Genomic DNA, 72,089 nt, shown 5'->3' on the forward strand with positions numbered 1-72,089 from the left:
AATTTAGCACTTCTGTTGCTCTTTTCCCTTATGCAGCAAAAGAGGCATGTTCATGCATTGGTAGACTGGGTGGTGATTCCCACTCTGTCTGTTTTGAGATATCTAGCCCAATAGCATTTCGCATGACAAATTACAAAAAGCAGATTCTAGACGTCCTTGTCATCATCAGAGATATAAGGAACATTAAGTATGAACCTAACCTCGCCAGACATGGCCACTAGCCACTGATAGTACTGACAAAGAGGAAGAGGCCTATACTAGCGGGTTGGTTTTGCAATCACTGGCTGCACTTTAGTTGCTTTATAGCAAGACATGGGCCTGGCATGGGCCTATGTCTTTTTGAGGTAAGAGACCAGCGTTGCAAATGAATCAGGTACCAGTATTGATGCAGGCACAGAAGGAACTAGCGTGGACCCTGGGGCCAGAGTGGAAATCTGGGTCAGCTTTGGGAACAGGAGCCGAGACCACAGTCAATGTTGGAGGAGGGCCCCCAGAATAAGTCCACCTCAAGGCTGATGTCTCCATGGGGCCTGAAGGCATGCCTAAAGGAGTCAGTAGCACCTGAAAATTTGCAGTAGGGCCTCCACAAAGGCCACTTTTTGTTGAGGGGTTGATAATGAAGTGAGAAATGCGGGCGTGCTGGGACCGAATGCAGGACTGGGAGAACCAGAAGACACCTGATCAGTTAAGTCTTGCAACTTCTCACCAGGTTTGGTTGGTGGGATTGGAGGGGGTAGAATCAAGCTTGGCTTTCTTGCACTTATGCAAAAACAACAAGGTGATGGACGGAATGCTGGAATTAATCTCCGCCACAAAATTGCATATGCTGTTATACAGAAATTGTGCTTTGGTCAGGTCCCCTTTTTGTTTTTCTCACAGGTTTAAAGAAAGCAAATTATTTTATATGTTTAGATTGATTCACTTGGTTCTGGTAGGAAGTAAAAAAATTCAAGGATCACTCTTTGATTCAAGACCAGGTTGCAGTCTTTTCCAGGTCAAAGTGGTCTGAAGAGCAATATCTTAATCTAGATTAATCATGCTAATGTATGCAATAGCATGTGTTTTTTTATGCCTCCGTCCATGGCAGAGGCACTTCTTACCTGTGGGAAGGAATTTCAATATTCACTCATGGAGCTCCAAACCAAGACACTTGCTGCTTCATGTTTTGGCATTTTGAGATTGCTAAGAAAGGTTCTAAATCTTTTTCCCTTTTTAGCCAGGAGACTAATTGTTCAGGCCCTTCTCATCTCTCACCTCGATTATAGTAACACCCTGTATCTTGGCTCACCTTGGTACGTAATTAACAGGGTGCAGGTCACACAAAATGCAACTGCAAGGGTTCTTATGAATCTTCCTAGACATAAATCTGCAAAAAAGCCTTTGCAAGACCTCCAATAGCTCCCACTGGATTCAATTCAAGGCCCTATGTATTTGCATAGACCTCTCCAGAATAGAGACCCCTGCCTTGTTGAGGTTGCTTGCCAACCCTTATGTCCTTAGTAGGTGCCTCGGATCTTCGTCAGCTCACCTATTGAAGGTCCCTAAGATTCGCAAATTGCGCTTGGGTGCCTGCTCTTTTTCATAGCAGGCATCCAAACTTTGGAACACCCTCCCTATGGAGATACGCCAGTTGCAGAACGAGCTTGCGTTTCGCAAAGCCTTAATAACCTGGCTTTACAGTAATAAATCTTCTGCTTAAGTGGATGACTATGATGACCGTTTCGGCACTGGGAGGCCCAAAGGTAGCCACGCGCTTCATAAGATACATAGAATAGAATTATGGCCTTGCTAAAGACCTGTTTCTTTGAGCTCATGACATTTTGACCATGACACTCCGAGCAAGTCAGAAATTATTTCCAGGCCTGCTTTGAAACTCTTGATTTGGCAGAGAATATTCTTTGCACACTAACAAGCCACTTTTTCCCACTGCTAAGTATCCTTCGCCAGTTTATCAGACAGTTTTGTGGTCTGTTTCAAGGAAGAGTTTTTCTAATTTCTGGCTAGGGATGGCAACTGTCTCACCTCTATCTTCATGACTCTCCTGTCAATAGTCACCAACTAAGAGATGTTGTTGGCTTTGACAGCTGTGGGCTCAAGCTCACTGTCCCCTACCTCTGTCACCTACCTATATGATCAGTATTGTCATTTGCACTTAGAGCAGTTGTTTAGTGACTGACAAACTACACATGTCCAAAATATTTATTTCATGCCACCAGGTTGTTGATATTCAATTACGTTCCAAACATGGCACAGAGGAAGTGGTTTTGGTCCTTACGAGTTATCATACTCTCTCATTGAGAGTCAACTGCAGTTATTAGGGAGGTTATCACAAAGTACAGCACCTCATGAGAACTTAATGAGGGCCCAGATCTGGCATCCACTTTTAGATGGGATCACTCATCTTGAATATTTGGAGACAGAAGAGATCATGTTGTAGGAGACATGTCCGCAAATACTTCTTTGAGGTCCCCTACTTTGATGGAGGGAGACCCCTTACTTTAATGGATGGTTCAAGTATGTGGAATTAAGAGCATAATATCGAAACCTACCTATCCATACTTTTCTTGACTATTTCAGTTGTGAATATTCTGGTTACAATATACTTGTACCAAAATATAAAAACTCTGGTCTTACACCCTATCCAAAGCTATAATCTAGCCTGATTTTCAAGACATGTATGCATGAAATCCATGCACACCACAACCCGGGAAGAAATGGCATCATATGTGTTAGACCTGACAGCCCTAACTTTTTGCCTGCCTCCCTCCACTTTTTGGACACTGTTTTTGCTGGCTTTTAGACTCTGCGCACTTTATCACTGCTAACCAGTGCTAAAGTGCATATGCTCTCTCCCTTTAAACATGGTAACCTTGGATCATACCTGATTGGACTATTTAATTTACTTATAAGTCCCTAGTAATGTGCACTATATGTGCCTAGGGCCTGTAGATTAAATGCTACTACTGGGCCTGCAGGACTGGTTGTGCCACCCACGCAAGTAGCCCCTTTACCTTGTCTCAGGCCTGCCATTGCAAGGCCTGTGTGTGCAGTTTCACTGTCACCTCGACTTGGCATTTAAAAGTACTTGCCAAGCCTAAACCTCCCCTTTCTCCACATATAAGTCACCTCTAATGTATGCCCTAGGTAACCCCTAGAGCAGGGTGCTGTGTGGGTGAAAGGCAGGACATGTACCTGTGTAGTTTACATGTCCTGGTAGTGTAAGATCCTAAATTCGTTTTGCACTACTGTGAGGCCTGCTCCCTTCATAGGCTAACATTGGGCTGCCCTCATACACTATTGAAGTGGTAGCTGCTGATCTGAAAGGAGTAGGAAGGTCATATTCAGTATGGCCAGAATGGTAATACCAAATCCCGTTGACTGGTGAAGTTGGATTTAATATTACTATTCTAGAAATGCCACTTTTAGAAAGTGAGCATTTCTTTGCACTTAAATCTTTCTGTGCCTTACAATCCACCTCTGGCTGGGCTTAGTTGACAGCTCCTTGTGCATTCACTCAGACACACCCCAAACACAGAGTACTCAGCCTCACTTGCATACATCTGCATTTTGAATGGGTCTTCCTGGGCTGGGAGGGTGGAGGGCCTGCTCTCACACAAAGGACTGCCACACCCCCTACTGGGACCCTGGCAGACAGGATTGAACTGAAAGGGGACCTGGTGCACTTCTTAGCCACTCTTTGAAGTCTCCCCCACTTCAAAGGGACATTTGGGTATAAAACAGGGCCTCTGCCCTACCTCATCAGACACTTGCTGGAGAATAAACCTGAACCAGAACCTGCATCCTGCCAAGAAGAACTGCCTGGCTGCCTAAAGGACTCACCTGACTGCTTTCTACAAAGCCCTGCTGCCTTGCTGAACTCTTGTCTGGCTGTAAAAGTGCTCTCCAAGGGCTTGGATAGAGCTTGCCTCCTGTTCCCTGAAGTCTCAGGTCCAAAAAGACTTCTCTTTTTGATTTGGACTCTTCATGCGCCGAAGATTTCGATGCACAGCTTGCTCTGTGGCGAGAACGCTGATCGACGCGATGCCTTCGGGGCAACCGGAACTTCGACGCACGGCCTCACAAGGACAACGCCGCCCGACTTCCAGAGGGGAAATTGACGCACCGCCTGCCGTGGGAGCGAAACTTCGACGCACAGCCCAGCGGAACGGCGCGTAGCCGGAAAACAAGCAGGAGAATCCACGCACAGACCCCGGGACATCTGGTAATCCCGCGACCCACAGAGTGTGACTTACCCTGACTAGAGTGAGGGTTCTTGCTTGGACAGAGGGTAACCTGACTGCCAACCAAAAACCCCATTTCTAACAATATGTATCTCCCTTTCCAACTAAACCTATGTACCCATGAAATATGGACTCTGAACCAGGAGAGTCATTTATCTGTGCATGTGGGACTGTAGTCAAATAAGTGAGATGCAGACTTTCCTGGTTGTAAAAGCATTTTAAAAAACTACAGAAGGTCAGGAGATATCTGATAGCAAACTACTGTTTATGGGGCTACACATGAAAACATGGGTAGCTTGGAATGGATACATGGTGTTAAGTCACATGCTGCAGAAAGCAGAGCATCTATTGAATCACAGGTACCAATCTCAACAGAATGACCAAGACGTTACAAATTTAGAAAATTCAAATATATTATACAATGTTATGTTATCACTCCATTACAGAGTTCAACCTTTGTATCACACAAACAACAGGTATTGCAACATCTCCAAAGCATAGAGTTGCCAATCTAAAACACGAGTGGTCTTGTGGAGGTTGGCAACACACCATTATTTTTTAAACTGCAAAGCCTCTGTAAAATCGACTACTGTTAGGCATGTTATGTGAAAGCTGCTTCAGTAATACATTAAAATCCAAGTTTAAACATACATTTTTAGAATTCAAACTTCATGAAATCATGTTTTAAGATGTTAGACATATCAAAATAGCAACAAAAACAAAAGGTCTCACACTTTCATCACCTTAATTTAATAATCCAGTAAAGTATAAAAAAGACAAACAACGCAAACAGCATCATGTAGCAGAACAGCTTTGATTGGCTTCCTCTGGATAGTATTTTGAGCCTCCCCATTGTTGCACCCAGCAAGCCACCTGTAGTGTCAAAGTCCGAATCCTATTAAAAAGGATGTAAATAAACAAGCATTAGATGAGGATTAGACAAGGAATAAGGACAGTCTAATTTATTTAAAGACTATTAAACAGTAGGATTATTTTTGCTCAAACGCGGTCTTATTTAACCACATCAGAACAAACTGAATTAAAACAAAAAAAAACTGTAGATGCAACTTATAAAGTTTCCTTTTGGTAAAGGAGTTTTACTTAAAGGATAGATTTAAAGCAATATCTGCAGTTTGTCCTAAAAGATACGTTTTGTTTTAGATTTGGAGTTATGACATCCAGTCAATGCTGAGGATCAAGTGAAATGCCCAAAGTAAATAGGATATGGAGAGTATGGTAACAAGGCAAGTAGCACAATAATATACAACTATCATATTGTTTTTACTAATCACTGAATGAAGCAAAAATGAGATGGGTGCAATGCTTGAATTAATTTCAACCCCTGGAAACAACCATGGGGTGCAGACAAACCCAAAGTGTTTTTCTTATTGTGCCATTCCAAACAGACAGCAATCATGTCCAGGCAGACCACATCCTATTTGAACAGGAACACTAGCAATGCCTACATCAGTTTCAGCCATGCTGTGCCTCAGATCAGGTGAAGCTTGAGTCCTTGGGGAACCATGCAGTGAAGGATTGTAAAAGTAAGTGGAAAGGCATTATGAAGAGCTGAGAACCAAGTGCAGCCTTCCCAACCTGTGAAATACAGCACAGCGTTTTTCAGCAAAAGTAGTGAGCACTCACGTTTTCATGGAGATGGCTGGAGCTAGGAGGGAGATTATCGTGGATGAAAGAGTTGTGGGCCCCTAAAAGGTGACTTTGTCCTGGTGGACTGTAGTGGGGCAGAGGAGAAAAGTAACCAGAGTGCCGGGACTGCTGAGGCGAGGTGGCACGAGAGAAGGAGCCAGTAAGGCAACAAGATGTGGGATGATCAGCTGGCCCCTAGCCTCCCACCCCAGCTGCTTCCATGAAATGTTGAGGAGCGGGGGAAAACATGGATATCTAATGCCAGGTAGAACCTTGAAAGTGGAGGTCGGTGAGGAAAAGCAGTGCTGCAAGGCCTGCAGTGATCACTATTGGCAATAAAAATGCTTATTGTGCCAGACGTCAGAAGACTCAGTACTGGGAGAAAGGAAACAAAGCCACAGGGGCTGGTTGGAATTAGAAAAGGAGCCTGTTTCAGTTCCTTCACTGACTAAGGAAGAGGAGCAATAAGTCCTTCCCCAATCCCTGTAAACCAAGATGACCCACTGAAGAAGAAAGAGGGCATTTAAGCCTAAACCTGAACTTAGATGGAGATGCCTCAGCCCCTGAGCCCCATATAAAGATTGTAACCAGAAGGAGGCCATGTCCTACCTCACAACATAATGAGGAAGATTATAAACATGCATCAAGTAGAGCCTGGAACAGGACTAAACATAGGCCCTAAATAAGGAATATCAATTCCAAAAACAGACATGACAAAAGAAGAGGGGGAAAAAGAAAACAAAAAAACACAAAAAAACACAAGGATGGGGATGGGTCCACGCTAAGCTAATGGTAAAATGGATAAACACAAAAAAAGCGAACGTCCAAACTACAAACAGTAACTTGGCGAAAAGTTAACCAACGAGAGATGCAGAATCAAGAGCGGGGGAGAACATACCTTCTTAAAAAAAAGAGGCGATATTGCAGCCAATCCAAGAAAACAACAAGCATTTGCGTTTGCTCGAGGTAAAGCCCACGCCACCACAAGCGCAAAGCACACAAAAGGAAACAGAACTCTGCTTGCAGTAAAATGTATGGGCCAAAAAGTGCAATTATCCATGTAACAGGGTCAATGCCATGCAAAGCGCTCGACTTCTGCCCAGAGAGATCGCACTGCCTGTGAAATAAAGAGAAATAGTGCAGAAACTATACGGAAAACATGGAGCCTCATATGTTTTCAATAGTTGGGCAGTGCGCTCGAGGCGGGCTAAACACCGTAAAAGGCATGACGTGTGCATGCCTTCCACTAATTAAAACATGCTGATTTTAAAAGGCAAGCCTATGAAACAACCAAATGGATGGGCTTGACATTGGCGTGGTTAAAAGTCCACCGAAATTACACAAGGGACGGAGTGTGTTGAGCTCGACCCTAAAAAGGAAGAAGTAGGCATTGAGGTGCGCCTAGTCTGCAAGATCTGCGAAATGTCGTGCAAAGGGTCACAGCAGCAGAAGAAAGTGTATCAGACATAGGAGATACAGCAGGATAATTGAAAAGTAAAGTGGCACAGCTGATAGTGGCCGTCAGGATACTTGAAGAAAGACAAATTATCACAATGCTTCATAATACAGCAAGCCCACAGAGTCCTACCCTGCACCCAACACAGGAGGGGGCCTCTATAGCCAGTATCTCCAAGATGCTCAACAATAGAGTATGTGCCATAGGCCTAAAAGTGGCCAGGAAGAAAACTAAAGTAAATTATGAATTGGCCTAACTTAACATTCTTTTCTGACTCAATTCAATGCTCAAGATACTACTTTTTTATTTTTTAGATATCAAAAGAAACAAGGGAATGGGCAACAGAGAAGATAACCGAACAGAAAGACAAGAATGATAGGAAACACCCAGAAAGCAGAGAGGAATACAAAATGGACATAGTGGAAACAAAAAACAGATGATTATACCACAGGGTGGGGGACCAGTAAAGGGAGCAGAAACTAACTCAGGCCGACCTAAAACCATATTAAGTAGAAATTGCTCTGAATATAATGTAATCAAAGCAGAAGATAGGGTAGTCATGATGAAGCACTGCAACTAACGAATATAGTTTTGTTTAAATGGATGAAGACACTCAAGTCAGGATCCACCAATCAGTAGGGTGGGAGAATCCAATTAGGACAGACGCCCAAAGAGACCACAACAGGATCAAAGGGTCAACCACATAGTAAGTTAGTCCTGAATGATACAAATGAAAGGAACAGGTTAAGGTAGATGGTGCACAAGAGGGAAACATGCAGCACAATGATATGAAATATAAATGGGCTAGGAGACGGAATGAAACATGAGGTAGTGTGGAAATATGTGGGAAGGGACCAACCAGATGCATTGCTATGACAAGAGGCACATATAAGGATAGGCATTGGGTGTAGATTACCAGATAAGGGAAGTTACAAACTCCTTGCGGGAGCGGGGTTTTCAAGGGGATCGGAAGACGTAAATCTAGTTTAAAAAAAAAAAAAAAAGAGCTCCCTTTCACATCTATTAAGGCATGGGAATAAATGCTTTATGGGAGCGATGCACAGACCGAGGAGACAAACACACATACTTTGGTTAGTGTATACGTCATTGGCCGCCTTGATCTGCTTTCTATTTTAGCATTACATTTGTTGAGTTCTTATTTAGTTCTATTAGGTCATGTTAATATTCAAAGAGTTAACTCTATCTCTGCCAATTCTAAAAGCCTTTTTGATTTATGTAGCTCAAAGGATCTTGAACAACAAATTTACCATACTTACCGTCCACATCATACTGGTCAGCATGCTTTTTACTTTATTTAATCTTAATGAGTAAGCTTCGTGTCTGACTATTGGATGGTTCAATCTGTCTGTAATTGCAGTTTCTACTGATAATACTCTTCTCAAAACACATTTATCAATTAAAGCAAAGCCAGTTGAAATGAAAAAAACTCCCAAATTAATTTCAGCAATTTCGATCTAATCTTAGCAATATTGAATTAATAATTGATCAAGAAAGTGATTCATATGCTGCACAATTCAATTGCTGTGTATGTCATGCATTCAATAAATGATGCCTCTTAAAATACTATCCCACACCACGCTAGATCATATGCCTGTAGTACAAGAACCACCTCACAGTTTCTAAAGACACTGTAAATTTCAAATTATAGTTGGAACAATAAAAACATTCTATTTCTGTAGGACACTGTCAAAGATAGAACTCTGTGAATCATTAGCTATATTTGTTAATTTCTAAAATTCAACTCTAACAAGCATCATGAACTTGTTATGTACTGAAATCGCTAGCATTCCTGATCCTGGCATCCCATTATTATCTGCATTTAATGCTCGACCTACAGCCAAAAACCAAATAAGCATTTCTCAAAAATAAATCTGGCACCCCTTTGTACCAACAATCTCCTCATACACTACGTCTTGCAGCAGATGTCCTTGAACCTTTTATGTCTAACTTTAGGACTGTTATCTCGGTTGCCTGGAACTCTGGTGATTTCATTGGCTTAAGAGGCCTTTGGTGGACCTCACACTTCCTAGTAATTACCACCTTGCCTTGCTGTTGCCTTTTTTGTATGAATTAACAAAAAATGAAGTTAATCAACAACTTACTAACTTTATGAATAATACCTTATAACCTCTAAAATGGATTTCATGTAAATCACAGCGGCTGCTTGTGTCTGTGAGTAATCAGCTTAATTTATCTTGGCACTACTAGGGTGGGTGGAATTTCTAATGTTGATCCTGCTGGATTTATCAGCCACTTTTGATACAGAGGGATATACAGTCCTTATTTGGAGGCAGTGTATGCCGGTATCTAGAATAAGGGTCTACAGTGCCTTTTTAGAGGGTAGTTCACAAAGTTTTCTTCAGACCCTTCCTCCCCACCCCTCGTTTCAATCTCCTTTTAGAGCTTTAACATGTGGATTACCTAAGGGCATCACCTTTAATTTCTATGTTGTTCAACCACTATGTCACATCTTTAGCTAAGCTAGTCAGACAATACACAAATAATCCTCAGAATGGATGAGCACCCTCATAAAACGCAAACCAGTTTTTGCAGCTTCCTGGCAACAGTGGCCAAATGGGGGACAGTTGTACATGTGTTTACGTTTAAACCATTAACAGAGATCTTGATTATCAAGTTTCTCCTCAAATTTGAAACTCCAGTTGGTCGCCATTTAATCCTGGTCCTTGGTTTCAGGCCACTGGAAATTTGAATATTCAAGCAGTTATTATTTCAGGGCATACACGTTTTTCTAAAGCACAGGAATCCCCTACAGGATAACTGTGCACCCTCTAATAGTGAAATAACACTTTTATTTATAACCAGAAGAAAGACCAAATTTGGAGTCTGTTTTGACCAAGCCCCTTTATTTTCCGTAATTTTGATTGCGAAATGGCAGTTTCAGTTAAGCGGCTATGGAGTACATAAATATTTCACTGGAGAGAGCTTTTTCATCTCTTAGTAACCACTAGGCTGAATAAATTGCTAAGATGAAAAGTGGAAAAGCAGGAGTTAAGGGCCTAGAAACCTCAGTTAAAAAAAGATACATCTGTGACATGGACTATGGTGAAGTTTGTGCCATAAACTACTAGAAAAGCAAGACCATCGGCACAAAGGTAGCTCGACCCCAGTCGTCCGCCAAAAGGGAAGGAATGCATTCTAAAGAGTCAATAGCACTCTTCAAAAGCACTAGGAGATTTACCTGAATCAGCAGATGATTTAATCATCACTTTGATTAAAATTTTAATGAGTGTGGCGATGTCCCATGAAAAAAGTCCTGGTGCCTATCATGACCTTCAAAGACAGTTAATGAATCAATCTGTGAACTCATGCTCAGAGCATAGAACAAAACAGAGCAGTGGCCTTTACTGGTGATATGGCAGTTTATCAATACAATGGAATATTTCAGAGCCACAGTTATACTCTAGCTCTCTATTACCACTCACACATCAATAAATATGGATGTTATTTTTCCCAACCTTAGCCAATTTCACTTTGCGCTCTTCAGAATATCTGTAATGATCTGGGAGTTAACAGATTATAAAGAATGGTTAGCTTGCTAAAAGAGTTCACAAATCAATCATTTTGGGCTCTTCTGCCCCTAACATAGTTTTGGGGGCTCAGAGACCATTACGTAGGAAGTGACCATGCAATTTATTTTAGAACAAAATAAGCTTCAGCAATGTAGCGAATACCAACTCTACTTAGAGCTACCAAAATATCAACAGAATCATGCACAGACAATACTAAATAAGGATCCTCACAAACAGGAAATACATCTCGAACTGATCAAGTGACGCAATACCACTGATTGTATACAAAGGCAAAAGGCTGTGGCTGTGTACATGGCAGGTATGATGGTCTGATTCACAAATAGGAAAATAATTGCTTAAGTATTAACCTATAGAATTGCTGAAAATAGGCACCAAAATATGATTAAATGCATTACGGATAGCAAAGCGAATAGGTACTGCGAGCCACAAGTCACGCTTGATCAATTTGTGGATTTCTTTTGAGAACTATTTAACAGAGCTTAGCCATTGGTGCTGAATGAAATAGATAGGTACCCACAAATTCACAAATATTTCACACCTGAAGCAGCTGTTGTAGAAAGCACTTGAGGATGGCATCACTTTCTCAGGCTTATAGGCAGCTTTAAAATCCCTGACCTCATGAGAGTCACCTGGGGAGGCCAAACCCTTAGAGTTTAAGAAGATATTTATAGCTGTATTAGCGCAGGTATTTATTCTGGTCATCACTAAAACTGATCAAGATGGCAACATTTCAGATTCATGGCATAATACTAGTATCATAGTCCTGTATGAAGAGCAAGCCAGCTGAAGAAAGGTGGTCATACTGACCTATCTCCCTAATCAATTCTGATGCTAAAATATCTGCCAAAATACAGGACCCTTACTTGCCATACTCATTAAAGTTATGATGTGTTTACAATAAGATGGTGTCACTAATTAATGTAGCAAATACCCTTCAGAGACATGCCAGTACGAGTCTGCTAGACGCCAAAAAGCCATTTGATAAGGTTTCATGGGCATATCTGTGGTCAACCATGCACGCTATGGGGTTTGGCAATAAATATATGAAACGGGTTAAGAGTCTATCAGACCCCAATGGCTAGGCTGGTCTTTGAACACAGGGCTACCTCATTTAGGGGCACCTCGAAGAAGTGTCCATTATCTCCATTGTTTGCTCTGCACCTAGAGCCTTATCTGCGGCACTTAATTAAAAACACAGGGATAGTGCTGGCTACATTAAACAGGGCAGAAACTAAAATCGGTGCTTACGCTGGTGATGTTGCAATATATTCACCTTATCCTCTTCAAGCCATCACACAATTGCAGTGGAGGCAGAGACATTCAGGACTACTTCTGTATATCGACTAACAAAAAATACAGACAAATCTGATGTGTACAACTATTAAAAAAGAAGCATGCATTGTTGCAGTACCCACCTATCTTGGGAATTATTGTAAAGAGCTCCATTAATCATATAACTGGGCCTCAAGAAATCTACTCATTCACATGCTATAGCAAGTCGGAGCTTATCAAAAGCAACCTATTTTTAGGGCATACTGGCCCGATTTGGCATGAGAGCTCCACTTGGCAAAGAACAGATATTCTGTCCATTCAGAAACTGAATAAGGAGTAAAGATGCGTTTAAATCTTGTTTTTATATTCTCACGTTTGCTGTTTTCAAAGACAAGGTCAAATGTCAGTTTATGTCTTCTTTTGTTGCGTAGGCTCTCATTATTCTAATGAGACTACTGGATTTGAGCAGCAGAATCGCCTGCGGTGTGGGGGACTGAGTCTAACCCCCTACATCCCACCAGGGGCCTTCTAGGCAGATTGTTAAGTGCTCTCTGGACTCCATACAGGGGGTTAAGCCAACTACGACCCGTACCTAAGACTCTGGCTGTTAAGGACTCCTTTAAATCAGTTTTGTCACTCCAAGACACAATTTCCCTCAGGATGAAATGGAGACGAGTAATGGAGTTGGACCCCTAATGCCCTTGAGGCAAAAGAAGGGCCCTGGTCCTAGTGGAAAGCCGCAACCGCATATGTACCGATAAAGACTCGCAAATCTTTAATAACAGTCTGAGTGTCTGCTGAGTGTTGTGGCCACACCCATAGAAATCTGGAGCAAGAGTCCACAGTGACTAAAACGTATTTGTATGCACTATCACAGTCGTCCAAGTACACACATTGTAATGGTTTGTTGGATATTAGGAGGGGTGTCTGCGGTGGGCGTTTGACGGTGGAATCCTTAATTTGTTGGCAAATGTCACAACAAAGGACATACTGTTTGGCCTGTTTGTACAGACCTTGCCACCAATAATGTGCTTGCAACAATGATATCGTAGCCGCAACACCAGCATGAGTAGATGCTACCCCCTCATGAGCTGCTTTAATCAACTCTGATCTTAAGTCTATGTTAGGAATTACTTGAACCCCTACATCTGGTATTATTACCTCGGTGTCTAGAAAGCCTCCCATTCAGTAGGAATATTTAGCAGGAAATGCTTTTGGATAAGGTATGCCTTCAGCCATAGCTTTCACAGCAGCCAATATGTCATAGTCCGATTTTGCTCCCGAGCGGGTAACTGCAGCAACAGTAGCTACAGCTCATTTCGCGGCTTCATCAGCCAATGTATTTCCAGAAACGTGTATTCCAACACGCTGGTGTCCAAGTGTATGTACAACATGAACATTTGATAGCGTTTCCTACAGATCTGCTACTTTCCCCCCACAGAAGTCTGTGTTTGATGGTGTTGCCTTTAGAATCTCTGAACCAATTTTGGTGCCAGTAATGCAGGTATTAATTAAAGGACTGCACACAGTAATATTAATCACAGACAATCAGTGTTGGCTGTGCCGGATTCTTATGTTCTAGTGCCATCACCAGAGCCTTTAGCTCTGCTAGTTGTGTTGTGCAATCCCCTAGGGTTTGTGTGAACGTATGCTGGGGACAAAATGTATTATCCTCCATATAGCCGCTTACGACTGCGCAAGCAGTGGAGTATTGATGCTTTGTGACAATTGCAGGTTGTGCTCAGCCAACGGTGTACATGTCTCTTTGATATTGATTAACAGACAATGTATTTGCTGGAACTGGGTATTCTAGTTCATATTGCAAAAATTATAGAGTTTGTAATTTTGGGTCAAAAATGTAGTCTACATCAGTGGATGTCAAAGACTTTGCCCATTGAATTCAACGTGGATGTAATGCTTTCATGTTTGGAACGCTGGCTTTGGTAACTGCCTCAAGGGCTGGGATTGGAGGGATGACAATAATGCGTTTGCCTTGGGCTAGAGGTCTTTCTTTAATAACGGCCATCTGAACAGCAGTGAGAATTTTTTCAGTTGGAGCAAAGCGTTGTTCTGCTCCTGAATACAAATGTGTTTTGTATGCAATCGAGACTGTCTCACCCTCATTGAAAGTTACATAGGTGAAACCAATGGCACCAGCAATTACTTTGATGACCAAATGTGTTTTTTGTCCCTTGTGTGTAAATGTTGTGCTGCAAGTATGTCTGTTTGCAAAGCTCGGAGTATGCGTGTGTGTTCGTCTGTCCAAAATTTACTTGAAAAGTCAGGACATATTAAGTCGTATAACAGCTTTACACATGTTGCATAATCAGGAATATAGGTTCTGCCAAAATTTAGGGAACCCAATTGGGATTGGAGTTTTTTATATTGTATTTGGAGGTTGTAACTGTGCGCATTTTTCCAAGAATTGTGGCGTTAGGCTCTTTCCTTCACTTGATAGCTCATATCCCAGACTCGGGACACTAAGGAAAAGCTATTTTTTTTTATTTTTTTTATTGAATTTGTAGCCGAACTTAGCAAATCCTACAACAATGCGGGCTACCTGTCTTAAATGTTGCAGCAATTCATGATCTGTTAGATAGATATCATCTACATAGGACAATGCTTCAGGGTCAATGTCCTGCAATACTGAAGTCACGCGAGCTGCGAACAGTCCTGGACTGTTCTTGTACCCCTGGGGGTAAACAACTTAATTTTTTCTGGGAGCCTAGTGCGCTGAAACTGGTTAAGTCTCTACTCTCAGGCGCTATATTTTGGCAGAAGAAACCACTGGAAATGTCCAGTGTTGCTTTGTATTTTTTGCGCACTATGTTGTTCATAAGTGCTGTGCTAATGTGAGTTTTGTATTGCATATGTGCGTGTATGACTGTTTAAATGTCTGAAGTCTAAGATTATTCTGTACGAATGGTCCGGTTTAGCTACTGGGAATAAGGGATTATTCATTTGTGAGACACAGGGATCGATTACACCCTGGTACTCCAGTTGTGTGAGTATTTCCCTCACGGGTGCTTTAGTATCATGTTTTATTGGATATTGGGGTTGAGGTTGGGGTTGATTTTTAATAGGGATTACATGGTAGGGGGAATCTTTATCCCATTGTACGTGGTTGGGATATAACACAGGTGCCTGCGCCAATGCCCCATTGATGGCGTAGGATTCAGCAAACTCCTCTGGAACAAGGGGCGAGAAAGAAGGTTTAATAACATCTTCCCCGTATGGGCAGGTATGGACAAATTCAGGCGGCCAATCCTGTTCGTCCAACAAAATATGATATATGTTTACGACGCGATCCCAAAAGATTGCGTCTATTGTGCGCTCAATGTCTCCTAACTGTAACATTACTTTGTACATCATATCAGGCGTGGAAACACGCATGTCCGCGGTTTCTACTTGTAAGAAATCATCAGTTGCTTTCACCTCCTGATGCTCTAGACGATTCTGGAAAGCTATTGTGACCTCTGCCACGCTGTCTAATAGCACTAGTGCCCACTTCTTCTTCTTCTTCAGAGCACTCTTCTTGAGTGGAATGTCGAACAGGCAACTCCTGCCACCTTTTTCTTTTTGAATTGTGTTTTTTGTTGGGGAAGCTTCTCTTCTTTTTAAACAGAAACTTCTGTTGAGCGTTGTCATTCCTGTACTGTTCTTCGCTCTCACCGCACACCTCTCTCACTGCGTTTTTCCGATGAGTCCTGAAAGGAACGAGATTGGCGTGTATAGGAATATTGATCTGTCAGATGCTTTTATATTATCTCTATTTCTGAGATTATATCTATTCTGAGGGGTCTCAGTATGCAAAGATTCTCCCCTTTCTTTTTTAGGTGTTTGTTATTTTTTATCCCAGCATTTCTTAGTACCCTCAGGAGCTTGCTTGGTAGACCATTTATTAGATTTACCTTGAAATTGTGGTTTTGCTGGTCTGCCCCCAGACTATCTCGACTAATACTAGAGTAGGTCTCCGCGATAATCTTTGGCAGCTCGCTTTCCTGAACCTGTGGAGGAACCTCCCCGAGCTGCATGCACACTGCGAGTGCGATCACTTCCCCTTTAATGTTACTTAATATAATTATACTTAATAAAATTGCCCATTAGTTGCATCCCCAAGTCCAGGGCCGGGGCAGCCTTATATTCATCTTGAATTTGTTTCAACACTTCCAGTAAATTGGCAAGTGTCGGTTTACTGTGTGCAGTAGTATAGAGCGTTGCAAATACCGTGCCCAATGTATTACAATTATCTACTGTGGGAACCATCCCAAATGGCAAGCATATTGTCAATATTCTGTGTTTACCCTGAGGTCCTGTATGGGGAAATACTGCTTCCAGCGCGTTTATTTTTTGAGCTAACCAAAACAGAATTTCTTCTCGTTTGGTGGGTACTTTACCCATGATCGAATGTACAGTTGCAGGGTTAATGCCTGGCGTTACTGTGTGTGGTTGCGCCAGAGCAGCACGTGCTGGGTTTGTGTTTAATGTTTTCATTACAAACTGTACTAATCGTCTATATATTTCTGTCAACTAAGCGTATAAGCGGCGGACCTCAGCTAACGTTAGACTCGCTGCAGCAGGGTGAGGTGTATTAGTGGCCAATAAAGGCCAGGTAGGACCATCATTACTTAGGGGACCTTACCGAACGTGTAAAATTGTGTGGGGTAGGGTGCACATCAAGCCAATTATAATGTTCTTGAGAAGATAGAGGTATTTCTAAATATGCATATGCTCTGTATTGTGCAGTTATATTTGCAGATGTAAAGTTATGAAATGTATTTGTATTCCCATCAACTGCTGGAAATGTGACCCAAGAATAAAAAGAAAAAATCTATTCTATAGGCTGGATGAGCCTCAACAACATGTGACTGGAACCTCCTGGGCCGTTAGGCCATGTGCCAATAAATGGGCAGTAAGAGGTGGTCGTATATTGACTGCTATTGCTACCTGTTCTGGATTAACCACAATGAATGGTAATTTTTGTTCAGAGATTAGCACAACAAATGGGGATTATCCTTTTAGAGTTCAAGCTTGAACAACCTTCAGCGTTAGTTCAGTACTCCTTACCAAGCTGAGGAGGAAATTCCTCAATACCACAGACGTCTCCGTATATAGTACTGAAGTGTTTTAGTATATAGTGAGACAGAGATACTCAGGCGGACCCGAAAATTAGAGCCTGACCAAACGTTGGCGCGCCATGTCACGTAGGCTCTCATTATTCTAATGAAACTACTGGATTTGAGCGGCAGAATCACCTGCGGTGTGGGGGACTGAGTCTAACCTACTACAGGTGGCACCTGTCAGCCTAATCCGGTTTTTGCTCCGGCTAACTAGCAGTGCCTCATATCTCCCAAGAGCAGGGGTGATTGGGCAGCCGAGCGTATGACACAATTGACTCCTCTGGGAAATTGTGGTCACTCAGATCTCATCCGTTACTCTCAGTTACATTAGTCTCACATACACAAGGACAAGCAGAGGCAGTATATGTTTCAATGAGGTTTTAATGAAGCAACTGCATCTTAGACAATAAAGCATGTACTGCAATAACCAGGATGATAAAGCTTGACAGGATTAAAATTGTGACAAGGAGAGTGAATCATAGAAATAACACTAGCATATTGTCACTAAAGTCAATACACTGATTTCTACCTAGGCTATGTTAGAGCACAGCATGTTAAGTTATAGCTCTGCCCTTCAGGTTCCCCTGGGATGACATCATTCCCCATACCTGAGAAAATGCCTGAAGTCTGCATAAGCAGCTGTAGCGAAGCGTTCAGCATACAGTTGTGCTTATCTGGCTGTAATCTCCCCATAACGTGTATGTGACAGGGAAGTGTTTTTATAATAAAACAACTGATGTTCAGAGAAATTGTGCCTACATAAGGATGTGTATGTTTCTATGAATACCACAGACAAAGCGTTACCATGTTTTACCAGCAACCTATCTCACTGCAGCCTTAAGAGAAGCACAGAGTGCTTGTGTAAGAACGCAGTGCTGGCCTAAGCAAAGAACTGCTAGATAGACCGCAAATGTGGCTATTGTTAAGATAATAATAAACAAAGCTGGATAAAATAAAATATATCTAGGTTAAAGTGCACAGCAGCAGGCCTAGTGAGCTAAAATAATGTGCCTGGAGCTATAACTAAAATGGCTATAAAACACTTTCAAATTGCTACATATTTTATCCTGGAGACTTGTGTTCACTTTTCTTGACTGTAAAGTTACAGGATTTTGCAAAGTGTACTGTCTGACAATCGTGCAGGGCGACAGCAGATTAAATAGCATGTAAACGAACAGTACAAATATTTAAAAATATATTTCAGTAGTTACAAACGCATTTTTTTGGAATTCTGAAGTGACAAAAGAACAAAGATTTTAATGGGATGAAAACAAATCAGAATTCTTTACTTAGTGATGTACAAATGAAATATTTACTGAAACGCAATTTTCATGCAGTATCATTTGTAGGTTATGTAGTTTTATCATCAAAAACTGCGTATCAGTGGGAATGTTCGTGGCCATTTCAATGGAAAATGTCAGACTGTAAATGACTGTGTAGCATCACATCATACTTTAGTAATATATTTATTAATAGTGAGAGTTTTTAAATATGAACTGAAAAAGGGTCATATCCCAGCACTGATAACAATGCTAAGAGGCAAGTCATGGGGTCATGTGTACTCAAACGTGGGTTAGATTTGAATGACACATGGAGCAAACGTTTAGTCTATTAAATCAAACAGAATAGTTTTTTGTACAGCAGACATGCTTGAAGGTGCTTGTGTATGTAATAATAAAGAAAAAGGCAAATCGGTGAATATTTGTCTAGGATCACCCAATTTGAGATGAGTCAATTGCATTACAGCTAGGTCGAGTAGATTATTCAAGTCACGAGACCTACAGGTCTAATATTTTTCTGATTCTGAGAGACCTGAATATAATACAACTTAACTATGAGCAGTGACTCAGGCAGTGTATAACTAAGATGCAGGTGTGAAACTGACTTTTAACTAGCATCACTGGACAGTGTAATATAGTAAAGATAAATATCTTGCCTAACTTTGTCCATTTATCCCATGCTATCCCACTAAGCGTACCTAACTCTTCCTTTCAGCAGCAGGAATGGGCAATCATTAGTCGTTTAAGGGGATATATGTGAGTTGGCCGAGCTATCCGGCTCATTAGGATACCTCTTCACAGAGCGTGGGGGGGGGGGGGGGGAGGGGGGGTAATGGTCACTTAGAGAAGTGAAACTTTACTTCTGGGTGGCTTTGGATCTCTAATTAGGTGCCTTCACCCAATCTGTAACTCTGATCGCAGTACACTGGTGTACCAAATAGTTGTGGGGCCGATTGGAAATTTTTGCTATGTGGCAACTCCGACCACAAGTACGTTAAGGGGTTACGCTTCATGATTATTACAAATATCCTCAAAATTTGGGGAGATATTTCCTCAGCATATCTGATTCCTCTTATCCATTTTGATACAATGCTCTAGGGTAATCCATCTTTAGCGTCTATTTTTCATGATACAATTGCTATGTGATGGTATCGTTCAAGCATCAAAGCAATAGGGCAAGTAAATAACCACCAAGGATTCTGTACCTTTGCTGCACTACAATCAGCGTGCAGTCTTCTGCAAACACCTTTTTCAAGAATCCATAAATTTCGAACTATTTGCTTCATAAAACCATTTTTAATATCCTGTTAGACGACTTAGATTGTGGCATGTGCTTACTTTGTTGGGGGTAAACTGTGTATTAGAGAACTCTACTCATTATAGAAAGGATGGTTTAATTAATCTCACACACACACACATATATGATAGTCGTCTCCAAATGCTTTTGAAATAATCACTCTTCGATTTTCCCAGTTAGCACGAAGCTACTGCAATGTAAAGCCCTATGTGCTATACATTAGAGAGAATACTCATGTGGGTCAATAACAAAAAGTTGGAACTTTTTTTAATCAAATAGAAACAGAGGCCACCATTCTTCTGTTTATAGGTAATAAACAGGCAAAGCATTTATTTTACATCAGGCAGCAGTTGTTCAACATGAGACGTAGAAACTGTTTTTTCTGTCTACATAAGTATAATGTTATACCTAATGCTCAGCTGTAGCTGCATTTATTGTTTTGATTGTATGCTATGATTCTATGTATTAAATATCTGTGACACACTCAAATAAAAATACGTCATTCAACTGTAATAGCGCTGTAGCATTTTTATTCCTTTGGTCAATATTTAAAATATATACAATTAATTTACAGTAATGTTCAACATTAAAATATTCTCACTAACCATTTTACTTTCCCGACGCTTTATCATACGGAGATCACCACACCATCTGTGGAGTCTCCCTGTAGCAAAAATGCCAGTCTACTGCAATATTATTAAGCAGTACATTGTATTGAAGAGAAAGGCCTCTGCTGCCATCTTAAGAGAGCTCTGATATTGGGTAGAGGCTTAAGAGGTGGGCAGAGAATGATTATATAGGGAGAAGCTGTTTTACTGATCAATGAACTGCCGGATCTAAAATAAATGTTGTTCTACAAGTTCAGCTTACCAACCTATGTCTGCTCTATTGTGTAGCCTCACACTCAAACAGCCTGCATAACAGCAGATATAAGCTTTGGGTATAATGTAAGCATCACTTACATATGCTCTTAAAACTAACTTATGTGTTTTATTAGAGACCATTAGAACTCAGTCTAAGGTCTCCTGTCTTCAAATCCCAACTACGTTCACTAATACAGACTCCTTTGGTGGAGAGGGAGGAGCAAACGCAAGCCCTTCAGCAGGATAGCAGCCTCTCCACAATGCTATGAGTTATATTTGCATTGCCATACAGAGCAGGTCTTTTCAGTTTAAATTTTATTGTTTATAGCTAAATGATTTGAAATACTATTCATTCTCAGTTTACCCACTCTCACGTTATTTAAATGTTCTATACAGCATAGTTTGCCATCCTAGATTAAGAAGTCAGACTTTTGGGCAGCAAAAGCTAAAACAATATTGACTATGATTTTCATGTGTACACTGCATCACAGTGATACTGTTCCAAAATATTTTGGAAAATTATTATGATGGATAGGAACAGAGATTCACAAGCATTAAGTATTGTCGTTTAGTTGGGGTCAATCGTATGACTGCTGATTTGCAATGGAAATGCTAAAAACAAACCTCCATTTGTAAAAACCCTTCCAAATAAAAGCCCTTGCTGATGGTCTGAGCCTTAGCAACAGAAGTGAAACATATTCTCTTGTATATCCAGGGCGGAACACAAAGAGTGGGTAGTCTGTGTTTGCGATGTGTGCAAAGCTAACAGAAGGGAACCCCTGCATATTGTATCATTCTGCTGAAAAGTTAACAAAATAAAGAGTCATGAATATTTTGATTGTGCTTTATTCACTATTTGGAAGTAAATAACCAAGGAACAACAAAAGTTCCCAACTACAGTGGATTTGTATAATCTTTCTTGATTTGCTGCCTTGATCTACAGGAGTGATGTCTGTGAATGCATTATCTGTGTTGTTGATTTTGGGTACAAGGTGGGGATAGGCTGTGTGACAGCAAACGTAGGTGAGGAAGGGTGAAAGTCATTCATCTTCCATTTTTCATTCTCAACCAGCTCAAGACATTTCCATAGAGCCAATTGAGACGCACAGAAAGAAAACCAGGTCAGATAGGAATCCTTCATTATAGTGCCTTTTTGTCTATATGATGTAGAAACATAAGCAAAAGTAGAATGAAGTCAGACAAACTAAACATCACAATGCCTGGAAAGTCTTATTGCAACAGCAACAAGGCGATGGATAGAATGTTTGAATTAATCTTAGCCAGTGATGATCACTTGGGCCGCATTCCAGTTTACTGTTATTTACCCACCATGCTACTCTAGAGTGAGTTCCACCGTACACAAATCAATACTGACCCTGCTCCTCATTGGGCAGCCCCTCTAGTAGGTATGGCCCTCCCCAGAAGGGTCTAAGCTGGTTTCAGTCTATTTGGGCTTTGTCAGTAAGGTGCAGCTAAGGTCCTATGGCACAGTGAGTGTGGGACCCATGTCTGGGCATACCTGTCACAGTTTCAGGTTCAAAGGGGACCTAGCTTTTTAATTGAGGGTAGACTGTTCATACTGGAGCAGCAACAAACCTGACATGCATATTGATAGCTACCTGGTTGCCCAAAAAAAAAAAAAAAAAACGGACTGCGATATGACCAGTGGCTAAAATTAATTCAAACATTACACCAATCATGTTTTTGTATTCCTCAGTCAGAGAGGTATGCTCAGGAATGGGTTTCGTGCTCACTGCCAAATTGGCCTAAACCAGTCTGAGTTTGCTGGTGGTATGGTTCAGACGCCGCCTCCTACCCTAAAAGTTCAGAATGAACCGCTTCTACTGGACAGGACCAGGGCTGATTTGCATATCGCTTGTTCCTGCCTGAGTTTGCATGGTGGGCAGAACAATGATGAACTGGGATATGGATCCTAGTAATTACCAGGGAGTGATATTATTTCAAGCACTTAACCCATAACATTTTTGTATTTCTCAAAATCTTATTATTCATATTAATACAAAAGGGACAGCATAAATATATAAACAACCTTCTGTAAGTAAATAAGAATGTTAGTGTACCTATTTAGGTCTTACCAAGAATTTTTTTTAAAATGCAAGTATGTGCCATAACTGTACAAAATAAATATGTACAAGGTTGTATATTTTATTTACTTAATTCCACATCATATTCAGAAAATAAAATAACCAACTACTGTAACATGACATAATATGTATTAGGGCTACTGACATTGACCATGTGATGCAAGTGGGTAAATATTTTTTTCAAGATTGTTAGTGTTCACGAAATAGCCCATAACCCATAAAGAAAACAATGCAGCTCATGCACTGCAATATAAACACTACCTTGGTAGTCGAATAATACACTCAACATGTAGTAAGAGATGCATGCCTCTAAACTGATCCAGGGTATGTTTGACTAAGTCTCAAAGCAGTGGCTGAAAGGGGTTGACCCAAAGCCCAAACTTGGTCTAATGGAAACAATAGGTCAGCAAATGGATAGCACTGACAAACTAGACCTAAAACTAGGTTCGACTACACAGGGGTCTCAGAGAGGCAGGATGATCCAAAAAGGGTTACAGGGTACAGCCCAGCTTGTAACAAAACCAAAAGTGTTCTGTTCTCTGTGAACTAATATTTGCCCCATCAGTGAACCTTTCAACCCTAGACTGTGGCTCCTATAAGTCCCCATGCATCAAAATCAAATTATTGGGTCATCAGATATATACCAATATTTCACAGTCTGCCCAGTTATCTCAATATTTCATTTTTAAAATGACCAACAACATGCCCCTTATTAGGTTCAAATGAGCAGCACGCCTTACCAAACAAAAGAACAATGTTTTTCTACTTAGACCCAAGAGAAAATGCCAGTCATGTTCACATCACATATGACACAATTGGCTAGTTAAGACACTACCCTGAATGTAGTCATCAGTAGCGATTGTAGTGGAAAGTTTAACAAGTTTCTAAATTAGTTTCTCATCATCGTTCAAACTATAATCTGATCTGGATAACCAGCCTTTGAAAATATTTAAGTTACAAGCAAATACTTGGATACACTCCGGTACCTAAAATGTTGGAGTTGGTTGTGCCAAGTCTCTATATTCAATATAGTTCTGTATTTGGTGGAGTGTGTGCATACTTCTTTAGAACACTGCATTGAAAATGAGTGCCTTACCATTTCTGACAACATTTTATTTTGATATTTAACTTCTGTTCCCATGTCAATAGAAATCTGTGGACAAGAGATATCACAATGTTAGTTTCATGCTACTTCAGGACTGCTATCATACAAAGTAAAGGATAACAATTTTGTAAAGAGGGCAGTTTAGTAAATAAAACATCAAGAAGATTTTGAAGCACATCTTGCTAAGGAGTATAGTTCTCTGCTGTGGGGAGTCAACTTAAAACCCAAATTATAGCTCCTAATCCAAGGTAAGGGCATATGTTGAACAAGATGGTTGATTACCAACACATGTGAAATCTGGAATTTAACACCTACTCCCCCCCTCTCCCGGATGTACAACCAGTGGCCCAATCTGCTTTGTATTTTTGCACCAAAATAACACTCTGCTCATGAAGTCTTGGGTCAACAGTAAGTAACGTCCACATTGTTAGCATTGGGATTAGCTAAATTAATTTTGCACTCCACGAAATACTAGATTACACTGATCAAATCAAAAAGCTATATGGGTTAAGATCTACTGTGAACTATGGAACACTATGGGGAACCAATCACAGTGATTTCAGATGAGACAACAGCATTAACTAAAATTATGGTAGCTCTAAAATGGCAACAATTTACAGCTGCTGGCAAAATTACTAATAGTAGTGACTTTCAGGAAAGGAATCAACACGTTCTCAGTGAAACCACCAACTGTAGGCCTTTCCCAGACTTCACATGCTTGTAAATCTAAAGCAGTAGCATGGCTTGGATGATTCCCTCCAAGATGAAATTGTACCACAAATAGTATTGGATGCACAGTGGCAGATTAGACGTATGGAAAATTTAAAGTGGGGAGCATTTCAACCTATGAAAAGTGCCAACATGCAAGGACTGAGGTTTATTTCAGGACGGAGGGAGAGATGACGTTGAAAAAGAGGAATGTCTATCTTGAATTACTTGCTTCATGACGGTGGTAAGGTGTAAACTTATGCTACAGTGATCCCTTGCTACTAGGTGTGCAGTGGCAAGTCAAAGATAAGCTCGGGAACAAACTTCACAAATGTCAATGTAACAACAGCACCTGGGAGTCTTGCCAGCTAATTGCAAATCAGTATATTATCAAAGTGATCATCAACAAGCGCAAAATGCAGATTGGCTTCTGGTGATAAATTAACTTGCCGATAAATTTACCCAAGTAGCACATTATCAAAGGTGGTAGTGGAATTTGCACATACAGCATTACATATGATACTGAAATGGCAAAACCACCTGTTGTTCAGGCACCTAACGCTTACAACCTCTCATAATTAATGATGTCTGGATGAGTATTAGCAGGAACTAACACCCATCCATTTTAGCAAGTTTGGAGTATCAAACTTGCAATAGTGGTTCAAACGTCCTTACTTTTTCATGTTTATTAATATTTTATGGCATCAGATAGTTACACAATAGGCTACAAATATCCTGAGGTCCAGCAGTAGTACGTTTCAACAATGTATCTATTTTGGACCCCTCATGCAATAAACCATATCCTGTAGCTAGCCTACTTTATTTGGAAGAGGGCCATGCATTCAAGCCAAAGATGTTCTCCTTTTAGTGCCTATCAAAACCTTCACTAAGACCTATATAGAAGCTCTACAGACACTCAAAGTCTTAACTACTGAAGAGTATCTGCAGTTTCTCTTTATCATGCTGCCCATAGCATAGATTATGAGAACCAACTTACCAAACAAACCACACCACAAAACAGAAAACATTTTGTTTTAAGGGAACAGTTTAGGTGGCATTGCTGGAGGCATCCAATAGGCTTTCGGTGATGTTGAAAATGTAACAGGGGACCTCTTTACATGAAACAATATGAGGTGTTTTCAAGAAACACAAGGAAACAAACTAATATGAAACAACTGAAACAAATCGCAAATGGAACTCACCCTTGTTCTTAGGTGCCTCAACTAATGTTAGCAATCCTCTTTTCTTGCTGCTTTCAGCCAGTTAAGTACCAGTGACAGTTTTTTTTTCATATTTGAAGAATTATGTTATTCAATGACCAGTTATGTTCATTATAGTACAATTTTTATTTCTGTGATATTGTCTTTATGAGCTGAAACATTCCTATATGTTACCGCCTTACTTTCTTCTCTTTTGCATCTCTCATTTTTTAAGCAATCTGGCCGATCTGGTAGCAGTGTCTGTGAAGTAGCTCCTTTACGCCTACTCATGGGTAGATTTGCATGCACAGTTCTCCCTCTGGCTTGCGCTTCTTCTCCTTTCTGCTGCCAGGTGGGTCTCTACTTTAGTGTCATAGGGTCAGAGATGCCATTTCACAACCGGCCTCTTAAGTTATTTCTAACACATTGATTGCATGATGATTACTTCGGACCCATCCTCTCCAATTTTCCTACACAAAAAAAGTTCAATAACTTTATCAGCACAGATTAAAATTAACAATCTAACATTCTGACGCAACTGTGTTCTAACCACCTGCTAGCACCCATATCTTACATGATGCACTGAACGAGGACAGCTTCCTTGGTGCAGAAAGCAGTGTTATACCACAAGAAATACGGCTATACAAACACAGGAACTCTGACAAATTCAGTGCAACAGACAATTCACCCACTCCGATTTCTTTAACCTGTAATGGGCGTTGCATTACTGCAATATGAGGGTAGTTGTTTGAATCAAACCAACCCTTTAACACTTGTTAGATAGATAATATCTCTTGCTAATGGGGCTACTGGTACAGACAAATATTCTTATGCTGCAATAAAGACTCCTACTAATCTCTCAGATTCAAGGGACGAAACAGGCCTTCATTGTTTCAGCTCCCAAGTGAAAAATATTAGCTACTAGGTTTGCCACAGAAAATTTCATAATGGAGCAGAAATCGTAGACTTCGCTGGAAACCACTGTTTTACCTCCACTTGTTTAACATTCACACTCTAGAGAATGAGTCCCTATGGAACATGGTTCTGCTTACGTGAGGAAGACACATATGGTCCCCTATAGATAAACAGATAAGAAATACATTAAAGGCACTGTATCCTCACCTGTCAGTCCTAGATATAAAACTACCACACTAGCTATTAATCTAATGTTATGTTTTGCTAAATTTGGCAAGAACCTAAAAGAAGTGACAGCTAAGACAGTACTAATCAAGGTCATTGGTCCCCTTAGTAAGATATTTAATCTGGTTGAAGAGGAGAAGGTTACTCAATTGCCTAACACAGCACACTACTTGTTTCCTGGAAAATGCCATTCCCACTATTTCACAAAACTAAGAATACACTTCAGCCCAAAGTCTGCTACTAAGAGCACACTTAACAATAGAAGAGCTTTGGTTTTAAAATATTTATCTTAGCCGACAGAAATAGGGGACACACTACTTTCCAAATTGTCTTCTGGCAGGGAAGTGAGACAGACTATGTGGGAGTTTCCAAACAAAAAGACCTAGGTTCATGATTTCTCTCAAATACAGATCTTTCAGATACTAGTATAACAGAGGACAAGACTTAGATACCCCCAACAGTGAGTGTTTGAATTTGCATTCATGAGACAGCCAACACTTCTTCCAGAAAATTAGAAAAATGTTTCAGCAGATGGCTGGATCCTTCGAAATGGTGGAAGACTTTACAGAGTTTTATCAAACACCAATGCAAACTCCTTAACATTACTACACGTCAGAGGTTTCCTGAGCAATATCTAGAACTGTTTCATTAAGTTTTTAAAAAAAAGAATAATATACACTAGTCTTATAACAAAATGTGGATTTTCATAGGTGCCAATAAAGAAAGTCATCTAGTTACTACAAACAAATTGCCAAATATTACTCCAGCAATTTTTTGTTGTTGTTGTAATTCTGCTTGTGAAAAAATGCCTTTATCTCCCCAGTACAATAATGATAAAGAGCTCTGCCTCACTCTAAGTTACAATGTCAACTCCTTGAACAATTTGACAACAGAGTGTATTATGAACCTGTAGTTTTACAGCTCGGAAAAACATTACTGATGGTTGTATATCCTTTCTTACATAATGACTTCTAAACAGCTCGTGTTGAGAAAAGAGGACCCTATGTTCCAGTCAAGACACTTAAGGACAAGGTAAACTCCATATTTGAGGACTTTTTACACTTATTTTGAGGGTAGTTTCCCCCCCCCCCCCCCAGAGATGCTATGAAAGTTCTATGTCCTTCTGTTTTGTGTAAACCCAGCTACGTTTAAACATTCAGCGGGATTAGAAGCACAACACTCACCATTTTAATCAAATGTAGCCTCTTTCATCACTAGCAAGGGAAATCTGCATTATGTTAAAAAAGTGTGATTTAGGTGGCTGCAAAGGAGTGTTTTGAGAATTGAGAAATACATCTAGGTTAGAAGTTATGGAGTTGTTGCAACAAGTCCCTTAAGTCCAGAGCAAGAAACCTGCAAAATATGTTAAAGTGGAGGGTGGTGGTTAAATTACACAACAAAAAGTTGTGTGTGTTCATATTTCAGGTGGATCCCTCCCCCGGCCACAGAAATGCATGTGTTTTGTGAATCTATGTAACCATTTGATAAGTAAAATTCTATCTATGTTCTACAAAAGGCGCATAAGCATTTGTACTTCTAAAATACTGCACCACACATATTAGCTTATCCATACCGAACTGGAATAAAACTATAACAACTCATACCTCTGGTTCAGTCTTAATGACACTCAGTGGTGCGTAGCACAGTCCTGAGTTAAGTCATGCACCAAGTACAAATGAAAGAAAACTGCCCACAAGCCTATGCAGACACCTAAAGGATGCAAACTAGAGAACACAGTGGTGGCGCTCAAATTCTTGCATTATTCTGTGTGGTCAGGATTTTAGCTCTTTTTTTGACCAATTAGTCCCACTAATTGGTAAAATTGGCTCTTTACTAAGAGCAGGACCCTATTTGACGCAAATGAACAGTTTGGATGACCAGGCAGAATTCTTTTAAAACTCCTCAAAAGCAGTGTGGCCAACTAAGCACTGCAGGATTCTACGGTCAAATTGAACAGGCGCACAAGGTTCTGGGTGAGTGAAATCTGTCTCAATATCTCTCTCTCTCTCGTGCACTATTTCAAGTTAAGATATAGTTGTACTACCAGTGATGCCATAACATCATACATTAGTTACCAGAGATTATCCAGGACAGAAGGTTTAGCTTATGCTGTGGGGAAATTCAAATGGGGTGAACTGTGATGAGACCACAGTTGTTATGAACAGATAGTTAACTTAGTGTTTTGTTTTTAGCAATTGTAGCAAACCAGAAAGATGCCAGAGGTGAGACTTTGTCTAGCGGGATGTAGCTGTAACTAATGGGTTTTCCGATTGGACATGAAATGGTCAAAGAATAGTTCCTTATTTCAGGAAGTATACCAAGACACCCTTGTTTGCCAATCAACGGAAGGGTGGTGAAAAATTGGTATATTTTCCCAGAATACGCATGGGGGTCAACAAGGGTGAAACTCTCTACGTAGTGAATAAGGCTAACACTTAGGCTTGTGCCAATACACTAAAGATCACAATACTGGCTCTATGAAGTGGGGGTCAGCGAGCAGTCTTTTTGTTGCATTTAGGAAATAATTAATGTATTTTATTCAAAGTGTGACACACTAAGTAAATCTTCCATGAAGTTGTTTTTCACGGAAGTATGCAGTGAAAATGGTTTAAAAAGTTTAACATGTTGTTGGATACAATTGGAAGTTCTGCTTCATATCTATTTTACATTATACCTAAATAATAAGTAAATTCCTAAAATATTGACAACAGCGTGAAACCTGCACCAATCATTTTCAAGGAAGATTAGGACTCAAGATAAACTTGCACTAACCTTTCTGCCTTAATGGTTTATAGTCCACTAAGTGTGACTAATCATTTAGTATGCAATGTATGAGAACAAGAATCAAACAGAACACTGATCAACCACCCAGATCTTCATATGGTCATCAATGATGGACTTTTTGGTATCCTCCTATAGTATATTCTCCTGTTCATAGCACTTTAATATGTTTCCTAAACAAAACATACCCAACCCTCCTTGGTTTCTTAAAACGAACCAGCAAGTTTTCTTTTGCCCTAGTCACTAAGAAATGCTTTGCTTTCTTTTGCTTCATGGTATTCTCCTTTAAAACTATTCCTACACAGCACTAGACACACAGAGAGGGTCAGTGAGGGTAGTTTGTGTGAAAACGCAAAGTCAGAAAAAAGTTAGAAATAATGTTTCAGTGACCTAATGCTACAAGTGAGATTTCAGTTCTCTTACGAACATCATACAGCTCAGTTTAAGGAGGTCGGTGGCAGGATTGGAAGAGTGTTGTAGAGCACTGAAAATACACAAAACACTACCTATACCATTTGTATTTCCGGTGGCAAGCCACTTTTGGGATGCCCATGGAATCCGGTCTGCTGATAACAGAGGCTTAAACGACCGAACAAAACTGTTATCCCATCAGAAAGAAACAAGTTGAAAAGTAAACTTCTTTCACTGCGTGTAGGAAAGTGCCACTGTTGGCATGGTTGCCCCCCACTTTTTGCCTACTGTTTATGCCAACTCTGACTGAACGTGTGCTGGGATCCTGCTAACCAGGCCCCAGCATCAGTGTTCTTTCCTAAAATCTGTACCTTTGTTTCACAATTGGCACACCGATGGCACACAGTTAAGTCCCCTGTAAAAGTTACCCATGGTACCAAGAGCCCTGTGGCCAGGGAAGGACCCCTCACCAAGCACATGTACACTGCCTATGCAGCTTGTGTGTGCTGGTGGAGAGAAAAAGGCAAAGTCAACATGGCACCCACCAACCACTACCTGTGGCATAGGTAAGTCACCCCTTTAGGAGACCTTACAGCCCTAAGGCACGGTGAACTATACCACAGGTAAAGGCATAGCTGCATGAGCAATATGCCCCTACAGTGTCGAAGTCAATTCTTAGACATTGTAAGTGCAGTGTAGCCATACTGAGTTTATGATTTAGGAGTTTGCCATTACAAACTCCACAGCTCCATCATGGTTTCACTGAATACCGGGAAGTTGTGGCGAGAGCCTTTGTGCTCTTGGTGGCCAGAAACAAAGCCTTTCGTGGGTGGAGGTGCTGCACACCTCCCCCCTACAAGAATTGGCGATGAGCATCGAAGGCTCAAGCCTCGGATTACAGTGCCCTCCATCTAATGGAGTTGCCCACCCCCTGGACAAAGACCCAATTTTGGCAAGTCCGGCGGGAAAAAGTGGGAAAACAGAGGGGAATGACCACCCCAGCTAGGACCCCCCCTAAGGGATCCAGATGGAGGTGACCCCCCTCCCTGCAGAATCCTCCATCTTGGTTTGGAAGACAGGGACCAATAGCGTTAAGTGTGTGCCCCCCCCTCCACAAAGGGAGTGGGCACAGGAAGGGTGTAGCCACCCTCAGGGAAAGTAGCCATATGCTACTACCCTTTGACCCCTGTAGTACCCCTAAATCCACGATTTAAGGGCTCCCTGAACCCAAATTGTCAGATTCCTGGCGACCTGACAAGAGGAACAAGCATTTACAATGCAACGGGTCTCGCGTTTGCTCATGTTAGAGCTGATCGCGTTGTAAACTCCTGACCAGACTTTTCACCTATCGGGCAAAAGTGCATTTATGTACCTAACCCGAAAAGTGAAATTAACTATGTAAAGCGCTCGACTTCTGCCAAGCGAGATCGCGCTTGTAAATTACAGAAAAAGAAGTCCACGAGCCCGATGGAAAACAGCGAGCCTCGCATGTTTTCTGTACTTGGTCGCTGCGCTCGAGGAGGGCTAGCCACCGGAAAAGGCATGACGTATGCGTGCCTTCGACTAATGAAAGCAAGCAGATTTTATTAGGCAAGCCCACCAACCAATAAAAAACAATGACGTGAAGTTGACAGGGCTCCGAGCCCTTTTCTAAATACAAAAGCGTCTCACTGCGATATGCATGCGCGAGCGCATGCAACGCAGGCTCGACCCTAAAAAGGACTGCTTAGCTGAAGCCCCCAGGAGAGAAAAAGGAAGACGACAAATGATTTGGCCCCAGCCCTACCAGCCTGTCTTCTGCTTCAAAGAACCTGCAAAAGGACAGCAACGCATCCAGCGGGACCACAGACCTCTGCCAAGCTCCAGAGGACTGCGCTACACTTAAAAAGGACCAAGAACTCCAGTGGACAGCGGCCCTGTCCAAGAAGAAAACTACAACGAAGGACTCCAACCTCCAACATGCGTGAATCCTGACCACTCTGCACCTGACACCCATGGCCCATGTCCAGGTGCCCCAACTAGCTAGAGAGGATCTCCAGGCGATTCTGAGCAAGTGCCAACTGTGGGTCGACATCTCCATCCCTCCACTACGACGCCTGCAGAGGGAATCCCGATGACCCCCTGACCACGAAGCTCCGGACGAAGATATCAGATGCCTAAAGGCACACTGCACCCGCAGCCCACAAGCCTTGGAGAACCAGACCTCCAGTGCAACAACGTTCAGCAGGCAGCCCTCCTTCCTGTCCATCCTATGGTCTGCCCGAGACAACCCCCTGGACCTCACCTGCAGCCTCTGAGTGACCCCTAGGGTCCCCTCATTGAGAATCATTGGAGACCCGACATTGTTTGCACCCTGCACCCGGCTGCTTGAGTGCCTCTGAGGGTTTATGTTTGGTATCTACTTGTGACATTGCCTCCCCCCCTCAACCCCCCCCCCCCCCCCAGTGCTCCTCTAAAACCCCCCCCCCAGGTCTGCTCTCCGAAGTCACTGGTACTTACTTGCTGCAGATCTGAAACAGAGTGCCCCCAGTCTCCATAGGAGCCAATGTTAATTTTGCCTATGCTTTGACCTCTGCACCTGGCCGCCCCCGTGTTGCTGGTGAAATTCCCGAAAAGCTTAAAAAAAATAGGCAAAACAAAAAACAAAACACATTATATATATATAAAAAAAAAATATGTGCACATGCACGGTGACGCATGCGTGTGAATGTGTTACCACTCAAATAATGAACTTCTAGGGTGGAGGGGAATGAAATACAAATAAATCTGGGAGGGTAAAGCAGCACTTAACGGAGACACAACACAAAGGCAGGAAAAGCACATGAGCGAGAGTAGAACGCAGCGCCAAGGGGAGGCGCACACGAGGGAGAGAACAAAATGAAAAAGGGGTAGCAAGACACAAGGGAGAGCTGCAAAAACACATGCCTTACCATGGAATGTGTAACCAAAAAAAAACGCAACTCCCAAAAGTGAGCAGTGAAAGGATACATGTTAGCTAATCAAGACGACGGTACAGAGGCTACGCTCAGGGGAAGGACAAACACATGAGAAAGGCAAGACAAGGTAAGCCAACAAATAATAAGCAACCTAATAGGAGTGGCAATAAAGCCAATGAATGGGCCGATTGTAAGTGCACTGTAAAAATCTTGATAGGTCCACAATAGGTTTTTTGCAACTAGGCAGCTTTGCTGGCTGGAAGTTGAGACCCACAAATGGCTAAGAGTGTGCCTCAGCTGAGACTAACTATATAATTGTTCACATTAGTGGCCACCCCTCGTGACACCAGGATTTTGAGAACAACAAAAAACTGAGTATATCACAGTCATTGTGACATGACTAACTTTAATCATGGCTTAAGTTGTGCTACGATTCTGTTTATGCCAGGGAGCTGGACTTGAGCATACAAATGGCCATGTGGGTATCACATCAAACACACAAAAAGGTGATGGGTTTGAATGCTACTCCGAGTGATGGCCAGTGGTTAGACTTATTGCAAACATTCCTCCCTTCACTTTTCATGTGTCTGATATAACGCCCAATGTGGCACATCGTATGCTCAAGCATGGGTTCAATGCTCACTGTGCCAGTGGAACCAAGCTACATAAGGCTGATGAGCCACAGTGAGGGCAAAATTGGACTTGGGTTGCTTGCGTTCCAGTTCAGGGAGAACCTGGCCTAGTAATTTGGGCTGGACTGTTCCTACTGGAGCACGACCAAGACTGATTTCCATAAGGCAGGGTCTAAGGTGCTATACGAATGGTGGCTTAGGCTACTATCCTGAGTGACTGCCAGTGTTTAGACCTATTGCAAGCATTCCTGACATCTTTATGTGTTTCATGTCTGAAGGTGTCAAGATTATGACCAGACCTGGGTCCCTTGATCACTGACCAAGCTACACCTGACTGAAAAGTCCCAATCATGCCAAAACAGATCTTGGGTTGCGCGGCTCTGGTTCAGACAGATCTTGGCTTGACAGTTCACGCTGGACTGTACCATGCTGGCCAACATAACAATGGGTTAGAATGCTACCTTGAGTGATTGCCAGTGATTAGATTTATTGCAAGCATTCCTCTCATTGCTTCTTGTGTGTTTGATGCTATGGATAGTTGCCTGACTCCAGTCCCATCTGGATGGACTAAGCAGGGAAAAGAAGCACTGGTCACATGATGCAAAGGAAGCTATTCATAAAAAAGTTTGTTAAAGGCAGAACCCACAGCAATTGCCTGGGTTTGTTGAAACTGTTTTACGTACTGTGACACTGCATTACAAATAATGGGTCAGATAATCGATTGTGCGAACATCTATCCGTGTACCTCAGTGCACTTTTCAATTTGAAAACGGGAATATTGGGAATAGTGGCAAGGAAGCGATCGAGCCAAAAGACAGGTTACATTTTGTGTTCAGGTTTGTGGAGGGATTCAGACCTGAAATAGGTCAGATGATTAAGAGTCATTTGATTTGTTGGCAAGCGAAGCCAATTGATGAGGTGTTGCAGTATGCAAAATACTGCAGTGATGAGATTGAGTTGAAGCAGAAAAAGCTGAAGGGGAAAGCTATGGTGATGCAGATTAAGGCAGCTCAAACAGGAGTGCAAAGGACTTTTGTTCAGTAGATACCACAGCAGCAGGGAACGGTCATGTTCCAGCCTCAGATGAGAGGTAGGGGTCGTGGAGTCAATATAAATCGTGGTCCGGATCTGAGTACTGTAGTGGTTCAAAATGATATGCAAGGGATGAAGAAGATGTTACCATGTCACATTTACGGAGCTGTGGGACATTGGAATTAGGAGTGTCCAACGATGGCGCTGGAAGGTGTTGTTCAGCAAAGTAGTGACGCCAATACATTTCAAAATGTATGAATACCAAAAATGAGAGGGTCTTAATCCAAATTTCCAGAATAATGTGAATCAGATGCAGAATTTTCAACTCATGCAGCAGGTGCAATTGCCTTGTGCACAAATGACACAGTTACAACCAGTCCAGCAGCAGGTTCCTACGGTACCTAGACTGCAAATGCAAATACCTCAAGCCCCGAGGGACCAGCAACAGGTGATGATTACTCAACAGGTCACGGGACAGAGACAAGACAGAAGTAATAACACCGTGCACCAATTTCCATTACACAGTGAGAATGAAGTAAACGGTGATTGGATGAGTGATAGTTCGGATGAGGAGCCATGCATGCTTGCAGCCTCCCTAAAGGTAGATCAGAGGGGACCTTTTGTGAAGGGAAGAGTGATGGGTCACAAGGTATCATTTTTGGTGGACACGGGAGCTCCACGCTCCACAGTGAGGAGCGTAAAAGTCCTGAATTTACCTATTTTAGGAAGAACAGTTCAGGTTGTGGGGGTAGCGAATAAGCATTTGACAAATCCGATCACAGATCCAGTACAAGTTGAGACTGGCAATTTCCAAAGATTGCATAGGTTTATAGTCTGTGATTCCAGTCCAGTATCCTTACTGGGAAGGGATTTATTGTGCAAGACCAAGTGTTTGATCTCTTGTTCAACTGCTGGGATAGACATTCAGACAAATTGTGATGATGAAGAGGAACTAACTCCAGCAACTGAAAATTACACTACCAATGAAGAGTACCCATTGACTGAGTTTTTCCCAATGTTTACAGTAAAAGAGCTTCATTCAGATTTGAAGGGAACAGTACAGGAAAACATGTGGGATCTAACAGGTACAGAAGTGGGTTTGATCAAGGGAGTGGAGCAGATTAAGGTTACTTTGAAGCCGAATGTAGTGTTTCCACAGCTTCCACAGTACAATATGCCACAAGATGTCTTGATGAAAGTAGCACAGATAATTGGAGACTTTGTGAAGCAGAGTCTTGAAAGAAGTGCTGAGCAGCCCAGGTAATTCACCGATAATGGGTTTGAAAAAGCCATGTGGAAAGGTGCGAATTGTGCAGGATTTGAGAAAGGTAAATGACATGGTGGTCAAATGTTGTCCTGTGGTGCCAAATCTAGCAGTAATAATGTCTGATTCCACGCGATGCAGAATGGTTTACAGTGGTTGACTTGTCAGAAGCTTTCTTTTCTGTGCCTCTTCATGAGGATAGTCAGTTTCTGTTTCGTTTCAAATTCTTAGACAGAGTCTATAGTTGGTTCAGACTTCCTCAAGGGTACACGGAGTCACCATCCTTGTTTATCCAGATCCTGAAAAAAAAACTGGAATCATTGGAATTGCCATTTCAATCGACTCTGGTACAATACATTGATGACTTGCTCCTTGCCTCCAAAACTAGGAACGAGTACAAGTACGACTCGATTGCCCTATTAAATCATTTGGGAAAATTTGGTCATAAGGTGTCACCATTGAAATTACAGTACTGTCAGAAGACAGTGAAATGCCTGGGTCACCAAATTGAGAGAGGGTTGAGGAGAATTTCCAGAGAAAGAATCACAATGATATTGCAGAGAAGTCCCCCGACTTCACAGAGAGATGTCAGGATGTTTCTGGGAATGGTAGGTTCTTGTCGTCAATGGATTCCAAATTTTGTGGAGATTTCAAAGCCACTACAAAAGTTGACACATAAGGATGTCACTGATCCCATAACATTAGATCAGGAACAGATGAAAGCGTTCACTGAGCTGAGAGAGAGTTTGTGCCGAGTTCCAGCGATGGGTATGCCTTATTACACAAAACCATTCACATTGTTTTGTCATGAACGTGATGCTTGTTCTTTGTCTGTCTTGACACAGGTCCATGGAGGTGCTTATCTCCCAGTAGCCTATTTTTCAGCTACCTTGGATCCAGTTGCAGCAGCTTTACCAGGTTGTTTGTGTGCAGTTGCCGCAGTTGATCAAAGTCTTTCACAATGTGAGGGAGTAGTGATGGGATATCCCCTGATGGTAATGGTCCCTCACTCGATTGAGATTTTACTGACAAGGCTGAAAACACAGTATTTGACTGGTGCCAGACTGACAAGGTATGAGAAGAGCATTTTAGGTGCTCCAAATGCAACATTGAAAAGATGTACAGTGCTGAATATGGCAACTTTACTTCCAAGTGATACTGTTGAAATTGAAAAAGAGGAAGACATTGAGCATGATTGTCTTGAGGTAACTCAGTTGTGCACAAAACCAAGACCTGACATCAGAAATACTGGACCGGAAGAAAATGATCAAATTGTCTTTGTTGATGGACCATGTCTCAGAGATGGTACAGGAACATTGAGAGCAGGCTATGCTGTGTGCACAATTACAGGTACTTTAGAAGCTTCTTGGCTTTGAGGGGTATATTCTGCACAAGTATCAGAATTGGTTGCTCTTACTTCAGCGTGCCATGTGTCTGCTAGACTGAGAGTCACTATCTATTCAAATAGCCAATACGGATTTGGAATTGTTCAAGATTTTGGTCAATTGTGGTCACAAAGAGGTTTCCTGACCTCTACTGGTTCAACCAGTGAGAAATGGCGAAAGAATAAAAGAGTTGCTGAATGCAATACAATTGGCTGAAGAAATTGCAGTGGTAAAATGCAGTGCACACCTGAAAACACAGGACTACGTGTCACTGGGAAATGGATATGTGGATAAAGTTGCAAGGTTTTGCGCATTGAACTGTATATCGTTCAAAGACAAGTGGGAACTGATATCTGAAGAACACACCACATGTATAAGTTATGCATTTAAGGTGATTGATACAATGGAATGTTGACAAGGAGGAGAAAAGGTTGTGGCTAAAAATGAAATGCATGCAGAGACAGGACAAGCTATGGGTATCAGAAGATAGTCAAATGGTTCTGCCAAATAGTTTGTTATCACAAATGGCAAAATACTATCATGGTCAAGCACACATTGGGAGGGATGCCATGGTTCGTTTGTTTAAAATCGATTGGTTTAACCCAAAGTTTAGACAAGCCGCAGAAGCAGTATGTCATTGCAGTGTTATTTGTCAGCAATTAAATGCGGGGAAAGGGACTGTAGTGAACTTGAGCCACATTGGAAGAGCAGGGGGTCCTTTAAGCAGAATGCAATTGGATTTCATGGAGATGCCTGCATGTGGAGGTTTGAAATACATGTTGGTGATTGTGTGCATTTTTAGTCACTGGACTGAAGCGTACCCTGCAAGAAGGAATGATAGCCTCACAGTAGCAAAGCTGTTGCTTAGAGTTGATACCACTTTCGGTTTTCCGATCTCTTTAGAATCATATAGGGAACACACTTCAATAACGAGGTGATTAAACTCTTATGTGCAGCACTAAACATTGAGCAGAAATTGCATTGCAGCTATCGCCCTGAACCATCAGGATTAGTGGAGCAGATGAATGGTACTTTGAAATCAAGAATTGCCAAGATGTGTGCAGCCACAAATTTGAAATGGCCAGATGCATTGCCTTTGGTGTTGATGTCAATGAGAAATACACCCAACAGGAAAACAGGACTGTCGCCCCACGAGATTCTTATGAGCAGGGAAATCAGGTTGCCAGCAGTTCCAGCCAATGCATTTGTCAATATTACAGATGATATGGTGTTGGACTACTGCAAGTGTCTGGCTGATGTGTTTCGCTCTTTCTCTCAGCAGGTGGAGGCCACCACACTGACCTGGCTTGACAGTTTGGGCTGGACTTCTCCTAATGGGAGCAGGGTCAAGACTGATTTGCATATAGCTGGGTCCGAACTGGGGTGACGTGGCAAGCAAAATAACAATGGATTAAACCCAGATTTGTGACTGGGGGTGAGTGTTTGAAAAGTTTCAACACTCTGTTCATCACTTTATTTTGTGCTATTGCCTTGTGCGTTCCAAGTTGCTAGGGTATGCCCAGACGTGGGTCCCTTGCTTGCTGCGCCACTGGATTCAAGCTAGCCTGGCTGATGAAGGGTGATACCCTGAAACCGGTTCCAGGACGCTTGAATCCTGTCCAGGGAGGACCTGGCTTGTCAGTTCAGGTTGGGCTGCTCCTATTGGGAGCAGGGTCAAGACTGATTTGCATATACCTGGGTCCGAACTGGGGTGATGTGACAAGCAAAATAACGATGAATTAAACCCAGATCTGTGACTGGGGGCGAGTGTTTGAAAGTTTCAACACTCCGTCCATCTTTTTATTTTGTGATATTGCCTTGGCCACCACACTGCCACAAATTCAGGATCCTGGGCACAAGCACAACCTGAGAGCTGGCGATTGGGTTGTTGTCCGCGAGCATGTGCGCAACAAATGTTTGGAGCCTCGCTGGCGGGGACCTTACTAGGTGATCTTGACAACTACAACAGCTGTAAAGTGTGCAGGAAATCCGAACTGGATTCACTCGAATCACACAAAGAAAGTGGCATGTCCACTGGATCATGAAGAAGCGTTGTTGAGAACACCAACAATCGCGAACAAGTTGCAGCACCTGAACCAGAAAAGGAGCAAGAAGAGCCTGAAATTGAACGAGAACTTATGGAAGATGGTTCCATTACCCCTGTAAGAGATGAAGGTGAAGAATTACAGGAGGGTGCTGGAGAATCAAACTCGACGGATGCAGCAGGGAAGCATAGCACAGCAGGGGTTATCCCAGAAGTAGACGGTTCTGAGAAACAAACAGAGCAAGTGCCAGACCAAGAAGGGGAGGGAGTAGAGTTGGATCAAAGCCAAGGTGAGTTGACTCCTCCCAAGCCTGTTGTAGGTCCATCAAGAGAAAACACCATAGAAAAAGAAACAGAAAAAAAAAAAAAAGTCCAATCCTGAGAAAAATATTGACAGAAGGTTCAAAGAAAGGAGATAATTGGCCTGAGTCACAAGTAGTGAAAAGAAAGGAAGTGGTCATTGATCAAACAATAGAGGAAGAAGTAGATACTACGAGAAAAGAAGAATTAAGCGAAGGAGAGTTGAGTGGTGATCGAAAGTTGAAAAGAAAGAGAATAGCAAGTCTGAGATACGCTGGTCCTGAATGGGCATGCACAGCTACAAAGGAATGGCAGCACAAGTTTATGTCTTTTTTTTTTTTTATAGGGAAGTTCCGAGTCAATATTTTGATGTAACCTGAAGAGGAGCAAGGAATTGAACGGTTGAAAATTATCTAAGAATTATTTTGAAAAAAAGAAAAAAAAAAAAAGGAGACTGTTGAAAGCTAACTGTAAAAGACATGGATAACCTGATTTGACAATTGAAAACCAGATGTGACAAACTGCTAATCGATATTGACAAGGATAAGGGTTCCTGGATGTGAAACTGAGCTGCTGAAAGAAGAATTGTTTATTTTTGCTGCACTTTGCTAAGTTACTTTTGCTTTCTGATTCTTTACAGATCATGGCTGAGTTCAATAATCAGGTTAGGGATGCTAAGCATTGTAAATATATGAGCATTGGATTGGCAATTATGTGTGGGATTTTGTTTATTGTAGTGATTGTGGGTATGTCTGTTCTTGATGCGAAAGGAGCCATCCATACTACTGCTTCTGAGACTACTACACTAACGGCTTTGGAGAAGTTTAAGTCAGATGAGAAATATTTGCATGATTATACTAATGTTCAAGGAGAACTTTCTTCCAACGTCTTCTATTGTTTGTTGAGTATGTTGAGACGATGGATGTGAGCGATTGTCTTGTGTATACGAAATTCCTTTGTCAGTTGAGGAAGGAGATACGTACCATAGTCTTCCATTCACCTACGGGATAAGTTGTAGTCTGCTACCAACAAGATTCTATGACCAGGAGTATATTCAGTATTTTTATTCTGATTATGATGTAGTGTTTTCGTTTGTCCCTATCATTAGGTATCCGGGTATAGTAGCTAAGGACCATGATATAGTATTGGTTAGAGGATTCTTTGAACCTACACTAACGTTTGAGACGACTTATGCGCACAAAAATAATCTTACATGCTTGCTTCACCTTTAGAGAAGAGCTTCTTAGGGCATACAGATGATAGGAGAAAAGCATTAAAAGAGAAATTAGAAAAAGGTTTAGAGAAAACAACTTACAAGAACGATTATGCTTATACTGCAATTAAGACGCAAGGGATACTAGCTTTAGATGCATTACATGTACGGAAGCTTTGTATATATAGGCGAAGGTCGCGCACTGACACTTTATTTGTCGTACAAGTGAATGCAGGCATGCGTTTCTGTTTCAAAGTAAATGGACATTTATGTTGAATGGTCAGGATCCTGCAATTCCAGGTATCTACTATTTTTGTGGACTTAATGCTTATTACCGTCTTCCAAGAGGATGGTATGGGACACGTTATTTGGTAATAGTGTTCCCAAAGATTTACCGGATAGAGGACTTGAATAAGTTTCCGAAATTGACTGAATTACATCATAAGAGACAGAGGAGGGAATCCTCTTCTGCGATGGGGGAGATATATTTGGTGCGGTGATTCCTTCATTGGGAGACATCCTGAATTCTATCAAGATACGAAAGTTGTCTACTATTGTGGATAACATGCTGACAAATTTTACAGGGGCAATACTCCTGATAGTTACTGAATTGGCTGCGGATAGAGCTATGACACTTCAAAATCATCTTGCTTCAGACATCCTTCTGGTGAAGGACGGCGGAGTCTGTAAAATGATTAACTTTAGACATTGCTGCTCATACTTTCCTAACAATAGTAAGGAGATACGAGACTTACTTACTAACCTGACTAATGCAAGTAGTGACTTGAAGGAACTGAAAGACCCATGTGTGTGGGAAAAGGTAGGAAAAGGATTTGCTTCAGTGGGTAATTGGCTAATGAGTGTTTATGTGTTCTAATAATGAGTTTATTAGAAAGTGGTTAAAGTAGAAAAATTAATGTGCACGTTTGAAATTGTGACCTTGGAGACTGTCCAACAGAATTCACGAATGTACTAATAAATGACTAGAATACATGAAATACAGAAAAACTTATAAAATAATGTGTCATATTGAGAGAGATAACATATGCTTTTCAATGAGTGTAGGCCTTAACTTAGCTAATGTCTTGGCCTACTCTTACCAGGCCTCATGGAGAAGCTGTATTTTTTTGCATTTAATGGAAAATGCTGACAAGCTGAACTAACTGTGAACTGCTCATTGTTTAATAAAATTTGCTTAGCTGAAACCTCTATGAGAACCGACGGACAGGAGATGATGGAACTAGAAATGTAACGATTGGTGTGTAAAGCGCACTGAGTGTACTTTCCCAGGACTTGAACAATGAAGGCACTGACTGGAGAAGAAGATGCAACATTTTCGATACCTGACCAGCCGAATGATGAGGATATCGGACCAATCAATGACATAAAAAACGTGAAATATTACAATACATAGATTTGGACTAAATCAATTATTGGGTAGAGTCATAACTTCTGATTACTTGACCAATTAGGAATTGGGAGATAGTCTGGGTAACTTCGATATAACAAAGTGCCAGAGAGACGAGAGTTCAGATGTTAGATGCTGAATGCAGATGCTAGATGTTGGGGAGCGAGACTGCGAGATTACTGAGGCGATTCGAGATTCTGTCATTGGGCTCATAGTCCTGAGAGCCTGATGTGATGCTGACCGACTGATGACCTGAAGACTGACTCTGTTGCTGATCCATACTGAGGATAGGTAGATATGAAATGTGACTGAATATAACGTTGTGCCTTTTCTTTCTAGGTACCAACTGCGCAGACTAAATAGTTTTCTTATCTAGATGATTTTTCCAAAATTCTTGCTCTAAATTGTTTTTGCATGAAGTCCCACATGCTGATGCTAATATAGCCTTAGAACCCGCCGTAGCGGGCTCTACCGGCTATTAAAGGCCCGCTCCCCGCGTTAAATGCCCGAGCCGAAGGCGAGGGCATTTAACAAGGGAGAGGGACTTTAATAGCCGGTAGAGCCCGCTACGGCGGGTTCTAAGGCTATTAGAACATTCTGCCACTCAGGGCAAAATGTTCTATTAAAAAAAAAAATGTTCACGGAGCCCGAGGGGATTAAAATCCCCTTGGGCTCCGTGAGGCTTTGTTCACAGCTATTGCTGTGAACAAAGCGAACATTGGAATGTTGGCGCTGCGGGCTTTTACTGGCCAGTAAAAGCCCGCAGCACTCCATTGTTTTCAATGGAGCTCCCAGCATTCCAATGTTCTAATCTGGATTAGATGAGGTTTTCCATATGTGACGACTGACAGATTCAGGGACAAATGGCTGACCAACTGTTTAGCAGAACTCTATGAATAGAAAAGACCTATTACCTTTGTTCTTCCTGTTGTCTTTTGCTAATGCATTAGAATATGTTTTGATGCAGGTTTTGATCAGATTATGTTTTAGTGCCTTATAATAAACTAATACAGAATTTTGATTGAATTGAGTTGAATTAATCTCATGATTTAGTATTGTAACAGATAGGGAAATAAAAATCACTAAAACGTATAACAAGTTGTGGTTATTTATGACTGAAAGGTCATGGTGTGCAGTGTTGTTCATTAATGATGAAGACTAATGCTTATTAACTTTTGTGTATTGATCATTTGGAGTACCAACCATACCCCAGCTAGGATACTCTATGCAAATCAAAAGGTTCATCGACCTATGCGCTATTAAGGACCAGGCATGCTAACTATGCCACGAGCTGCTTTCTCTTTCACTTCTGGAATATCTTGCGGTACATTCATCCGCGCTGATTGTATGTAAAAAGTGCGCCATCAATCTGGGGCGTGGTTGAGTGTTTGATTTCATTTCTGAAGCCATGAGGTAAAATGTCGAATTACTTCACTGCCTCTGTCATTCAAGCTCAAATTTCATGTAGCATTACCGCTGTTCCCATCCTCGAAACTGTTCCTAAAAAAATGAAGGTATCGTTTGATTACTTGTCTGAAAGGTGCTCCTTTCACTATACAACTATTAATTCAGTTTCCATTCACCCCATTCTGAAGTGCTATGTAGCTTATTGTTTACTTAATTTCCTCATCAAAAACTTCCATATTACATTACCCAGTGGGTCATATTACCCGATCGGGAATTTCTGCGGAGAACCGATAAGATACCCAAGGACTCTGTGAAATGTTATTTACTATGAGTTTCACACCTTTGAAACAAAACAGTGAAATAGACTGTAAGGGTATAGCTTCCTGAAAGCACAGGCACCATTTGATACTGCCAAAGCAAGGTTCCCACGCTGGCACTTACTGTCTTAAGGGCTTTAGCTTTTAGTCGAAGACTCTCAGTCAGCCTCTCGTTCTCCTCCTCGTACACGCTACCGCCGATAAGGGGCTGGTGCTCATTCTCACGGCTCTTGCCCCTCCGCTCCATATTGGAAATATCTGTCTGCAGAAGGTATTTCCGGATGAGAGAGCTTTGCTCCTATCACAGTAAACGGTCCAAAGCGCCCCTATCACAGTAAACGGTCCACAAGCGGCGCACTGCTGTCACTGATGACGTGTCCCCGTGCGTTTGTGTAACGTGTCCCCAGCGCGTTTTACCCATACACCACAAGCAGCTGTAGGATTTAGCGCCTCCCCGTGAAACCGTCGTACCCGGAAGTAGATCTGTAAATAATACACCCTTAGTCTGGCGGCAGTGTTGCCAGATTGGGCTAGATCACGCACAATTGGGCTAAATTTTCCCCTGTTGTGATGTGTAAGATTTGGTTTGGTTTTAGGCTATTTTATAGATTATTTTGTGCTAAAAGGATCAGTATTTTATCTGTTCTAACCAGGATACGCTGACTGTGAGCTCGGAGCTGCCCTATAAGAAGTATGACCGATCCACTTGAAAAGTGCAGTTTTGCCATGAGCATTTGAACAGACGCATCTCAACTATCCTGCCTCCCTAGCTCATCTGCATTTTCAGAAGCATGTATGACCAATGCAAGTTTAATAACTTTCTTATACAGAGCGTCAGATAGCGCATCTTGCTATGAGGCCATTTCAAACCCTCAACATGCGTTGTCACTGGAACCTGTGATTTGTCATACATTAGTCATGCTTTTATAATTCATTGAGCTATGCATCCATCAGTTTGTTAGACCGTTTCATAAGCATCTCTCTCTGTCTCTCTAATTTATATATTTTTATATTTATATATCTATATATATATTTGACGCAGATCTGCTAATTAGAAATTAATAATGAATATTTATGTGTGTTGATTAATGAAAAGTTTGTAGAAAAATGAATCGTAGAGAAAATAATGTGCACGTTTGAAAATGTGCCCACGGACAATGTCAGCCACTTATACGAAAGTTGTACTAAAATTAACAAAAAATGTGTGAAATAATGAAAATATATAAGAATAATGTAGCAATATTTCATTGAGATGTATGACCTATGTTGTGCATACATTTAAAGAATTAACTTAGCTGAAGTCGTGGCCCACTTGCTAGGCCTCATGCAGAAGCTGATTTAGTAGAACATGGTGAAGGAAAGCTACAATGCTGACCTGACCCTGAACCACCCCATGTTAAAGTTGCTTAGCTAGAATTTTCTGCAATGTACCGACGGACAGGAGGTGATGAATTATGTGTAGAGTAGGCTAAATGTACTTTCCCAGGACTTGAACAGTGAGAGCACTGACTGAAGAGGAACATGCAACATTTTCGATACCTGAAGAGCTGGATGATGAAGACATTCATGAACTGAGAAAGAAGAAATATTAGAACTCATAGATTTGTAAAATTAATATTATAGGTTAGAGTCATATCTGCTGATTGATTGACTGACCAATTAGGAATCCGGGAGATGGACTGAAAAACTCTAATAAAAAGTCATGACAAGGGGCTAAAACTTCAGATGAAGGGGAGAATTGATGACGTCAGGAGACGCGGTTCGATATTCTGTCGTTGGGCTCATACTCTTGAGAGCCCGATGCGTTGCTGATCTATTGATGACCTGAAGATGAAGACTGACTTTGTTGCTGATCCATTCCGTGGATAGGTTGCTATGAACTGATTAACTTGTGCCTTTTCTTCTAGGTACCAACTGTGCTGTTTTATAGTTTTTCTTCTAGCTAGATGTTTTCCAAATTCATATTTTTCTAAATTGTTTTTGCATGAAGTCCCACATGCTGATGCTAATCTGGATTAGGAAGATTTATTTCCTGGGTGACGTTGACAGTGACAAATGATTGACAAACAGATTGCTGAACTCTGCTATTAATATCGTTATATCCATTTTTGTTGGCTTATGCTGAAGCTTTTCAACAAATGCTTCCTAAAGTTTTGATTAGATTGTGTTATTGGTGGTCACTAATAAACTAATTCTGAGCTAATTAAATGAAGTTTGAGTTAACCAGATGCATTAGAATTGTAATCAGTAGGGAAATAAAAATTATTAAACGCTTTATCGAGTCGTGGTTATTCATGAAATTATAATTGTAATTATTTATTGACTAATAATTCTCTTAGTGGTTACTGATTGATTAAATTGATTATTGGTGCCACTGGTCACTACATGATTAGGATACTCCATGTGATCCAAAAGGTTAATCGGTCTATATGCGCCCCCTTGTAAGTTTACTTATTAAGGAACAGGCGCGTTAGCGTAGTCAGCAGATTTGGTGTATTTTAAGCAAACTTGACAAATGAAATTGGAAATGTAGTAACCTAATATTTATTTACATGGGCATGGTTACCCTTCTCCCACCCACCGTAAGACTTTCATATTGCAGCTGTGGCACTTTTTTAAACTAATGACTATCAATACAATAACACTGCTGCAGGCACGAATGAGAGCCTAATAAAAAGTGGGACAATGAGCTGAGAGAACTGCATGTAAGAAATCACTTGTGTGGCAAGATGTCAAGTGTGAGCGCTGAAATTTCTACTAATAAATATTTCATGTATTCTGTAATTTGTATTTGCATAGAAAATTAATTAACATAGAAAATAACATGCCACTCGAAAATGTGCCCACTTGAATGGCCTCTGTTTATTATGAAAATTTTTATTAAACAGCTGTAGGAAAGTACCATCTTGCCTGGCATGTTACCCCCATATTTCAATGTATATATGTTGTTTTAGTCTATGTGTCACTGGGACCCTGCCAGGCAGGGCCCCAGTGCTCATAAGTATGTGCCCTGTATGTGTTCCCTGTGAGACGACTAACTGTCTCACTGAGGCTCTGCTAACCAGAACCTCAGTGGTTATGCTCTCTCTGCTTTCCAAATTGTCACTAACAGGCTAGTGACCAATTTCACCAATTCACATTGGCATACTGGAACACCCATATAATTCCCTAGTATATGGTACTGAGGTACCCAGGGTATTGGGGTTCCAGGAGATCCCTATGGGCTGCAGCATTTCTTTTGCCACCCATAGGGAAATCTGACAATTCTTACACAGGCCTGCCAGTGCAGCCTGAGTGAAATAACGTCCACGTTATTTCACAGCCATTTGCCACTGCACTTAAGTAACTTATAAGTCACCTATATGTCTAACCTTCACCTGGTGATGGTTGGGTGCAAAGTTACTTAGTGTGGGGGCACCCTGGCACTAGCCAAGGTGCCCCCACATCGTCCAGGGCAAATTCCCCAGACTTTGTGAGTGCGGGGACACCATTACACGCTTGCACCATACATAGGTCACTACCTATGTATAGCGTCACAATGGTAACTCCGAACATGGCCATGTAACATGTCTAAGATCATGGAATTGTCACCCCAATGCCATTCTGGCATTGGGGAGAAAATTCCATGATCCCCGAGTCTCTAGCACAGAATCCGGGTACTACCAAACTGCCTTTCTGGGGTCTCCACTGCAGCTGCTGCTGCTGCCAACCCCTCAGACAGGTTTCTGCCCTCCTGGGGTCCAGGCAGCCCTGGCCCAGGAAGGCAGAACAAAGGATTTCCTCTGAGAGAGGGTGTAACACCCTCTCCCTTTGGAAATAGGTGTGATGGCTGGGGAGGAGTAACCTCCCCAGCCTCTGGAAATGCTTTGATGGGCACAGATGCTGCCCATCTCTGCATAAGCCAGTCTACACCAGTTCAGGGGTCCCCCAGCCCTGCTCTGGCGTGAAACTGGACAAAGGAAAGGGGAGTGACCACTCCCCTGACCTGCACCTCCCAGTAGAGGTGCCCAGAGCTCCTCCAGTGTGCCCCAGACCTCTGCCATCCTGGAAACAGAGGTGTTGCTGGCACACTGGACTGCTCTGAGGGGCCAGTGCCAGCAGGTGACGTCAGAGACTCCTTCTGATAGGCTCTTACATCTCTTAGTAGCCAATCCTCCTTCCTAGGTAACCAAACCTCCTTTTCTGGCTATTTAGGGTCTCTGCTTTGGGGAATTCTTCAGATACCGAATGCAAGAGCTCACCAGAGTTCCTCTGCATCTCCCTCTTCACCTTCTGCCAAAGGATTGACCGCTGACTGCTCAGGACGCCTGCAAAACCGCAAAAAAGTAGCAAAGACAACTACTAGCAACCTTGTATCGCTCATCCTGCCGGCTTTCTCGACTGTTTCCAGGTGGTGCATGCTCTGGGGGTAGCCTGCCTCCTTCTTGCACCAGGAGCTCTGAAGAAATCTCCAGTGGGTCGACGGAATCTTCCTCCTGCAACCGCAGGCAACAAAAGACTGCATCACCGGTCCTCTGGGTCCCCTCTCAGCATGACGAGCGTGGTCCCTGGAACTCAGCAACTCTGTCCAAGTGACTCCCACAGTCCAGTGACTCTTCAGTCCAAGTTTGGTGGAGGTATGCCTTTACTCCCCACGCTAGACTGCATTGCTGAGTACCGCGTGATTTGCAGCAGCTCCGGCTCCTGTGCACTCTTCCAGGATTTCCTTTTCTAACCTGCAGTGCACAACCTTCTGAGTTGTCCTCCGGCGTCGTGGGACGCCCTTTTGTGACTTTGCGTGGACTCCGGTTCACTCCTCTTCTAAGTGCCTGTTCCGGTACTTCTGCGGGTGCTGCCTGCTTCTGTGAGGGCTCCCTGACTTGCTGGGCGCCCCCTCTGTCTCCTCATCCAAGTGGCGACATCCTGGTCCCTCCTGGGCCACAGCAGCATCCAAAAACCCTAACCTCAACCCTTGCAGCCAGCAAGGCTTGTTTGCGGTCTTTCTGCGTGGGAACACCTCTGCAAGCTTCTTCACGACTTGGGACATCCATCCTCCAAAGGGGAAGTTCCTAGTCCTCTTCGTTCTTGCAAAACACCAAGCTTCTTCCATCCGGTGGCAGCTTCCTTGCACCCTCAGCTGGCATTTCCTGGGCTCCTGCCCACTCTCGACACTGTTGCGACTCTTGGACTTGGTCCCCTTGTCTTACAGGTACTCACGTCCGGAAATCCACTGTTATTGCATTGTTGGTGTTGGTTTTCCTCGCATAATCCCCCTATCACGACTTCTGTGCTCTCTGGGGGTTGTAGGTGCACTTTACACCTACCTTACTGGGTCTTGGGGTGGGCTATTTTTCTAACCCTCACTGTTTTCTTACAGTCCCAGCGACCCTCTACAAGCTCACATAGGTTTGGGGTCCATTCGTGGTTCGCATTCCACTTTTGGAGTATATGGTTTGTGTTGCCCCTACACCTATGTGCTCCTATTGCAATCTATTGTAACTTTACACTGCTTGCATTACTTCCTTTTGCTATTACTGCATAATTTTGGTATTGTGTGCATATATCTTGTGTATATTTGGCATCCTCATACTGAGGGTACTCACTGAGATACTTTTGGCATATTGTCATAAAAATAAAGTACCTTTATTTTTAGTATATCTGTGTATTGTGTTTTCTTATGATATTGTGCATATGACACCAGTGGTATAGTAGGAGCTTTACATGTCTCCTAGTTCAGCCTAAGCTGCTTGGCCATAGCTACCTTCTATCAGCCTAAGCTGCTAGAAACACCTCTTCTACACTAATAAGGGATAACTGGACCTGGCACAAGGTGTAAGTACCTCTGGTACCCACGGCAAGCCAGGATAGCCTCCTACGTTGGTTGTGCAGCGGTGGGATAAGTACTTGTAACTACTTACCAGTTTGTCATTTTGTGCTTTTCATAAGAGAATAATATACAAAACAAGTTCAGTGTATGTACACCTAACCAAAAAGTTTTGCTTTTCTTCTCTTACACTTTCTGCTAAGTGCTGAAAAGTACTCCTAAACTTCTAAAAAGTTTGAAAACGTTTTTTTTCTGTTCTTTAAAAAGTCCTGAAACTTTTTCTCTCTTCTCACTGTCTCTAAACCTTCTTCTATCATGTCTGATGTAGGAACTTCTCTTAAAATGGTCAATACAACTTATGACAATGTAAACTTTAAGAGCCTAAGGAGTCTCTGCATTGATAGAGGTTTAGTGATAGGAAAGAATCCTTCAAGAGAATTTCTATTTAACCTGCTCATTGAGAATGATAAGTCCCTAGCTGGCACTTCAACTGAGAAGTTAGTAGATAGCTAACCCTCTGACTCAGGGGAACCCCTTGAGGGAGGTGTGGAGGGTTCTATTCCAAATCTGCCCCTCAGCAGACCTCAGAGCAATGCTGGTAGTAATAGGAGCTCCCATCATAGTAGAGATTTTGTTATTCCTGGAGGCCAGGTTGTTAGAGTCCAAGCTGTTAGGGACAGATCTCCCTCTGTTGGTTCCAATTTATCCTCAGTGCCCAAGCATTCCCAGCCCACCCACCCTGAAGACAACATGTTAGAAAGGGAACTCAAAAAGTTGAGAGTGGAAGAGACCAGGCTGAAGCTTAAACAGCAACAGCTGGCTCTAGACAGGGAATCCCTAGACCTGGAGAAGGAGAGACAGAGATTGGGGTTTGGACCCCATGGTGGCAGCAGCAGTATTCCTGATAGTAATCCTGTGAGAGAGCATGATTCCAGGAATCTGCACAAGATAGTCCCCCCTTACAAGGAGGGGGATGACATTAACAAGTGGTTTGATGCACTTGAGAGGGCCTGTATGGTACAGGGGGTCCCTCAAAGGCAGTGGGCTGCTATATTGTGGCTATCTTTCAATGGAAAGGGTAGGGATAGGCTCCTTACTGTTAGAGAAAGTGATGCTAACAATTTTGCAGTTTTGAAGGATGCACTCTTGGATGAATTTGGCTTAACCACTGAACAATACAGGATTAAGTTCAGAGACACCAGAAATGAGTCCTCACAAGACTGGATAGACTTTGTTGACTGTTCAGTGAAGGCCTTGGAGGGATGGTTACATGGCAGTAACGTTTCTGACTATGAAAGCCTGTATAATCTTATTCTGAGAGAGCATATTCTGAATAACTATGTGTCTGACTTGTTACACCAATATCGAGTGGACTCAGATCTGACCTCTCCCCAAGAATTGGGAAAGAAGGCAGACAAATGGGTCAGAACAAGAGTGAACAGAAAAGTTCATACAGGGGGTGACAAGGATGGCAAGAAGAAGGATGGTAAGTCTTCTGACAAGGGTAGGGACAAATCTAAAAATGAGTCTTCATCAGGCCCACAAATATCCTCTGGAGTGGGTGGTGGGTCCAAATCCTCTTCAAATCAAGTAAAAAAGCCTTGATGTTATTTATGTACAGTAAAAGGCCATTGGACAACTGATGTCAGTTGTCCAAAGAAAAACACCAAACCTCCCACTACTACAACCCCTACTGCAAACTCTAGTGTCCCTAGTAATAGCAGTGGTAGTGGGAGCAAACCTACTAACAGCCAATCCAAGGGAGTAGCTGGGCTCACTTTTGGTAATTTAGTTGGGGTTGGTCTTGTTAGGGAGACCACAGAGGCTGTGTTAGCCTCTGAAGGTGCCATTGATTTGGCCACCTTGGTTGCTTGTCCCCTTCATATGGATAAGTACAAGCAACTTCCCCTAATCAATGGTGTTGAGGTTCAGGCCTACAGGGACACAGGTGCCAGTGTTACCATGGTAATAGAGAAACGGGTACACCCTGAACAACACCTACTAGGTCACCAGTACCACGTGATAGACGCTCATAACAACACTCTTAGCCACCCCATGGCTGTTGTGAATCTCAACTGGGGGGGGGGGGGTTACTGGTCCAAAGAAAGTTGTGGTTGCTTAAGATTTACCTGTAGACTGTCTACTAGGAAATGATTTAGAGACATCAGCTTGGGCAGAAGTGGAGTTGGAGGCTCATGCAGCAATGCTGGGCATTCCTGGGCATAGTTTTGCTTTGACAAGGGCTCAGGCCAAAAAGCAAAAAGGACAGGGTGACTTGGATCCTTGAACAATGGACCAAGTGCTCCCTAAAGCTAGGGGTAGCAAGGTTAAATCCCTACCCACTATCCCTCCCTCTACAGATGATTCTCCTTCTGAGGAAAAATAATTTCCTCCCTGTGCAGAACCTTCACCAGATGAGCTGGCAGCAGACACTGCTGAGCTTTTGGGTGGAGGGGGGCCTGCCAGGGAAGAGGTGAGTGTGGCACAGCAATCCTGTCCCACATTAGAGGGTCTCAGACATCAAGCTGTCAAGCAGCAAAATGGGGATGTCAGTGACTCACATAGAGTTTACTGGGAGGACAACCTCTTGTACACAGAGACAAGGGACCCAAAACCTGGAGCAGCCAGGAGATTGGTCATTCCCCTGCAGTACAGAGAGTTCCTCCTAACTCTGGCACATGACATTCCTTTGGCTGGGCATTTGGGCCAGATTAAAACATGGGAAAGGCTTGTCCCCCTGTTTCACTGGCCTAGGATGTCAGAGGACACAAAAGATTTTTGTAAGTCTTGCGTGACCTGCCAAGCCAGTGGCAAGACTGGTGGCACTCCAAAGGCTCCCCTTATTCCACTACCTGTGGTTGGGGTTCCCTTTGAAAGGGTAGGGGTTGACATAGTTGGCCCCCTTGACCCTCCTACTGCTTCAGGCAATAGGTTTATCTTGGTGGTAGTGGACCATGCCACAAGATATCCTGAAGCAATTCCTCTAAGGACCACTACAGCACCTGCAGTGGCAAAAGCCCTCCTGGGAATCTTTTCCAGGGTGGGTTTTCCAAAAGAGGTTGTATCAGACAGGGGTAGCAACTTTATGTCTGCATACTTGAAAGCTATGTGGAAGGAATGTAGTGTAACATACAAATTCACCACACCTTATCATCCACAAACAAATGGACTGGTAGAGAGGTTTAATAAAACTCTCAAAGGAATGATAATGGGACTCCCTGAAAAACTCAGGAGGAGGTGGGATGTCCTGTTACCTTGCCTCCTTTTTGCTTACAGGGAGGTACCCCAGAAAGGAGTGGGCTTCAGCCCCTTTGAACTCCTCTTTGGGCAACCTGTAAGAGGTCCACTAACACTTGTGAAGGAGGGTTGGGAACAACCTTTAAAAGCTCCCAAACAGGATATAGTGGACTATGTACTTAGCCTAAGATCCAGAATGGCCGAGTACATGAAAAAGGCCAGTAAAAACCTTCAGGCCAGGCAAGAGCTCCAGAAGCAATGGCATGACCAGAAGGCTGTTCTGATTCAGTACCAACCAGGACAGAAGGAGTGGGTATTGGAGCCTGTGGCCCCAAGAGCACTCCAAGACAAATGGAGTGGACCCCATCTCTTTGTTGAAAAGAAGGGCGAGGTCACCTACTTGGTTGACCTGGGCACTGCCAGGAGTCCCCTTAGGGTGATTCATGTCAACCGCCTAAAACCCTACTATGACAGGGCTGATCCCACCCTGCTCATGGCAACAGATGAAGGACAGGAAGAAGAGAGTGACCCTCTCCCTGATCTCTTCTCTTCCACTGAAGATGATGCTTTAGTGGAAGGTGTAGTTTTGGCAGACTGTCTTACTGCAGAGCAGAAAGACAACTGCATAAATCTCCTTGGACAGTTTTCTGAACTCTTCAACTGTGCCAGGCACCACATCTTGGTGTGAACACACAATTGATACTGGAGACAGCTTGCCTGTCAAAAGTAAAATCTATAGGCAGCCTGACCATGTCAGGGACTGCATAAAGCAAGAAGTTCAGAAAATGCTTGATTTAGGAGTGGTTGAACATTCTGAAAGCCCATGGGCCTCTCCTGTGGTGCTTGTACCAAAGCCTCACTCAAAAGAAGGAAAAAGGGAGATGAGGTTTTGTGTAGAATACAGAGGTCTCAACCAGGTAACAAAAACTGATGCTCAACCTATACCCAGGGCAGATAAGCTCATAGATATACTGGCATCTGCCAAGTATCTAAGCACCTTTGATTTGACTGCAGGGTATTGGCAGATCAAATTGGCAGAGGATGCTAAAGCCAAAACTGCATTTTCAACCATAGGAGGGCACTACCAATTCACAGTGATGCCCTTTGGGTTGAAAAATGCACCTGCCACTTTTCAGAGGTTGGTGAATACAGTCCTGCAAGGGTTGGAGGCTTTTAGTGCAGCATATCTAGATGATATAGCTGTCTTTTACTCCACCTGGGATGATCACCTGGTCCACCTGTGGAAAGTTTTAGAGGCCCTGCAAAAGGCAGGCCTCACTATCAAGGCTTCAAAGTGCCAGATAGGGCAGGGGAAAGTAGGTTATCTGGGACACCTGGTATGTGGAGAACAGATTGCACCACTTCAGGGGAAAATCCAGACAATCATGGATTGGGTTCCCCGTACAACTCAGACCCAGGTGAGAGCCTTCCTAGGCCTCACTGGGTATTACAGGATATTCATTAAAAACTATGGCTCCATTGCAGCCCCACTTAATGATCTCACTAGCAAGAAGATGTCTAAAAAGGTATTGTGGACAGCCTGCTGTCAGAAAGCTTTTGAGGAGCTCAAAAAGGCCATGTGCACTGCACCTGTCCTAAAAAGCCCATGTCACTCCAAGAAATTCATTGTTCAAACTGATGCATCTGAATAAGGGGTAGGGGCAGTCTTATCACAACTTAACTCTGAGGGCCAGGATCAACCAGTTGCTTTTATCAGCAGAAGGTTGACCCCCAGAGAAAAGCGTTGGTCTGCCATTGAGAGGGAGGCCTCTGCTGTGGTCTGGGCACTGAAGAAGTTGAGGCCACACCTGTTTGGCACTCACTTCATTGTTCAGACAGACCACAAACCTCTACTTTGGCTAAAACAAATGAAAGGTGAAAACCCGAAATTGTTGAGGTGGTCCATATCTCTACAGGGAATGGACTATACAGTGGAACATAGACCTGGGAGTACCCACTCCAACGCAGATGGACTCTCCAGATATTTCCACTTAGACAATGAAGACTCATCAGGTCATGGCTAGTCTTATTGTCCTTCGCTTGGGGGGGGTTGTGTAGGAAAGTACCATCTTGCCTGGCATGTTACCCCCATATTTCACTGTATATATGTTGTTTTAGTCTATGTGTCACTGGGACCCTGCCAGGCAGGGCCCGAGTGTTCATAAGTATGTGCCCTGTATGTGTTGCCTGTGAGATGACTAACTGTCTCACTGAGGCTCTGCTAACCAGAACCTCAGTGGTTATGCTCTCTCTGCTTTCCAAATTGTCACTAACAGGCTAGTAACCAATTTCACCAATTCACATTGCATACTGGAACACCCATATAATTCCCTAGTATATGGTATTGAGGTACCCAAGGTATTGGGGTTCCAGGAGATCCCTATGGGCTGCAGCATTTCTTTTGCCACCCATAGGGAGATCTGACTATTCTTACACAGGCCTGCCAGAGCAGCCTGATTGAAATAACGTCCACGTTATTTCACAGCCATTTACCACTGCACTTAAGTAACTTATAAGTCACCTATATGTCTAACCTTCACCTGGTGAAGGTTGGGTGCAAAGTTACTTAGTGTGAGGGCACCCTGGCACTAGCCAAGGTGCCCCCACATCATCCAGGGCAAATTCCCCGGACTTTGTGAGTGCGGGGACACCATTACACGTGTGCACTATACATAGGTCACTACCTATGTATAGCGTCACAATGGTAACTCCGAACATGGCCATGTAACATGTCTAAGATCATGGAATTGTCACCCCAATGCCATTCTGGCATTGGGGAGACAATTCCATGATCCCCCGGGTCTCTAGCACAGAACCCGGGTACTACCAAACTTCCTTTCCGGGGTCTCCACTGCAGCTCCTGCTGCTGCCAACCCCTCAGACAGGTATCTGCCCTCCTGGGGTCCAGGCAGCCCTGGCCTAGGAAGGTAGAACAAAGGATTTCCTCTGAGAGAGGGTGTAAAACCCTCTCCCTTTGGAAATAGGTGTGATGGCTGGGGAGAAGTAGCCTCCCCCAGCCTCTGGAAATGCTTTGATGGGTACAGATGCTGCCCATCTCTGCATAAGACAGTCTACACCGGTTCAGGGATCCCCCAGCCCTGCTCTGGCGTGAAACTGGACAAAGGAAAGGGGCGTGATCACTCCCCTGACCTGCACCTCCCAGGGGAGGTGCCCAGAGCTCCTCCAGTGTGCCCCAGACCTCTGCCATCTTGGAAACAGAGGTGTTGCTGGCACACTGGACTGCTCTGAGTGGCCAGTGCCAGCAGGTGACGTCAGAGACTCCTTCTGATAGTATCTTACCTCTCTTAGTAGCCAATCCTCCTTCCTAGGTAGCCAAACCTCCTTTTCTGGCTATTTAGGGTCTCTGCTTTGGGGAATTCTTCAGATACCGAATGCAAGAGCTCACCAGAGTTCCTCTGCATCTCCCTCTTCACCTTCTGCCAAAGGATCGACCGCTGACTGCTCAGGACGACTGCAAAACCACAACAAAGTAGCAAAGACCACTACTAACAACCTTGCATCGCTCATCCTGCCGGCTTTCCCAACTGTTTCCAGGTGGTGCATGCTCTGGGGGTAGCCTGCCTCCTTCTTGCACCAAGAGCTCTGAAGAAATCTCCCGTGGGTCAACGGAATCTTACCCCTGCAACCGCAGGCAACAAAAGACTGCATCACCGGTCCTCTGGGCCCCCTCTCAGCACGACAAGCTTGGTCCCTGGAACTCAGCAACTCTGTCCAAGTGACTCCCACAGTCCAGTGACTCTTCAGTCCAAGTTTGGTGGAGGTCCTTGCCTCCCCATGCTAGACTGCATTGCTGGGTACCGCGTGATTTGCAGCTGCTCCGTCTCCTGTGCACTCTTCCAGGATTTCCTTCGTGCACAGCCAAGCCTGGGTCACCGACACTCTAACCTGCAGTGCACAACCTTCTGAGTTGTCCTCCGGCGTCGTGGGACTCCCTTTTGGGACTTCGCGTGGACTCCGGTTCACTCCTCTTCTCAGTGCCTGTTCCGGAACTTTTGCGGGTGCTGCCTGCTTCTGTGAGGGCTCCCTGACTTGCTGGGCGCCCCCTCTGTCTCCTCATCCAAGTGGCGACATCCTGGTCCCTCCTGGGCCACAGCAGCATCCAAAAACCCTAACCGCGACCCTTGCAGCCAGCAAGGCTTGTTTGCGGTCTTTCTGCGTGGGAACACCTCTGCAAGCTTCTTCACGACGTGGGACATCCATCCTCCAAAGGGGAAGTTCCTAGTCCTCTTCGTTCTTGCAAAACACCAAGCTTCTTCCATCCGGTGGCAGCTTCCTTGCACCCTCAGCTGGCATTTCCTGGGCTCCTGCCCACTCTCGACACTGTCGCGACTCTTAGACTTGGTCCCCTTGTCTTACAGGTACTCAGGTCCGGAAATCCACTGTTATTGCATTGCTGGTGTTGGTTTTCCTCGCAGAATCCCCCATCACGACTTCTGTGCTCTCTGGGGGTTGTAGGTGCACTTTACACCTACCTTACTGGGTCTTGGGGTGGGCTATTGTTCTAACCCTCACTGTTTTCTTACAGTCCCAGTGACCCTCTACAAGCTCACATAGGTTTGGGGTCCATTCGTGGTTCCATTCCACTTTTGGAGTATTTGGTTTGTGTTGCCCCTACACCTATGTGCTCCTATTGCAATCTATTGTAACTTTACACTGCTTGCATTACTTCCTTTGCTGTTACTGCATAATTTTGGTATTGTGTGCATATATCTTGTGTATATTTGGCATCCTCATACTGAGGGTACTCACTGAGATACTTTTGGCATATTGTCATAAAAATAAAGTACCTTTATTTTTAGTATATCTGTGTATTGTGTTTTCTTATGATATTGTACATATGACACCAGTGGTATAGCAGGAGCTTTACATGTCTCCTAGTTCAGCCTAAGCTGCTTTACCATAGCTACCTTCTATCAGCCTAAGCTGCTAGAAACACCTCTTCTACACTAATAAGGGATATCTGGACTTCGCACAAGGTGTAAGTACCTCTGGTAACCACTACAAGCCAGGCCAGCCTCCTACAACAGCTTATTAATGTTTATTTAGAAACGTATAATAATGCAAAATGCAGTAAGGGGTTATACTTACGATTAACTGCTATTAAGTTAACTGGAGGCCTCAAAGCTACTGAGTTCTGATTCTTAATATTGCACTGCTGTTTAATGGAAAAATGCAATGCCAGATTAAAATGTAATCTCATGCTTTGCTGAATAAAAGTGTTTTGTTCTAACTGAAGGTTGACCCGAATCATAGCAGTAGCAAAAATTGTTTTTCCTCTCTTTACTAGAAACTGTGTATTAGGTAACGTGCGTAGAAACCTGAATGTACCAAACTTGTTACAAATGTTAACATGAAGTGCATGAGAAAGTGATGTTCCCAGGAACTACTAATGGAAGTACTGACGGAAGGACGGAATGAAATAAAAGTTGCTTCTTGATGAGTCGAACGATGTGCATAAGGAGAGAAAGCCAATCATCAACATGTGAAAGACTGTTTTGTTATATCTTAGATTTGAAATGTCAATTTTATTGGACTAAGGGCTATCGCCTGATTCCTCGACCAATGACAACGTTAGACAACTTTAACTTAACCGCACTGTACTAAGAGTTTCATTCAGATTCCCGTTCTTGGCTACTTCATTCGGATTCTCCAGAGATCCCAGATTTTCCATATTATTTGAAACTTTGCATGTAGAGAGACTCCACTCTTTATTTTATACTTGTGCTCCATGCGTAATGCTGGTCCTTACTTTTGCGCTCAATGGTTAGAGCTTGCATCGCTTTTGCTGCCTGCCCTAGAGTCTTCTTTCTAATGGTTCGGTGAGCTTAGAGTCCCAGATTCTGAACCATTTTCCCTTACCATGCCCCGATGCCGATGCTGCTCGAACTGATGTCCGCCTGACGAAGACTGTTCACTGCTTGCTGATTCATAAGGACAGGCATATCAACTGCAAATGCCTTTTATTGTTGGTTTGTCTTTTGTTTCTAAGTACCACCTGCTGCATTTTGATAGAGCCATAGTTAGATGTTTTCCAAATTTTTGTTGACTAAAATCTTTTGCATAAAGTCTAACCTTGCTGATGCTAATCTGATATTAGTGAGTTTTTCCTTCATTCAACTAATTGTTATTTGATGATACTCAGTTGCTGAAACTCAAATGTATGTTATCACCGTTGCGCAATTGCTCTTATTGCTGATCTGTACTATGGCATTAGAAAGCTTGGTTATTAACGCATTAGTTAAATTGAGATTCTTTAGTAGATTGGGTCAACCAGTGGTATTCTTATACTTATATCATGTGGTGTTGAGACTAATTTTCGTGATACTAGCATTGTTAATTTAGGGAAATAAATGTTCTAACTGATACTAACGGTGTGGTTACTCATGACCTATTGGGTCATTGTACGTTAGGATTACTGTCTCTAAAGAATTTCCTATTGTCTTATTTGATGGTATTTGAAATGTGGATTGCTTGAGGGTGTGAACATCTTAAACAAGTCAAATGGTCCATCGGCCTAAGAATGCACCCCCTTATCAATTAACATAAAGGGCCAATAAAGTAAGACGTGCTCCCAAAAAATGGTAGCAAAGTAGGATGGTTTGTCTCTTTAAGAGCACATCCTTGAGTATTGTTAATGGTTTATCTTCTTAAGAGATCACCCGTCCTGTGGAAAAAATAGAAGCTCAAGATTGAGTTGGTTAAGATTTTCAGATTCAATGGCAAAATAGAGAAAATTTTCCCCTAAAAACCCTAGGATGACTTTCCCAGATCCCTGGAGCTTGCCTATGATTATATGAAAGTGTTCTTAGCATTCTAATGACAGTGTGAATGGATTAGGTTTTGCTCTTGCACAGCTTATGCAAATCACAGGTGAATTGTGATGGTTGTGAGGGTTAGGGAGTTGCGTACTCCAAATGAAGTTGTTGAAGGAGTTTGTGTACTCCGAAGTGCGAGAGTAGGGAAGTCGTCGAACTTCACATGTGTGTGAAGCTTTGTGCTCAAAAATTGTCCACACGGTTGTTGGTATATGGGCCCTGCAAGGTTTAAGTCTTCTGGAGTATACTGAAAAGTGTATGAGACACTTAGTTTATTGTTGTAATTTGTCTGTTTAGTAGGTCGATCAGGCGTAGCCGACAAGTCAGAGTCTGAATTTAAGTGAGTGAAAGAATTATTTGACTGAGATTTGGCGAGTCCTGTGTGCACCATGACAGACCCATTGATCAGTTGAGAGTAGAATTTGGGGGTCGAATTTTGCTTGCAGTTCAGGGGAATTGAGAAAGAAAGAGTAGCTGCTAGAATGTAATGGCCGTCAACGAAAAATCCGTAAGGTTTCTATACTGTGATACCCTAACTGTAGCGAACAGACACATTTGTTTTTTTTGGGTTTTGTTGAAGGGCTCGCAATAATTTTGCATTCGTTTAGTGTGAGTCTGAGTTGAGGAGGACAAGCCGCAAGACTACGTGTGACAGTGATGTCAATGGAGCTGCACTGGGATAGGTTAAGTAGGCTAAGTAAATTGGTCCTTCCAATTTTAAGGCATGATCTATGTTCGCTCTCCACTCCTTCATCGCCAGGGCTTCTGGGGATCTCTAGTTTTTAGCCACATCTCTCTTTGCTAGTAAGGTGCTCAATTCCACAGGATGCAGTCCTCTCTTGGGCTACCTATATCGTCCACCAGCCCCAAGAGTGCAACCCTTGGTGATGCCTAAAGGCTTTGGCCCTGGACTGCTGACAAAGTGGTGAATATAGAGAACCAGTACCTCTGGATTACAGGGCAGGCCCAAACCATGTGATATAAGTTGCCTATGTCACCACCAGATCTAGTGCAGATGGGATCGGAGAGTTTCTGGGCTCTCCACAAATACTGGTGAGTATAATATGTGCAGTGGAGGTAATTCAACATCAAGTAGAGCCAAATTAGCCAGGGTCTGTGATGCCATGAATGCCTCCCTCCACTTCTCATCCAGCGGTCCGAGCCATCCCTTCCATCGCTCCCTCAGTTGCATCAGTGTACATGGTAAATATTTTACCAGGGCGCTGTAGGTCTGGGAAATGCCCCCTTTGCCAGTAGTCACATGAGTAACCGAGCCTGAGGGGGTTATGTTCCAGAGGTGCAGCTAGCACCTCCCTGTACCTCAGGAGCACATGAATGAGTTGGAGGAATCAGACAAATTGTGATTTATGAAGGAAAAACTCAGTTTAGAGGTCCAGAATGGATTTCATGTGGTCACCTACCCAGATGTCACCCAGCCGGGAAATGCTGATATTGCCCCATCTCTTAAACCCGTTGAGGCGTATCACTTGGTACAGACATCCGCCAGCCCACAGAAGGGTTTCTGGCATTAACCCCCAATCCGTCAGGTCTTTGTCATAAAGGTGAGGTTGGTCCACCCTGACACAGCCAGTCGTTTACAATGGCCGTCTGTGCCCCCCAATAGTAAAGACTGATATCGGTCATTGCAAGGCCCCATTCGTAGGGAGATCAAACACACTTTTCAGAAAACATCTGGGAAGGCTATCATCCCATAGGTATTTCTTCACTCTGGAAGTTATGGCAGCGAACCATCGAGTGGGAATGGGGAAGGGGAAATTCTGAAGTATGTGACATTATGTCATCCATACTAAATATTGTGTGACAGTATGCCTACAATTTATGGGGATAACTATTGGATTAGCCATTTTAAAATGCTGTTCATAGAAGGAAACACTAAGTGGGATATCCTTTTAAAAGTTCAAGCTTGAACACCCTACAGACAAATTTAGGTGCTACCTTTACAGCTGAGGAGGATATTTCCCTAACACCACGGACGTTTTCATATAACAGTGACTAGTGTACCTTAGGCATATAAGAGAAAATTACTCAGGAGACATGTTATATAAGTACCTGACCTTGGTGTGTTTGTAGCACCATGTTATGTGGTTCCTGCTCAGATAATAGGACTGCGTGCTTAGGACAACAGAACAGCAGAGTGTTGGATGTCTCAGTCCATCCACCTCATTAGTAATTGTCAGCCAACCTCCTGGTTAGCCCACAGTGCCTCACCCGAACCCCCAAACCTACTGGGGTGGAAGGTGATTATGGCATCCTGAAAATGACACTCTGGCTCTCCAATGAAGCTGTGGAAATGGATTTTACCCTTCTTGTATTGTTACTTATGCATGCCAAGGCGAGACACAAAAGATGCAAGATAGGTTTTCATTACATTTATTGAAAACAGTCGTAACCTGACATATAGAGAGTTAGCTGCGATAATAATGCAGGCGAAACAAAGTGAGGTAATCAGCATTACAAACATGGTAAAAAAGTAAACAATTCAACTATGGTGTACATAGTTCTAGATGTGCTGTTGTAGTTCCTGCTTAACCCTATGTCTACGCTGAGAGCATAGTGGTGTACCGTTCTGTCAGGCCTGATCTAAAGGACTGGCCCCCACCCATACCTGGAAATAGTGTCAGGAGTTGGTTAGTGATGTAGATGGCAATCACTTCCAGAGGCTGGTAGATCAACGCCAGCCAAGTTGCATGTCACACTACCTGTGTCCCAGGATAGTTGTGGCTGGAATGCCTTCTGCCACCTCTGGGTTAGTGCACCTTTTATATAATAAACCATTCTGTGCTGAAATTACAGCTCAGATGCAATGCTGTGTCTAGGTCTTAGAAGCTGTCTCCTGAATGGGAAACATAAACTAGCATAATGTGCTAGTTCTGGACTAATTGTGCAAAGGCTAACTAAACAAACAGCTTGTTCCTCATTTTCCTAGAATAAAAGCAAGCTGGTAAAAATATTTAATAATCATTACTAAAAGCAGCTAAAACAAGGGTGACAAACTCGGGTTATAGAGGTCCTCGTGACACCCTCACCTTGCCAGTTGGAGAAGACAGATTCTAAAATGCTAGACGCAATAAACTGTCTAAAACCCTAAAGGCAACAAAATATTCACACCAACAAACAAAGCATACAAGGAAAAAACAGGCAGATAAAGACAATCAGTCTGCTTAAAAACAAAGGCCAAATTTTAAAATCATCAGAGGCAGTCATGATGTCATCCAACACAATAGTGGAATGGGTGTCCAAGGAAGATCCCACATCCACAGATAGCAGAACTATCAAATCTTCGGTGAGCAAATTGAAGGAACAGACATTATCGGAAACCTCAGCCTCTGCTGAGGAAGTAGCATTCTGCACAACACCCGCAGTTGTTGAGCTGTAACAGCCATATCCACGTACAATGGCTCTTAAAATGCATCTTGAAGCAACCACAGTCTCCTAGGACAGCTCCATAAATGAACCCCAAACAGGAACATCACAAGATCAATGTCCATAGATAGTACCAGTTGCTGTGCAAAACACACATCCAGTGTGCACACAAGAGGGCATCACAGACAGTGGAGCACAGCGTGCACGCAGTAGAAACATACTGGGTGAAAAGACAAAGACCAGTTGTCATTAAGTTCCTCTAATAAAGATACTCCAAAGTGCTGTATCATGCGTTCATGACACAGCTGGACATGCAGTAGTTCCACCACCATTCAGCTTTGAGGTGAAACATCCACTGCGGAGCAAAAACAGTAAAAGTAAAATACTGCCATAAAATGCTAATATAAGAGGTATCCCTCCAAAAAAACTCAGAAACAGGGAGTGTATAAACAATGGAATTTCACCAAAGACAGTATGGAAAGTACTGACAAAACTAGACCTAGTCGCTTTAGAAAAGTAGCCAACAAATACGGTGTTGGAAACATTAAAAATGTTGCTCACAAATTCACTGAAGTGCCATGGAAAGTTGGTATTTAAAAGTGACTGTATCTCAGCTGATGACCTTGCCACTTGGAATTCAAATATTTCATAGGCAGATATAAGTGCCATGTGATTTTGAAACAATACTGCTATTAGCCAGCTCAGCTTGTCAAAATTAACATTAAAGGTAGGCATGGAAGGCCACAAGCTTGCTACCCTAATCTCATGTGGGATGAGGGGCATACCATGTTACCACTGCAGGTCACCATCTGATTTGAGAAACAGGAATTACATATGGGATACCTGCTCTCATCCCACAGCAGCCTTGATCACTCAACATCAAGTAAATTCCATTTGAAAGCAACTGAAACAATAGATGAATCAATGGGATGGGAGCTCCCTTCAAGTAACAAGCTAGATTAGCCACCGGCACATTACATATGCTGTGCAATGTCACCTGTTTACAAATCATTGAGTAACTTACAAAAGTTTCACAATCACTACCATTGAAAAAGACTTCCCTTTTCATTGAAAGGTGATTCTCGCACCTCATATATAAAACTCTCCCCTGAAGTTTCAAGTCTGTCCAACCAGAAAATCTTTCAAGCGTGATGTGAAGTGAAATGTGGATGTTGGCAGGGAGATAACTCCATGTAATACCCACACTGTTGAATGAGTCTCATCCACTGTGAAAGGCAACTTTTCTAACTTTTCTATACTAGGTATTGTGTATGTTGCATCCTACTTTGCCGTCATCGGTTGTTTGTGTGTTAAATTGAAGGGAAGGATAACTCTTTCAAGTTCACATGCTTTTAGGGCACACCGTTTGATTTCAGAACCTGTAATGTCCAACTCATCTGCATTATTGTTCTAAACTGACTGTCTATTTTGTAAAAATGACATCATTTTGTATAATACCAATTGCAGATGGCACAATGTTGTTAAGTGTGTTCATGCAAGTCGGCAGTGTATACATCCCATTATCAACAATGGCTATTGCTTTCTCTAAAATTGCCTGTTCTGTTTGCCTTAAATGAGCAGCAGCTTCCATTTGAGAAAGCTTCCATATTTCATTGTATATTGCAAGCAAGAATCTTTTAAAGCGTGGTTATCTAGCATCTAACAAGACATCTTGCCAATCCATGTCATTAAAAAGGAAGAGAGAGGGACTTTCTTCACGGCTGTCAAGGTGGAATGTTGCAACCATTGCTGACATAACTTTCCTACGTTGTATGTTGTGACAATCCCTGCATGTCGTGTCTCGATATAACAACAGCCCAGCCCACCTGCTTAAAAACCCTGTGTAGAGTTAATAAAACATGCATGACAACCATTTGTGTCCACTGGCCACAATAACCAACCGTTGGGACCTGAAAGCGTTGAATTAAATGTACAATTTCTAACCATACCATTGAGCTGATCTTCTGTACAATTTACCAGACTGCCAAGTGTTAAACTTTGTAATTGAAAGAAAATCGGGCACATTCATGTCTTTTTGCCAAAGCTAGGCAAGTTGTCTGATGTACAGTGTCATAAAGAAAATTAACCTGTAATGGAATCAGACATGCTTTAAATAAGGCATCCATGCCCCGTACTTGCCAGTCTTTTGTTCCCCAAATTGATTTTAAATCAACTGTGTCTTTCCAGTACGCATAACCCTAAATGGCTAGTTGGGAAACAAATGACTTTGAATACATTAATTTAGTAGCAGTCAGCATGTTTTTCCTTGCTTTAGTTGAAGGTAATTGGAAGCAATATATTACAGGATCAATAATATCATGCCTAGTAAAATATGTGAATTTATCTGCATATGTTTTAGAACTCCTCACTGGTGGAGTCTGACAGTGTTCCCATTGTTTGTAGTTAAAAACTGTAGGTGGAGTACCAGCTTTTTGTGGGTAATGGTGCACATAATGGTGATGAGAACACATTTCTCCATAATTTGCGAAGTTCATATATATGTCTTCACTTTCAAATACAGTATGATATTGTTAGCACACCTGGTCCTTAATAAGTAAACTTACAAGGAGATGCGCATAGGTCGATGAACCTTTTGATTCACATGGAGTATCCTAGCTAGGGTATGGTGGGTACTCTAATGACCAATACACAACTCAATAAACAGTCATCATCAGCAATGAATCAAAAGAACACAACACCCCATGACCCTCCAGTCATGAATAACCACAACTTGTTATACGTTTTAGTGATTTTATTTCCCTATATGTAACAATTCTAAGTAAAAAAATGAATTCAACGCAATTCAAATCAAATCAGAAAGAATTTCCATATTAGTTTATTATAAGGTGCCAAAAACATAATCTAACCAAAACTTGCATCAAAACATATTCTAATGCATTAGTAAAAATTAATAGAAAGATCAAAAAGTAACAAGTCTTCCCTATTCATAGAGTTCAGCAAAACAGTCTATCATTTGTCTCTAACTCTGTCAGTCGTCATATAAGGAAAACCTCATCTAGTCCAAACTAACATCAGCATGTCAGACTTCATGCAAAAACAAATTAGAACAATAATTTTTGGAAAAATCATCTAGCTAAGAAAACTATTTAGACAGCGCAGTTGGTACCTAGAAAAGAAAGGCACAAAGTTATATTCAGTCACATTATCATATCTACCTATCCTCGGTATGGATCAGCAACAGAGTCAGTCTTCGTCTTCAGGTCATCAGTTGGTCAGCATCACATCAGGCTCACAAGAGTATGAGCCCAATGACAGAATCTCGAATCGCCTCAGTAATCTCTAGCATCTGCGTCTGGCATCTGACGTCGCTCTCCATCTGTCTTATCTGGAATCTTCTCACCTCTGTTAGGTTGTTATATCGAAGTTACCCAGACTATCCCCCAATTTCCAATTGGTCAATTAATCACAAGTTATGACTCTACCCAATAGTTGTTTTTTTCCAAATCTATGAATTCTAATATTCCACAGCTCTCATGTCATTCATTGGTCCGCTTTATGATGTCCTCATCATCCGACTCGTCAGGTATCAAAACTGTTGCATCTTCTTCTCCAGTCAGTGCCTTCATTGTTCAAGTCCTGGGAAAGTACACTCTGTGCGCTTTACACACTTAATCATTACGATTCTAGTTCCATCATCTCCTGTCCGTCGGTTCACATAGCGGTTTCAGCTAAGCACATTTTATTAAACAATGAGCAGTTCATGGTTAGTTCAGCTTGTCAGCATTTTCCATTAAACACAGAGAAATACACCTTCTGCATGAAGCCTGGCAAAACTAGGCCAATACATTAGCTAAGTTAAGGCCTACCATCATTGCTAAAACATAGGTTATATCTCTCAATATGACACATTATTACATTAATTTTATCAGTTTTTCTATTTTTCATGTATGGTAGTCATTTATTAGAACATTCATGAATTCTGGTGGACAATCTCTGAGGTCACAATTTCAAACGTGCACATTAATTTTCTACATTAACCATTTTCTAACAAACTCATTATTTGAACACATAAAAACTCATTAATAACTTTTAATTAAGTCATTTTGCGTTAACAATATTCAAGCTCAGAAAGCATTGAAGAAACTGTTTTCACATGCCAATCATCTGTCACAACGCCAGGTGTTATGATTTTGTGATAATTTTGAAAACATAAGAATCTGAATACTTTCTGTAGGACCAAATATATCATATGGAACCTTAGCCCAAACGATTCCATCAGGAACTGGAACAGTAGAAATGTTCAGTAGGGAAAAGTCTCTTCGCACTTTCTGGGAAGACAAATGAGGCTACAGTACCTCCTCTACCAGTTCAACAGCAGAGCACTAAGGAAGATAATACCCATTTATTTTTAAAAAAATGTTTATTTATTAACAGTTTATTTCATTTTTGTATTACTGGATGCTTAAAAACAATCCAGTTCATTACAAAATGTCATATACAGCAAGAGGAAGTAAAACACCACATATATTACAATAGTCAGTTAATCATTCTTTATTTGGCATTTGCCATAGAAACGCATAAAAACACATTTAAATACAGATAGAAATTCTGAAAACATATAACTTTACATTAAAAACCATGTTTTGTTACATAATTAAACTAAAATAACAAGTTATAAAATAAGCTACCCTAAAACAGCATACCCTTTGTTGCTTGTCACGAAAAGTTCTCTGACGTTCTATGCTCCTAACATGTGTCGAATTACAATTATATAAATATTTCAACAAGTTCATAGCATTTCCTAATAACTATAGCAGATCTGATAAAATGTAAAATAGAAAAACAGGTTTTTGTATATAGGTCATTGCTTCCTTGTAATGCCTAACATTTGCCCTACGCAACATTGGCAATATAAAATCAGATCTTGGATCAGCATATAGCGTGCAAAATAATATAAAGTGAATTGTGCTCTGCCTAGATTTTGCGTCACAGGGACATGGGGGCAGTTCTCTGTGCCAGGTACCCTGTGTGGGAAAAGCCATTCTAAAGTGAATTAGGCTTAGCCTGACTGGAGTTAAGAGGGAGCATACTAATGAGCTGTCGAACCAGGTTAAGTAGGGTTCCATGGCATCTGTGGTTGAAATCTGGCTATAAGGGTGTAGTGTTACTTGAGTATTGACCACTGATGTCATGTCACACCGCTTTGCACCTGGCTTAGCTGCCTATGGTCACTCGTTATAGACTCCATTTTGTATTCAGCCTAGACTCCATTTTGTGTTCATCTTAGCTTCACCGCCACGTTAAAGTATTTTTCTGTGCAAACATGTTATGCAAAGTGTTTTTCTACTTCTATGTGTTTTTCCTCTCACTGAAGAGCTGGGACTGGTACACAGTATGTAGGAGGTGAGCTAGATAAGACTGTAATGAGCTAGTGTTTATCATAGGCAAGAGAACAGATTGACTTTGGGAGGCGTGCCTTGGGAAGATGGCCAGCTCCTGACCATTTCTTTCAAGGTTTACCTATACTAGCCAGCATTTTTTAATATTTCCATCTGAGAGGGGAGTCTTCTAGAAGGCTCTTTCGTGGTTGTTTAAGCTATAAAAAGGTGGCCCTGCTCAGTAGCGATGAATTCCGAGACCTCGGTCAGGATTGGATGTCAAATGCCTGACATTGTTCCTGTGAGGGTGAGGAGCTCTTTCTTGCAGTTGAACGGGGTCGTCTTCTTGCTGGCATGAGAAAGATGAAGCATCTGGCAGGCCCTACGGTGATGAATGTTTATTAATTATTTGCTTCGCATTGCATATGAATATATATCTATATATCAATATATAAGTGATTGTATCCTTGCATGTATATATTTGCTGTTTATAGATTGAGGATTCTTTATACATGGTCTTACGTTGTTGTTGCACATTTTGAAAATACACTTTTTACTATTCAAACCTTCCTTCACGAACCTTGCAAAAAAGCTATAATAAATGTCTACTTCAGATTAAGAAGTGCATTCCAGAGAATCTTTTCAACTCCTTTCAGTGTGTATATCTTGGCTCAGTCGAAAGTAAAGCAAAACAAAGGGTCAAAAGACCTCAAGTTAGGGCACCCTGGAGCATGAGGGTCAAAATATACTCTCTAAAGAGCAATTTTACAACCTCTTTTGCATTACTCTGCAGGGATTTAGGGTCTGTAAAATTTTTTTCGAGCCTGAGATTTTGAAAAATCTTTTTTAAGTAGGAAAGCTATGGGATCCTATATGAATTAGCCAGTTGTAAGCAGTCAGACATGCAGTCCTGGACCAAAGTAACCTCTGGGTTTCTCCAGCTTCTAATCCGCAATAGGAGTGGAGATACAGCAATTGAATACTCTAGGTACTGCAACCCCAGTTCCTCATGACATATAGGCCCTCATTATGACATTGGCAGTAAATCCCGCTTATTGCCAACATACCGCCATGATGGCCGCCAACATACCGCCGCAGTGGCGAATATCCGTTCTCCATATTATGACACACACACACCAATCCGACAGAATACTGCCACATACACAAATCCACCAGTCCAAAGGTCGGTGCTAAACTGTCGGTACCAACACCCATACTGTTACGCCAACAAAACAACGCCCATTACATCATGACCCACGAATCACCACAGCGGACATTCAACGGCGGTAAACCATTGGAGGTACACATCGGCGCGCTTAGAATGGACACTCAAATACTAAACTGCACAACATTGGGCAATACCAAAAACACACACCTGACACTCATACACACACCACACCCACCCACAGCACTATAAAACACACACAGATTACCCACAATCCTTTACGAATACAAATTATTGCCACCAGACTGACACCAAGACCACTGAGACAACTATAAACACACCACATACACCCATACATCCATCACGCACACCACTACGCACACCCAACCAAACTATACAACACCCACACACGTACACACACCACACAACACCCATGTCCCCATAAAGGCACCCCCATTTCACAGATGAGGAGTTGAGGGTCATGGTGGAGGAAATAGTCAGGGTAGAGCGACAGCTCTTTGGAGCACATGTACAGCAGATATTCATTGCCGGTAAGATCAAGCTATGGCAGAGAATTGTAAACAGGGTAAACGCCGTGGGACAGCATCCAAGAACAAGGTACGACATCAGGAAGAGGTGGAACGACCAACGGGGAAGGTACATTCTATTGCAGCAAGGCACCAGCTCGCCATACAGAGGACTAGCGTTGGACCCCACCTCCTCCCCCACAGCTCACAGCATGGGAGGAGCAAGTCTTGGAAATCCTGCATCCTGAGGGACTCACTGGAGCTGTGGGAGGACTGGACACTGGTGAGTCAACATTTACTACCCATACCTGCATGCCAACACACCCCCTCACCCTCACTCCCATCACTCCACTACCTCCCACACACTGCACCTACACATATGACTAACCACAACGCTCAGCCCTGCATGTTCTACCAATGCATGGACAGCCCTCTCAGCCCTGCATGGACACCCATCACGAAAGCATGCACAGCATAGGGGAACTACAATCCCCAATACATCACCATACACAAAGGTGGCAGGGAAACAGCAACAATAGAGGAGAAGCTAGGGATGTACAATATGTCACAGGCATGAAGCATAATACATCACCTACATCCCTGCAGGTGCTCCAGTCAATGTCATCGGAAAGGAGGTGCCACAACAAACCAGTCTCCTAACAGAAGAAGCCCCCACTGATGACAGTAGCTCTGGACTTCAGGATCTGGATCAACAACCTGGCCCATCAGGGACCACTGGACAGTTGGTCACCCCAGCCCACTCACAGTCTACCACAGAACCTCCCCCATCAGTATCCAACACCACAACACCCACCCAGCGTCCCCACACCTCTGTCCCCAGGACAGGTCAATCAGAAGTGTGCCCACTTATACAGGGACCCCTGTCCATACCTCACACCCAAGTTAATCAGGGACCTGGGCTCAGTGGCAGTGGGCACATCTTTCATGGGACAGGGGCACAGGGCAACAGGGACACTGGGAGGACCGCTGTGCACCAGGGGGAGGACAGGCCCAGGGAACCGACTTTCCAGGAGACACTCACCAAGATCCTGGGGTCCTACCAACAATCCCAGGACACGATGGGCCAAATCCTTGATAACATGAAGGAGAACAAGCGGCTGCAGGAGGAATACCATCAGGACATCAGGGAGGACTTGCAGGCTCTCAACACCATCATGATCTCCATAGCAGGGGTGCTGGCAGACAAGGCCAACATCATGAGGGAATGGACAGCATACCAGCGGTGTCTGCAGTATTGTTAGTAAATCCGTGTGTGACGTAGTTAGTCCGTATATGTGCCCAAATGTGTTGTTACGCAGTTAGGTGCCATGCCATGTGCCCCCCTGAAATGGCGGCTGCCTGACCTGTGAGGATGGACAAGGGGAAATGAGGTAACTGCCCTGGCGTTGTGCTGCGTCGCGGTAGGTGGTCGAAGACCGCCACGCAACTCAGCATTGGTTATCATTGGGCCTTATGGGTTCCAGGAGCCAATGCCCATGTACGCAGGCGGTGACGGTATGCACTGCTGCGGACGTGACCGCCATTTTCCATCTGTTCACTCACTTGATACCTGACCTTCAACAGGAGAGGCCCTACACTGCAAATGCTGCTGTGACCTCAGTCTGGAAGCGACAATGGCTTGAGTGTCTGGGGAAAGGGCTCC

General features: G+C 42.6%; 1 protein-coding gene across 1 annotated transcript; it reads right to left on the reverse strand.

The window, feature by feature from the left end:
- Positions 1-4,969: 4,969 nt before the first annotated feature.
- Positions 4,970-44,521, reverse strand: BET1 (Bet1 golgi vesicular membrane trafficking protein). Its single transcript, XM_069211671.1, has 3 exons — positions 44,260-44,521; positions 23,950-24,006; positions 4,970-5,136 (listed from the first exon to the last, which is right to left on the reverse strand). The coding sequence occupies exons 1-3, from the start codon at positions 44,380-44,382 to the stop codon at positions 4,981-4,983; spliced, it is 336 nt and encodes a 111-aa protein (XP_069067772.1). The 5' UTR covers positions 44,383-44,521; the 3' UTR covers positions 4,970-4,980.
- Between the last annotated feature and the right edge of the window lie 27,568 nt (positions 44,522-72,089).

This window comes from Pleurodeles waltl, chromosome 10, assembly GCF_031143425.1.
Source record: "Pleurodeles waltl isolate 20211129_DDA chromosome 10, aPleWal1.hap1.20221129, whole genome shotgun sequence".
Classification (NCBI taxonomy): domain Eukaryota; kingdom Metazoa; phylum Chordata; class Amphibia; order Caudata; family Salamandridae; genus Pleurodeles; species Pleurodeles waltl.

What these genes read in the sequence shown, in the direction of transcription:
- BET1 (XM_069211671.1), bottom strand. Translation starts at nt 44,382, where the DNA reads ATGGAGCGGAGGGGCAAGAGCCGTGAGAATGAGCACCAGCCCCTTATC. An exon ending in AAGCTAAAGCCCTTAAGACA is followed by an intron (nt 24,007 to 44,259) that starts GTAAGTGCCAGC and finishes TCTTGTCCACAG; the next exon opens with ATTTCTATTGACATGGGAAC. An exon ending in ATAAAATGTTGTCAGAAATG is followed by an intron (nt 5,137 to 23,949) that starts GTAAGGCACTCA and finishes CCTTTTTAATAG; the next exon opens with GATTCGGACTTTGACACTAC.